At 43.3% G+C, this 71,393-nt stretch overlaps 3 protein-coding genes across 4 annotated transcripts; all 3 read right to left on the bottom strand.

The window, feature by feature from the left end:
- Positions 1 to 13,666: 13,666 nt before the first annotated feature.
- On the bottom strand, positions 13,667 to 20,806 carry RWDD3 (RWD domain containing 3). 2 transcript variants are annotated; one of them, XM_054384472.1, is made up of 4 exons: positions 20,722 to 20,806; positions 14,674 to 15,155; positions 13,902 to 14,017; positions 13,667 to 13,808 (listed from the first exon to the last, which is right to left on the bottom strand). In XM_054384472.1, the coding sequence occupies exons 1-4, from the start codon at positions 20,804 to 20,806 to the stop codon at positions 13,694 to 13,696; spliced, it is 798 nt and encodes a 265-aa protein (XP_054240447.1). In that variant the 3' UTR covers positions 13,667 to 13,693. The 2 variants fall into 2 exon arrangements, with proteins under 2 accessions (XP_054240447.1, XP_054240448.1); XM_054384473.1 differs by lacking the exon at positions 13,667 to 13,808 and having other exon boundaries at positions 13,989 to 14,017; positions 14,721 to 15,155.
- Positions 20,807 to 30,036: 9,230 nt separating this feature from the next.
- On the bottom strand, positions 30,037 to 35,337 carry LOC128969465 (holocytochrome c-type synthase). Its single transcript, XM_054384316.1, has 7 exons — positions 35,298 to 35,337; positions 34,661 to 34,810; positions 33,843 to 33,991; positions 32,662 to 32,810; positions 31,496 to 31,615; positions 30,658 to 30,744; positions 30,037 to 30,453 (listed from the first exon to the last, which is right to left on the bottom strand). The coding sequence occupies exons 2-7, from the start codon at positions 34,773 to 34,775 to the stop codon at positions 30,255 to 30,257; spliced, it is 819 nt and encodes a 272-aa protein (XP_054240291.1). The 5' UTR covers positions 34,776 to 34,810; positions 35,298 to 35,337; the 3' UTR covers positions 30,037 to 30,254.
- A 12,100-nt stretch (positions 35,338 to 47,437) lies between these two features.
- Positions 47,438 to 69,375, bottom strand: TLCD4 (TLC domain containing 4). Its single transcript, XM_054384467.1, has 6 exons — positions 69,221 to 69,375; positions 64,142 to 64,231; positions 58,382 to 58,440; positions 56,533 to 56,627; positions 52,739 to 52,812; positions 47,438 to 47,753 (listed from the first exon to the last, which is right to left on the bottom strand). The coding sequence occupies exons 1-6, from the start codon at positions 69,373 to 69,375 to the stop codon at positions 47,438 to 47,440; spliced, it is 789 nt and encodes a 262-aa protein (XP_054240442.1).
- Positions 69,376 to 71,393: the final 2,018 nt, after the last annotated feature.

The following is a 71,393-nucleotide window of genomic DNA, read 5'->3' as shown; positions in this document are numbered from 1 at the left end:
CTAAATTGAGGCAGGCCTCTTGTCAGATGAGCCACTCCTCCGTGGGGTTCACACCACCTAAGGGATTCATATTGGGCTCATTATCAGTTGGGTTTATCAGTTAATACTAAACTGGTTTCTGATAGGAAAAAAAGAATTTTTCCTTGCAATGCACTAAATAATTTGCCTTTATATAGACTGCATAAACTAAGTTTCTGAAGACGAACAAACAATTGTTGTTCCATTTATGCAAGTGACAGTGGATGGATGCTCACAGAGTGCCACACTGCATCCCACAATGTCAGTATTTTACTGTGGAGTGGCTTTCACTGGCTGCTCATTCTCATACAGCTTAGAAATGGAAAGACACTTACAGTACAAAAACCAAAATGATGATGTTTGATAGCACTGAGCTCTAGAATTAAGGCCCTCTCATCCTCAGGACAGCAAGATAGTCACACAGAAACACAGAATGACAGAATGGGCTGGGTTGGAAGGGACCACAAAGGTAATCCATAAAATAAATTAAATAAATAAATAAAATAATGTAAGATAAAGTAAAACAAATTAAAGTAAAATAAAATATAAAAATAAAAATAACATTTTGACTTCTTATTTCTAACCAGAAAAATCCTAGACCCTCTGTATTAGTTTTGGGTTAAATTAACGAGGCGGGAATTATAAAATATAGTTATTTTTATTTTCCCAAAAACCCCACCCCAAAACTACGTACAAAACTGATAGAATTATTTACAGGTTCTATTCGGTCGTGAATTCTTCCAGGATGATTGTGGCAATTTTGGCACAATTTAGAGAGTTCAGAGACTGGAAAAAGCTGTGACACAAATAGCTTCACCGTCTTATAAACCAAAGGCCAACCAATAACCCTTAGGAAAATAGGAGCAGGCCAGGATTTACTCACGAGGATTAGAGTGGGAATTTGGAGATGGTCCCTAGCTCGTTCTCTCTGCTGACAGGCTCCAGAAACTGTCGGTTTGTAATCCAGTTCCAGGCTCAGGCTTTATTCCAGGGCTCTGGACCAGGCACTCGAAGCAAGGCAGGACACTGGAGACGACAAGGCTTGAAGTGAGGAGAGGCTTCAGCAGATGTGAGCAAGGCTTGAGCACGGCAGATGTGAGCGAGGAGGATCTGAGCAAGGCGGATCTGAGCAAGGGTGATCTGAGCAAGGGGATCTGAGCAAACTGGATCCAGGCAGGAGCCGACCTGAGCGGGAGCCCCCAGGCTCCCCAGCCACTTGTATATATACAAAATGCCAGAGGTCACTTGGGCCAATGGGCACTAAAGCTAACATGCAGCCACCCAATGCAAAGCCTTCTGCCAGGCTATGACCATAAAAGGCAGAGGCCAGGACCCCGTATCTGGGGGAGCTTTCGTGCTCTGACCCCAGCTGGCATCTTGTTTACCAGACAGGCAAGGGCCTGGGCCCTTTGCTCCTTTTCCTGCCTTGCCCTGTGGTTGTGGCAGGAAGGAGGGGAGAGAAAGGACCTGTCTAGACATCTTGAGGCCTGTCTGGATTTGTACTGGGCTACCACCCACACCCTCTTTGCTGCTACACCTAAAAAGTCCCTGCCAAACACCACCAGGATTTACACACGCACATCTTTTTCTGCGGAAGTTTATTCCACAGCAACTGAAACTTCGGGACATCTGTTGCTCCTCTTGCAATGATTTGCTGCTAGTAAGAACTTCACCAACATGCTGCCTGTAGTTCCTAACTTTGCATTTTAGATGTGCCCAAACTCACCCCACAAAGAGCTTTTCAGTGCCAGCAACAGGCAGTACAGTGCAGATCCCTCTTCTGCTCTGCTGGGAACTAGCATCAGCTTCTACCAGGAGCCTGGAGAGATGACACCTCTGGACCGGTTTGGGGTCATGCCTTTCTCCCTGCTCTGCTTTATCATTGCCCTACTTTTGGTGTTATCTCTTTCTTTTTTTCACAGCATCAATACAGAAATGATCAGCATCTGATGAGGTTTTATCACTGTTCCTTTGTTTCAAAAAGCATTCCCCTGATTCTTCAAAACTAGTGCAAAGGAAACCTGTAATATCTTTTACTGACTGTGGGAAATGAATAACAGAACTCAAAAGCAAGCAGGTTCCAGCTCCCTTTCTGCAGTTGCTTTTAAATGACTTTTTTTTTAAATAGGAAAGAACTGTGGTGCATGGCTGGCAGCAAAGACATGTGCTCTGTGCCAAGCTCCAACCACACACCAGGTACTATGCAGCCCAGAAACTCAGAGTGACTCGCTCACCTCTAGCAGGGTTTCTAGTATTTGACTCCTTGTCAATGCAAAGGTAACCTTGAAGTCCTTCTTTGATACACCAATACCTCAGAAAAATTATCTTAGAATCATAGAATCATAGAAATATAGATTCAACCAAGTTGGAAGAGACCTCCAAGATCATCCAGTCCAACCTATCACCCAGCCCTATCCAATCAACCAGACCATGGCACTAAGTGCCTCATTCAGGTTTTTCTTGAACATCTCCAGGGACAGCGACTCCACCACCTCCCTGGGCAGCACATTCCAATGGCAAATCTCTCTCTCTGTGAAGAACTTCCTCCTCACATCCAGCCTAGACCTCCCCTGGCACAGCTTGAGACTGTGTCCCCTCCTTCTGCTGCTGGTTGCCTGGGAGAAGAGACCAACCCCCACCTGGCTACAAACTCCCTTCAGGGAGTTGTAGACAGCAATGAGGTCTGCCCTGAGCCTCCTCTTCTCCAGGCTAAACACCCCCAGCTCCCTCAGCCTCTCCTCACAGGGCTGTGCTCCAGACCCCTCCCCAGCCTTGTTGCCCTTCTCTGGACACCTTCCAGTGCCTCAACATCTCTCTTGAATTGAGGAGCCCAGAACTGGACACAGGTCTCAAGGTGTGGCCTGACCAGTGCTGAGTACAGGGCAGAATAACCTCCCTTGTCCTGCTGGCCACACTATTGCTGATCCAGGCCAGGATGCCATTGACTCTCCTGGCCCCCTGGGCACACTGCTGGCTCATGTTCAGCTACTATCAACCAGCACCCCCAGGTCCCTCTCTGCCTGGCTGCTCTCCAGCCACTCTGTCCCCAGCCTGTAGCTCTGCATGGGGTTGTTGTGGCCAAAGTGCAGACCCTGCACTTAGTCTTGTTAAGTCTCATCCCCTTGGCCTCTGCCCACCCATCCAGCCTGTCCAGGTCCCTCTGCAGGGCCCTCCTATCCCCCAGCAGATCAACTCCTGCTCCTAACTTGGTGTCATCTGCAAACTTACTGATGATGGACTCAAGTCCTTCATCCAGATCATCAGTAAAGATATTGAACAGGATGGGGCCCAGCACTGATCCCTGGGGGACACCACCAGTGACTGGCTGCCAACTGGATGTGGCACCATTCACCACCACTCTCTGGGCCTGGCCTTCCAGCCAGTTCTTGACCCATTTCAGAGTGAATCTGTCCAAGCCATGACCTGCCAGCTTTGCCAGGAGCTTGTTGTGGCAGACAGTGCCAAAGGCTTTGCTGAAGTCCAGGCAGACTACATCCACAGCCTGCCCTGCATTCACCAGGTGGTAACCTGATCATAAAAGGAGATCAGGTTGGTCAGGCAGGACCTGCCCCTCCTGAATCCCTGCTGGCTGGGCCTGATCCCTTGACCATCCTGTAGGTGCTGTGTGATTGCACTCAAGATGACCTGTTCCATAACCTTGCCTGGCACTGAGGTCAGGCTGCCAGGTCTGGAATTTCCTGGTTCCTCCTTCCAGCCCTTCTTGTGGATGGGCATCACTTTGGCCAGCTTCCAGTCATCAGGGACCTCTCCAATGAGCCAGGACTGCTGATAAATGATGGAGAGAGGCTTGGTCAGGTCATCTGCCAGCTCTCTCAGCGGCCTAGGATGGATCCCATCTGGTTCCATGGACTTATGAGGATCCAAGTTGCTCAGCAGGGTTCTTCTTCTTCCGGAACCCTTGTAGCCATTGCAGTGGAGTTCCCTCCCTGCATTCTCTCCATCCTGTTTTTGCTCTTACTACTATGTGCCTTTGCTAATCCATAATTAAATGATGATTCTTAATCCAATAGCAAATCCCTGACCCAGAATAGATCTGCAGCACTTGAATCTTCAATCTTGTGACACTGTTATCATCTAAAATGATCTTTGTAATTGATGTGGAACTGAAACACATCAACCTCTCAAGGCATTTTGCAGTACTTGAACAAGGACCCCCTAACATCTTCTCACCAGATCTCTATGGCATCAGTGCAGACTCTCATCAAAATGAAATGCTTACCTGTGCTCTCAGATTCCACACATAAGTGGACACTTTTTTCCCCCAGAAGCAATTTGCCAACCCTCTCAGTCCTTGCATTCCACCACACCCATATTTTGCAGATAATCTGCTCCTGTTAGTCACCTCCTCCATCAATCTTCCAAATCCCCCAGAGGTACCACAGCTTAGGTTCCCACTCTTAGGAGACTTAGGTTTTTGCCTCAACAAAGCCTCTGCCATCTCTGGGTCAGCTGAGGAAAATGTCTAAGAATTTCTGTGACTCCTTTGCAGACAGCCTACAGCTCTTGAGAGAGGTTAGTCACCTCCACATCCATGAAAACCTCCATGACTTGTTCTCATCTCTCCATGCTTTCTCTGCTAAAAAGAGACAATTACAATGAAGCTGCCCATTTATTTCAGGCATTTATACTTGAAGCTTGGACACAGTAGCAATTTCTTTCCTCATACCCCCAAATCTCTTTTCAGAGAGTAATGAATTAAAAAAAAAAAAAAAAAAAAAAAACACAAACTAAACCAAAACAACAACAACAAAAGAACCCACACCACAACCACTTTCTTTTGGCATCTCTGAGAGCCACATTGCCAGCATTTTTATTGCTGCCTGTTCCTTTCTAGCACCTCCACTTCTACCAAACAAAAATCAGCCTCTGGCATAGCTCTATCCATGCAGCTCAGCTTCTGCTCAGCATCCTGCATCTCTCACGGCAGTGTTCTCTCAAGTAACTCAGTTATTTTACTTCCAGAAAGAACTGCTTTATCTGTTATTTTGACTGAAAGGTACTCATAGCATCCTCTCCCACAAAAACATGCCCTGGCTCTGTGTACTGCATCTGGTTAGTGTTCGATCAGAGACCAACGAAAGCATTTTATGTTGATATTTTTCCTGAGTGCATCTCAGGACCCATAAAGGTGCATTAATTATAGCACCTTCAGTCACAAAACGGGGGCACCACTTCTGTTCTGCAGCTCTCTCTGTGACTGCCACAAGTGTTAACTTCAGGCTAATGGCCTCCATGGCACCAACATAAAAGGATGGAACAGAGGGCCCAATATGCCAGGCTGACCCTCGTCACAGGGAAGTTTGTAGTCTTCTGCAATGGGGGCAACAGACAGTATCTCTTTCCCCTTGCCTCCCCACTCCCTCTCCCATCTCCCATCTCCTTACCAGGAGATAAGCAAAGGGAGGAGGGAAAAAGGCAGAGTGAGAGTTTTCAGTTGATTTACACAGAGTGCTTTCCTCCCCTGCTACAAAGTATCAGATTCCAGCAGTATATCCAGAGAACAGAAGGAAAAGGGAAAGCAATGCCCACGTGAATCCCAGAACAGGCAAACATGCAGCCACCCACTCAAGGATCAGAAAAGCAAGAGGGTGACCACTGCCCCCTTTCCAAGGTCATAAATGCAACACAACCATAGATCCAGCAGTCATAAATCCACGATTTTGATAGTGGGGAATATATACATTATGTGGCTGACACCACTACGTTTTCCTGGAGCCCAAATCAGGGATACCACTAGAAAACTGCCCCAGCCTGATGCGCTCATCAGACAATAGTCCTGATCTCCCAGGCAGGTGGGGAGGAACTTGCATCCCATAGTCTGAAGGGAATGAAGAGACTTCAAGTCCTTGGGACAGTTGGTGAAAGAGTCTGGGACACAAGTTATTTTCTCTTCCCTTCCTCCAGTTGCAGGCAATAACAAGGGATGGAATAGAAGGATCCAGTACATAAATACCTGGCTTCCAAACTGGTGCTACAGGCAGGTGTCATGATCTGGTGATCCTGTACCAACCATGGTCAGCAGCTGGGGGTCATGTTAAGAGTCAAATAATTCCTTTGGAGTAAATAAAGGCTAACCCATGCCACATGGCTCATGAACTGGGTTTACTAGATTGGACCAGAGCTGACAGGAAATGGGCCAGGAAAGGAGAGGGAAAAGTAGAGAGAGAAAAAGTCAAGAAGCAAAGGAAGAGACATCACCATTCCCTGGATTCAGATTGTAGAATTGTCACAGGAACAGTCCCAAGTGACCTGTTGGAGAGCAGCATAGGGAAAAGGCACCTGAGGGTCCTGGGGGACAGCAGGATGACCATGAGCCAGCAACGTGCTCTTGTGGCCAAGAAGGTCAAATGGTATCCGGGGGGTGTATTAGAAGGGCTGTTGTTAGTAGGTCAAGAGGGTTTCTCCTCCCACTCTACTCTGTCCTGGTGAGGCCATATCTGGAATAGTGTCCAGGACTGGGCCATTCAGTTCAAGAAGGAGGTCAGGGAACTGCTTGAGAGAGTCCAGCACAGAGCCACAAAGCTGCTGAAGGCAGTGGAACATCTTCCTGTGAGGACAGGCTGAGGGAGCTGGGGCTTGGAGCTTGGAGGAGCCTGAGGGCTGCCCTCATTCACAATGATAAAGGGCAGTGTTGGGAGGATGGAGCCAGGCTCTGCTCAGGGATGTCCAATGACAGGACAAGGGGCACTGGGGGCAAGCTGGAGCAGAGGATGTGCCATGGGAACAGAAGGGAAAACTTCGTCACTGTGAGGGTGATGGAGCCTTGGAGCAGGCTGCCCTGGGGGGTTATGGAGTCTCCTTCTCTGGAGACATTCAAAACCCTTTTGGATGTGTTCTTCCATCACCAACTCTAGGTGATGCTGCTCTGGCAGGGGGGTTGGACTGGATGATCTTTTGAGGTCCCTTCCAACCCCTAATATTCTATGATTCTGTGAGTATCCAGCTGCTCTCCCGATATAAAGCTCACTCCCTCTCTGCACAGGTGAAATTGATTCCCTCAGCTCTTTACATATAAAGTTGAAGAAACACCCAGCCAATTGCTCCAGTGGAGCAGCTGCATGTTGCCAGAGGGGGTCTCATAAAGTCCTAGAGAGTTCCTCACCTCCAGCAAGCAGGTATCAAGGTCTAGTGTAATACAATGAGTTGGTCTGTCAAATTCAGCTTAAGAAAAGTGACCATTTGACTGCTCCCCTTAAAAAAAGCCTCTCTTTTTCTGTAGGAATGTGATAGGTGACAACAGGAAAAGAAGTACAAAATAGAGTTATTGTTCTCATGCAAAGATCTCTTGCATTGTTTCACCCTCAAATGACTCAACAGTTCTTAGATACAATGAATTGTGGATATTTATAATGGGGAATGCTAATAAAATGTTGACCCCAGTTCCAAAATCAGCTATGTTCTAAAGCAAGATACAAACAGATTATTTGTATAACATTAAGAAACACGAAAACTAAAAGTGTAAGAGTTGCTACCTTATTAGCATAAAATGTAAGTATTTGCATGCATAATTAACTGAAAATATTAAGGGATTAATTTTTAGAGGCCAAAGAATACCTTAATGTGTCTTTTAGGCAAATTATTCTGTCACTCTGAAGAGGTCTCTTCACTGCAGGTTAATACCTGGAGGTTAGAAAACACAAAGGAGAATTGATATCAAAGCCAATAGATGAAAATAGCACAGAACAACAACTGCAAAATGCTATTAGCATATTTGCATTTCAACTTCCATTTCTATCTATAATTAAGCAAGTAAACTATCATAACTCTTGCAGAAGGTAACATGAAGTATAGATAAAAATATAAAGCCAGAAGAGAGCATTGTCAGTCTTGCATGTGTTATGCAGGATGAGAAAACTTAATGCTACTGTGTGATAAAAGAAGTCGGGTCCAGCAATTCCACTGTTTCACAATGTAAGCAATGCTGGCCTCAAACTCTGGCAGAAACAGTGTCTGCAACACTGCAGCATCTGATCTCAAATGAACTATAATGTGATTACGTATTTTCAGAGACAAAGATGTAAAAAACCAAAGGACACTAGGTGTAAAATCAGCCATCTGCAGGGTTTATTAAACTCTTTTCAAAAGAAACAATGTAAACAAAATATTTTTCCACTAGGAAGTTTCTTTAGGCTCATCACAGTAATTCTGTGCATAATTTATCCTAACCCCAGTGCTTTTGTGGGTCTTCACACAGAAATGAGAGAAATGTTCTTATAGGAAAAGGAGAAAGAACAAAAAAACCTACAAAAATTAGCCTTATTTGCAACAGTCAAATATGCTTTCAATGATTGTAATTGATTAAGTTCATGTCTGCAAGAACTGTAATCCTCATGAGACTGAAGTTAAAAAAGATGGTGAATTCCCAATACTAAGGATGCTTCCCATTAAAAGTGTCTCCCTCCTCTGGAACTTTGCATTCCTTCCACTGAAGTCATATTCTTGTCCTGAGTGGTAGGCTGCTTCACAGTATGTGCTGCTCCCAAAGGCTTCTTTCCATGAGGGGATAATAAAACCCCTTAAATATTATTATTAATAACGGCTTGGATGATCACAGAAAAGAAAGAAAGCAAAACTAGAAGTGGGTAGATTCAGACTGGATGTTAGGAAGAAGTTCTTCACCATTAAGGCTGGTGAGACACTGGCACAGGTTGCCCAGGGAGGTGGTGGAAGCCTCATCCCTGGAGGATTTTAAGGGGAGGCTGGATGTGGCTGTGAGCAACCTGATCTAGTGTGAGGTGTCCCTGCCCATGGCAGGGGAGTTGGAACTGGATGATCTAGAGGTCCTTTCTTACCCTGACAATTCTGTGATTCTATGAAAGGAGTTGTATTTCTGCTTCTCCCTTTACCAAGACTGAGATGGTTTCACCTAGAGGCCTTAGTCACAATGCTGGTCAGTAACAGCTCTAAAAAATTTAAGCTATAGAAAGATTGGTCTCTTGCCTGATGGCATGGATTTGTCTGAAGGCACACCAATGACCTTGTTTCCACAGCACCGCTACTCTGCAATGTAGTAGCATACATAGGTAGCAAGACCTGACCTCATGTGTAACAGCACAAATTACCTAGACCTCATGTTACCCTTTTGGTTACTTCTCTTGCCCCACAAAGGGTAATGAGAAGGGTTCCTCAGATGACCACACCACCCTTCTGGTATCATAGAAAGCACAGACATAGGACATTCATGAGCAGATAACATGAACATGTGCCCTTTGCAAACAGACCTGCTCAACAGAGCCAGTGTCATTCCTTTCAGAGCCTGCTGGATAACCACTCAAGGCTGCAGGTTACCACACTGTCATGGGTTGAATTGAACCTGCTGCTGAGATTTGATAACACCCTGCTTCATGCCAGCTTCAAAATGAAATTGCTGGCTGGAGCAAAGTGTCCTGGGGTTTGAAGTTCAGATTGTAACATGAGAGACTTCCTGTTCTGGTTGCTGCTTCTGCTTTCTGGGTTTGTGGTGTTGGTCTTTTCTACTGGGCTGGCTCCTGCATGCTTGGGTCTGGGAACTGTTTTACCACTGGCTTCTGCTGCTGCTTCTGCATTGTGCTGTGCTTTTCTGCAAACAGGCTGAGGTAATTGTGTGGTAGAACTCTGCATCTCAACCCAGGGTTCATTTTTGTGTTCCCTTCCCTCCAGTCTGTGTGGGGTGAGAGCAGGCTTTGTTAACCCAGGACACGAACCCTTCTCCAGACTGAGCACAGCTCCTCAGGATTGGAATAAACACTTTGGATGTGGTGCGTTATGTATATATATATATATATATGGAAAAACCACGGTGGAAATAGGGTTGATCCTGGGCTGGGCGCTTTGCTCCTACTTCTGTGTATGCATCTTTCTCTGTCAATCCACTGTTTTTGTTTTCTGCACATTTAATAAGCCAAGGGATTCCAGAAGACCAATCAAACCTCAGTTCTGACCTAAAACCTTGACTCTTGAAGCAGTCAGAAGCATTGCAGCAGCTTTCCTTGTAGCCTGGTTTTCAAAGGACGCTATGTTACGTGGCTGTGCTGCCCACACAAAGTGTGCGCATTGACACCACAAAACTCTTCTACAACTCTGGGATTCAATTTATTTCAATTAAAATGGGAGGTTACAGCCTGAAAGAAAGCACCTGCCCACAACTTTGATGAAAACAGGTAGCTCATAGGCTTGCCCTTCTCTTTTTACAATGAATGCAAACAAGCCCTCAGTTAACAGATGCAATATCCTTCCAAAGAACAACCTTTTATTTTAAAAGATACCCTCCCACCCTTCAAAATAAGTGACTGACTGATAGGTAGCCAAAAGCATTTGCTTTGACCAGATCAGGCTGACATCAGTTTTCATGTTCTTTGCTGGTCAGATTTGTAATTCTCTGAAGCACATCAAACCAAGCAACAAATGTGCAGTCCATCCCTGTACTTCAGTCTCAGTTACTGAGCAACACAGGCAGCTCTGACAAATACCCCTTGGTACAAGCTGCTTTACGCAAACCTGAAATACAGGAATCGTCTAGAGTCTTACAACAGCTTCATCTGGCAAGAAGATGAGCGCAGACCTGAAGCCAGCTGTCATTTGCTCTTTAACTCTTTTTTCACTTTTTTGAACTGGCTGTTGCGGAGTGCTAGCTCTGACCAAAGAGTTAACCAAGAGGGTACCACGCAGTAACGTTTAAGAAAATACTTGAGTTTATGATCAACCACTGACCCTACAAATGGTTATTCTTATGCAGATAACTACAGCAGTTTTTTCCAGCAGGAAAGGAAAAAAAACTGGAATCTGTACACAATCATGCAAGAAAGATAACCACACCTGTGTGCCTCAATTCTTTGTGCAGTCACACGCGATTTGATCACACAGCTCAGCAGCCTACCCAGCCCAATTGCCCAACCGAGAGCAGATCCAATGACTGGTGGGCATTCCATAAGGATTTTAATGCCCAAGATCGTGACATACATTGTGTCTTACTATTCTCTTTCCAGGAAAGTAGAGATCTGGCTGAGGACATAAAATCTATCTGGCAAAACCTCACATTTAGATCTGCAGAGAGCTACTGCTGATGTTTTCTTCTGGTGTATATGCACAGGCCTTTGCTTGGTTTGGATGCTTGTCAAATCTTTCCTGTGGTATAAGGGGAGAGTCTCTGCATCTTTTCAAGACTATCACAGAATCACAGAATGTCAGAGGTTGGAAGGTACCTCCAGAGATCATCCAGTCCAACCGCCCTGTCCAAAAGCAGGATCACCCAGGGGAGTCCACAGAGGAATGCATCCAGGTGGGTTTTCAAAGTCTCCAGAGAAGGAGACTCCACAACCTCTCTGGGCAGCCTGCTCCAGGGCTCCAGCACCCTCACTGGAAAGAATTTTCTCCTCATGTTGAGCTGAAACCTTCCGTGTTCAAGTTAGTATCCATTGTTCCTTATTACTGTGCACCACCCAATACAGCTTGGCCCCCTCCCCTTGACACCCACCCCTCAGCTATTGATAGACATTGATCAGATCCCTCTCAGTCTTCTCCTCTCCAGACTAAACAGCCCCAGGGCTCTCAGTCTCTCTTCACAGGGGAGATGCTCAAGTCCCCTAAGCATCCTCATGGCTCTCCATTGGACTCTCTCCAGCAGGTCTCTCTCTCTAGAACTGGGAAGCCCCAAACTGGACACAGGATTGCAGGGGTGGTCTCAGTAGGGCAGAGCAGAGGGGGAGAAGAACCTCCCTAGCCCTGCTGGCCACGCTTTTCTTGCTGCACCCCAGATCCCATTGGCTCTCTTGCCCACAAGTCCCATGCAGAACTTGCTGTCCACTAGGACTCCAAGGTGCTTTCCAGCTGACACATGATTTCTCAGCATAAGATATCTTAACACAGAATACCTCAGTTCTGAAAACTGTCCTTTAAAATACATGTTATTTTAATATTTTTAAACATTCTGTTATATTCTTCTTTTTAAAAGCAAAAATTAATATCTGCATACACTTTAAATGATAGCAAATCAGATTTCCTTTCTCTCAGGAAGCCATTCAAAATAACATAGATCAGATTTATGAAATCTCTTTTAGGCAGTTTGTTTTCTGATGTGCCTGATATACTGAATGTATTAACCATGAAAAACTCATTAAGAAGAGCTTTTGCTACTCTCATTAAATAACTCTTGGTGCATAAAATAATATGCAACATACATATTTTGAGACACTCCCTTTTAGGAAAACGACCAAACTTCAGTCTACAACCCTTTATACCTTTGATAGTTCAAACAGTAAAACCTAAAAACCTTAATAATGTAATTGCTTTTCTAGTACACAAAAAGAAAGAGGCATGATCTCATGGTCTGACTATGACACTTGAAATCAAAATGTCTTAAATTATGATTTACCAAACCATACTATAGGAACCAAATTGTGCCAGTCTGCCCCTAGTACAATGGAGATAAATTAATTTGCACTGGATTGATCAAATCTATTCAGTTAACAAAGAACACGAGACATTTGGCTTCTGGGAGTGAGTTTTGGAGAGCAGTAAAGCACATGTTCAGCTACGTGCTCAAAACCAATTGAAATGGCATTGCTAGCATCCGAGAAACTCCTGACTTCACAGTTCTTACTGCCAGACCATTCATCTAGTCCTGCTAGAGAATGATACCAGGCAAAACAGAAACCAAAGGACATTAATAATTATTATAAACAAGTATCAAGTTCTCCCTAGGCAAACAGAACATGCACAACTTAACTTGCCAATGTGATAATTTGTGACACTATCCTGAAACACAGACCAGTGGTAAAAACATCTGTAAGCTGCCTAAGACCACTTAACCAATAAATAAACGAATGCTAAAGGTAGGGAAATTTTAATCAGCAGTTACAACTTCCCAGCTTCTCTGATGACAGAAAACTTGGCAAAAGTTCTGAGAGCCAGAAAACTGAAGTCTGTCTACATTCTGCTCTGACAGTTTAATTGAATCAAGGGATCTAAATATGCGCAGCAGTAAAACCAATTGAAGTGCAAAAAGGAATCTGCAAACTATCAAATACTACAACTGATTTTACCTTACCTTCTTAATTAATTTAAATTCTCCATTTGAGTGCTTTTAATAAATTTTAGAATAAAAACTAACATCAAAAAGACACAAGTTTTTCCAGGCCCCAAGTGATATGAACTTTTCTTTAAATCAACAGTCTGGCATTTGTAGTCAAATAAATGGAGAAGGAAAAGCCAGCAGATGAGCATCTAAGGGATATTAAGTATATGCTGTCCTCACATACTCAGATCTCCACATGCTATGCTGCTGATACAAATATCTTCATATAAGCTTCCAAAAACCAAATCAATCATGCTTTTCAGCAGGCCATTACCAAAAAACACTACCATGAGGGATAAAAACCAAAACAGTGAAAAACAGGGATTGCAAAACAGAGTCTAAACACAAGTCTATTTTAAAACAGTTTCTTCCAGATCTCTTATGCTTGCCATGCAATTATCACAATTAAAATTTATTAATACACAAACGTCCAAAGATTATCAGTTCTTCATTTATGAACTGCTTTTTTCTTCTTGCTAGTAGAGGATGGCTAGTCCTAGCATTCTTTGCAGAAAAGCTTTAACGTTGTCTGCTAGATTAGTCCTTTTCTGTCAGCATCTGCTTTGATCCAAGAGACCACCCAGTGTTTTCTGGTTTGTAGTTCTATTTTAACAGAGGAGGCACAAACTCAGAGAAAAGAGTTTTAAGTCCTGCAGTTTCAAATTCCTTTTGTAGCTCATCCAGTGTTGAGTATTCTTTGACTTCAAACATCTGAAACCTACATTGTAAAAGAGAAACTCGTGAATATGCTTAGATTTGTCAGAGTGTAATTATCAATTCTGTTACTTTCCTATCCACAACTAAATTATACCTTTTATGCTGTGCCTGTACTTTTGTCTCACAGAGTACACTGATCATTTTCTCTTTGCATTTCTTTCCATTTGAGTCCACATCTACCTTAGAAGTTTTCTGAAGAATCAAGTACTCCTAAATGACAAAAAAAAAAAAAAAAGAAGAACAAAATATAAATGTCATCCAGGATCTTTGAAGTTTAGTGAGATGTAAAAATCTATACAAAACACACAGACTGTTTTTCAGAACACAGCAATCAAACTTTGCAGGTGCACATCCCAAAAAGTACATGACAGTTTCTATTCATCAGAACATTCTCCTCCAGTATCACCACAAAAACCTGTCCAATGCAGTGGGAGTTCCTAAGTACAAACAAGACCTTCCAAGCCCAGGCACACGCTAGGAGCACCATCTCAGCTAAGCTGAGGAAAGAGACAGTTAGTAGTGAGCTAGAAATGTGTCTGATACTCATTTCTCATCACAAATTTTCTGTTTTCTGGGTCATTTGAGAAATACAGGAGACTGAACCTTGGCATTTCACAGTCGGGAAATACAGTGGTGTAATTATAGCGGAAAGCAAAATAATACAGGCCACAGGTCTACAGGTTATCAGTGGTTTCTTTCCCATTTCTTTTCTTAAAAACAGAATAAAGTTGTTGGGCCATTTTACCCTTCTAATGATCAATCTGCTTCCAAAATTGTTACTCTTACAAAAACACACATGAAATATTCAGATCCATAGGTTTCAGTGCTAAATCAATAGAACTAGTCAACATTCATTGTTCCTGCACCTTAATGTTGTTCCTGTCACCCTGAAGCAGAATCAATATTATCTTGCCCATGAACATCAGTCTTCCAGTCAGCCCTAGATCCGAAGTCCATTTTTCCACAGTTTTGACGTATTTTGTCTTGGCCCTCATGTGATCTAAATGCAAAAGGAGCATCCAGACACCATCCTCTGTACTCCTTCCTTTTGACAAAGTAGTTTTTTCATTGCAAAACGTTGCTGATTGCTTAATGACATCTTTAAGATGCTGCTGTATCCAAAGAATCAGATCGTGCACCATCGGTTCAGAAAGATGCTTCTTTGCTTGTTCAAGTAATTTCTCTTTCACATCCACACACTGGGCCCTTGTAAGCTGGTCTGAGTTAACAGAAATCTCTGGTAGAGTTGATGGATAATTGACTGGTAAATGAAATAACAGCTTCAGAATTACATCTGAGTCTGGTTCTTTCACATTGATTTGAATTCTAAACGTGATTCCACGTGTCTCTGGAAAGTATCCAAAAAACAAACATTAATAGTTTGCAGTAAGTTGAAAAATATATATGTATATATATATAGCATTAAGTCCTGGTATTTGCTTTACCAATTCACATCAAATGACTATCTTGCCATATAAAATAAGGAGGCGATGGAGGTTCTGCACAGTAGGGGATTGCAACCAGTGACTCAAGCTATACTTGCAGGGAATGCTGAAATGAAGCATTTCCACATCGCAGCAGAAGGAAAGTTATTAACACATTCTAAAAAACATTGCCCCTCTTAGAAACACCTAAGTCAGCTTCTACAGCTCCATAGCAGCAGCAAGGAAAGCTGAAAATAGGGCCTTGGACTCAACACTGCCCTGGCATTGCTCCTAGAGAAAGCTGTAAGATTTCTAACATCACCATCAGCACAAGGCAAGCAGACTTGTACTGAGCATTTTTTTAAGACGGCCATTCAAAAGCAGCTGCACACTGAAGAGACTCAGAAAGAAAAAACACAGATTCTCTGTCCCCTGCAACTTCCAGAGAAACTATGCTCAATTCTCTTCTGCCAACTTCTCCACAACAGCTGGAGAGCTGTCAATAAGGAGAGCATCCCTGCTGTACACCTGGCCTCAGATACTGCATACATCCATATAAACACACACATATATATGCACATACTCACATAAATGTATCTGTGTAGCTACTCAGAACCCAGTTTTGGTCTACTTCAGAACAGAACTCTTCAGAGTGAAAAGCATACCTACAGTATACAGCAGGAAGGGCAAAAGACCACATCTTCCTGATGCACCACATAATCAGACACTGAATATGAAACTTATGTACAGTAATTCCTGCACTAAAACCTCTTGACTTAAAGAGATTTCACAGAACAACAATACAAAACTTCATAAAGTGGAAAGTGAGGACAAAGACCTAACCTACTTTTGCTCTTCTGCCATGAAAAAAGAGGGTATCAGATAAAAGATCTTCTTCAGATGTTCTCTGCTTCACCTCTTTGATGCATTCTAAACGCTTCACCCCTTTTCTTTCAAAAACTGCTAAGATGTCAGGTTGATTCATTCTATGAGGGCAGGAGATGCCAGATTTGAAAAGCAGATTAGAGCACAGCTGAGTTTCAGAGGAGCTCTTTTGAAGTGATTTGCCTTCTTCTCCTCATACCTTATCTTACCTTCCTTTACATGACAGTCTGATGAATTATGTTTGATTAGTATTGCTGATGCTGCTAACCAACCTCAGTGCTCTCTATGATTTTATATTTGAACCCTACTAAATAAGTGAAAGAACCTTGGACAGACCTGACTTGGACAGACAGAAGCACTTTAGAGAGCTTAGCCAAGGGCTTGTTTCCAAACATCCTTCCTAGGTATATCATATGAAGAACTCTCTAGGTCAGAGCAGTCACAAAATAAGCAAACCCTCTAACCCAAATATTCAAACTGTAGCATTACTATAAAGAAGTCTCCAAACGTATACAAACCATCCCTAACTAAACAGAGTCAAATCCAGCACTAAAAATAGGGTATTCAAACCCAGTGAATTAAATGACACACATAGCTACAGGCACTATGTACTGAAGTCTCATTCCCTGCCAACAGGAGTTGTTCTCCAGTCTTTAAGACCCTGTGAAAAGTTACAGACCAATTTTAAGCCAAGTTTATTTCCCAGCAATGCACCAGCCTTGGAAGAGACTCAGCCTCCACAGCATCCAGCATAGGGCTCTCACTCACTGGCAGTAGTTATGTAGGACCTCAAGCCTTCCCTTGTGTCTTCCGCTGCCCTGACAAACATTTCTCATTGAGCACCAGCAACAACAGTTCCTCTGCCATTACATTAGGCTTAGTACACAAAAGTACACAAGAAGAGCCTGCCATGCATCTCCTGGGACCCCCAGCAATGCTCTTGGCCATCACAGAGGATCTCCAGCAAATGTGAGCATCACACTGCACACAGGCTGTACCTGCCAACCCACCTCCTTCCAGCTGCCCCTTACACAGGGCAGTATGAGAGGCACACAGCCAGATGAAGGCCAGCTTCATTTGGGTGGCTGACATTGACACTATTATGTTCCTGCCCATGATTCACTTTATTTTCAATTATGTTGCCATAAGAAATCTCACAAAGTACAGCCTATTAATGAGCTGAAGAACACTACCCTACTGCCAGCTTCATTACAGGGACAGAAACCCATGTACCCTTCTGATAATCCTCCCAGGGTTTTTTCATTAGCTTGTCAGAACAGATCGCACCAACTCAGGAGTAACTGAGGAACAAGCAGCTAGGCCAACCCTGCCCCCTTGGCAAAGGCCTCCTGCTGTGGTCATGTTCTCAAGCTTGTGACAATCCCCCACCTCTCCCTGTGATGAACTAATCGGAAGGTAGCAGCAGCGCTTTGCATCCCAAGGTGCATCACGAAGCACCATCATGGAAAGCCCAGCCATGACCATTTACATCTGCTCCAGGCTTACTTTCAAAAAGCAGAGTTGGTTCAAAAACATCTGGGGGGCCTCAGCATCTAAAGCTTAAACACTGCAGTGTCCGTTTTCTGCACCAGCACTGCAGAAGGATGTCAGAAAAAGACCAAACCACCGTCGCCCTGTGTAACGAGGCTCTAAAGAAAGATTTCCTTTGTGTGCAGATACTGCAAGGTCTGAGTTCTCTCCACAGCAAAACTGTGACTACTTCTGAAATAAAAGACTGGATGTGACCATTCTGCTGGCTTTTAATGTGTTAATAAAACTAAACTCAATACATTTCAACTCATTTTTCCCCAATAGCTGCATGCTTATCAGTATATTTGGCTCTAGCATACTTCAGATTTTTTCAACCAGAGAGATATCCCCCTCCTCTCCTGCCCAAAGGCATTTTATGCAACACATGCAGTCTATTTTTAAATTCAGAAAATGGCACCTACTAATGCAAATGCTTAGAAGACGTAAACATATTTTTACAGAAAGCTTGCACAAACCAGAAGAGAACAGATTAACAAGTCAATTACGGATTTCTATCTGTAACACTAATCTTTGCAAATAGATATGTAACATTAAAAAATATAAGAAACGCTGTAATTAGTTTATTTAAATTCATCAACACATTGGTTTTGATAAAAATATACTTTGCATTCTGAATGCTTTCTTGCTAAATTCCAGAAAGCCAAATTTTTAGCACACCAAGAGACTTACAAAAGCATTTTCTTACATTTGTCAAAACCATAAATCCCCAGTGGCCTCTTTTTTGATCCTGTGGATCTACACACAAATTACTCTTAATGTATTAGAGAGAGTATAACATGACAGTCTTGCTGGAAGTTACTTCTGTGCGCCGTGTGTCAATGACAAATTTGTATGGTTTGAAGAGATGTCAGCTAATTAATACAACAAAAGTTAATTGGATAGAAACTAAAGGATTTTGTAGCTCCAATGTAACAGAGAAATAAATTCCAAAAGAAAGCTACCAATAATCGTGGTTGAAAATAATCTTTTCCATTTCACCAGAAAACAATGGAATTCAACCAGATATGAACAATCCAACACATCATGAACACACCCTGGCTAAAGGCCCTGTAGGTCACACAATATCAGTACAAATAACATAGCCTCTTCCCTTTATGCACTTGTGGCACTTCATGTTTCAGAATGGTTTCTAAGCTTTTCACCATTCTATTAATTTATAAATACAAAACCATTTTTCTGTATGTGAAGCACAGAGAAGAATGTGCCTGTATTTCTCTAACAGATCTGCAGGCACAGCCATGCACATGCAATGTTCAGCTATCCTCACAGCTTTTATTTAAAACAAACACCTGTTAAGACTGGATACTGTATTATCAAACTATGCCTGAAAGAACATTTCCAAACTTTTTAAGAAAACAAAACTTAGCTGCAACAATTCCAAATATCAAATCAAACAAATCCAATGCCTACAATGGAGCATGAGGTGTGTCATGCAGATCGAAGCAGAAAACAATTCTACTTTTAGATTGCCCCAGTCAATTATGCTCCATGCAGACACGAGTGTATTCATCCCTCTGAGGCTACCTACACAAGAAGTCCTATTTTCAAATACCTACTTGCTTTTCTGTGTGTTCACTATTTCAGCAATTGTTTTGAAACAAAAGTTTGAGGTTTACTCAATTAATTTCTTAGTAGCTTCTTAGTTAAAGTGAGTCACTCAGTAGCAGCCACTTAAAACAGTACAGTTATTGTCACAGAATTACAGAATGTTTGAGGTAGGCATGGACATCTGGAGGCCATCTTCTCCAGCCTCCCCACTCAAGAAGGGCAACCTACAGTAGGCTATTGAGTGCAACATTCAGTTTGCTTTAGAATACATCCAAGAATGGAGGTTCTACAACCTCTCCAAGCAATCTGTTCCAGTGCCTGGTTGTCCTCACAGTAAAAATGTTTCCTCACCTCTTTGGGACTGAACACATGAGCAGACAAAATCTGAAAGCAAGCCATCAGATCAATTTTTATGGGCATTCTCCAGCACTTCACTGCAGTCCAACTGGCAAGAAACCACCTGCTGTCCACTGCTCCGCTGGGGATCTTGGCAGTACACTGCTAAAGCTCCCAGGACACTAGAGACAGTAAGTGGTACAGAGTAGAAGCACATTCTCTCTGTATGTGTATATTTATGTATCACCAACAAATACACATGAGGGTTATCACGGCTGCAGTAGGCACTAAACTTTCCTGATGCTGTGGATCTGAGCAGACACACCAGACTCCCATATCCCACCTGACACTTCCCTTTTAAGTCCAATAGTAACTTCGTAACTGCTGTTGTACACTGGCACTAGTGAGATTTACTGTCCCTCGCTGAAGGGGCATCTTCACAGCCCTGCGACAGCACACGCTGATCAAAATCATTGCTTAAAATTATGTTTTGAGCAGCAGCCACCACCGCGGATGCAGAAAACAGTAAAGATGTCTACTCTTACACGTTCCTAGCCCACAGTATCTAGCAGCCGACGAGAGCAAGTACTACATTATGGTCTCCACCCACAGCAAGCACGGAAGATTAACCTTAGTACGCTGTAAAACCCACAGCCACACACATGTTGCTGAAGCTAGAGAAGGTTGTAAGGCCCAGATTACTGTTTTAGCCCCAGAAAAAGGCAGAGATGACCCAAGGCTTCTCATGCAGAGCAAAACTGCACCCCTATTATATATTGCAGGGCAAACACCTGCCCCTGTGATACCACTGCTTATCTGCCTCACCAGCACTCAGCCCGCTCCCGCGGCTGCCCTTTGCTCATGGCACTGCAAACTGCTGGAATTAAGAAGGTCGCTAATTACAAACGAGCAGGACTCGCTAGGATTTGTAACCTGCAAAGGGGCTAGCGGCGAAATAGGCGCTGCCGCGGAAAGCAAGCGATCAAGCCAGCGCAGCCCCGCTGGGGCTCCCGTGAGCGGGCCCGCAGCGCCTCCTCTCGGGGCCGAGCCGGGCCGGCGCCACAGGCCAGCGGCAAGGTGCCCGGCTGAGGCGCCGTCACCCCAGTTCTCGTTTGGGCAGCGCGACGAGGCACTGCCCTGCCCTCCGCCGAAGAACGCGGCCACCTTCACCTGACATTGCTAAAACCTCGCAGGCGTCCGGCTCGCAGTAAATGGCGGCGAGAGCTGATAACTCCTCCAGCGCTAGCTCCGACATGGCCGCGGCCGCTGCCATCCCAGCCCGCGCCTCAAGAAGGGCACCGCTGGCGACGAGGTCGTTCCAGCCCTGCGGCGAAGCCGCCGCAGCTCCTTCGTTCAGGCCGGCGCGGTGACGAGGGGCCTGGCAGCCTCTGGGGCAGCGGGCGGTGGCAGAGGCCTGTCTCCCTCTGTGCCGAACAAAATGGCTGCCCTGTGCAGCGGCCCCGCCGGCCCGCGCGGCCCTCCCTGCACCGCTCCCCAGGCCGGCAGCCTGGCCTGGCGGTCTCTGCCCCACGGGAACGAACGGCCTGCTCCGCTGGGCAGTCAGACGAAATGCTGCCACACACGCTCATACAGGCAGTCTCACTAGAGTGTAAACTCCTGCTTCTCTCAGTGCGGCTTCAGAACCCTCGTAACAGCCATCTGAACGAGGTCTACAGCCAGCTCCCAGGTAGTCTGGAAATACTCGGTACTTTCCATTATTACAGAGACGGCTAGTTTACTTTTTCATGAGAGTATATCATGTTATTTTTTAATCCCCTACATTCTGTGGAAATAACGAGGATCATGGGAATGCTGGGGCTGAGGGAAATAACGTGAAGGGAAAGAAGACAGCAGTTGTCAGAAGGACTGCCAGGTAGTGGTAGGCCACGGCAGCTGTCAGAAGGCTTTGGTGGAAATTAGCCTTAAAAGTGCTGCATTCTATTATTATGAGCGTTCTTGCCCCTGGTCTTTACCCCTTCTCATCCACTTTGCATATTCTATTTTACATGTTTAAATAAAAAAAGTCTTTTAAATTGACAGTATCATAAGACATTGAGGTCCCCATGAATAAGTTACTGCACTCTGACATTTGGAAGTCATCAAATGAGACAGTATAATGTCAGGTTGGTATTTTTCACACTGTGAAAATATCAGCTTCATGTCAAAAGATCTAAATTCCATCTTAATGTAATAAATTTTCTTGTATTTGCAGACCGGTGAAAATGCTAAATATTTAAATTTGAAATGAACTTCTGCAGTTACAATCTGGCCTTCACATTCCATTATTATTAAACTGGAAGTCAAGATCTTCCTTTCCCTATTTTATTGGGTTTTTTTACGATTTCTTCAAACATTGCACTGTTTGATAACATTAAGCCATATTCATGATAAAATAACATTAAGTCATATTCATTTCTTTAAATGGATGATTTCCCATCAACATAGGAAAGAAAAAAATCTTGCTTTTTAGAGTCAGCCTATATTAATCCAGCTCCAGCATGATGTCACAAATCAATATGCCACTGATAGTACAAGTACTTTCCATTTTGCCTCAGAACGCAAACAGAATGCAGCCTTTCATACCCAGGTAAGACTAACTGTCTTCCCACTGTTATTTGCAAAAGCTCTGTTAGTAGAATTGTGGCCCAAATCAATTAGGTGTTGCATTGACAACCACTAGTGATTATATATAAAACTGTACATTTAGACCCATTTTCTCCAAACCTGAGTGGCGAATAATAGAGGAGTAGACAGACAATTGGGAAAAAAATGTCAGTTTTGAACATCCTCGTACATCTTTTTACCATCATTTCCATGCCAGCCACCCTGCCATCCCTACTGCTGCAACTATAAGTGGTCCTAAAAGTGTGTACTGTGGAAGGCATTAAAGGACCACTAAAAAGAGTTTAAAAACTACTGCAAATCACCCATTAAGCTGCTCTGTGGAGAAAGACCTTGGAATCGTGGTGGACAGCAAGTTCTGCATGGGACATGAATGTGGTCTTGTGGGCAAGAGAGCCAATGGGATCTGGTGTGCAGCAAGAAAAGTGTGGCCAGCAGGGCTAGGGAGGTTCTTCTCCCCCTCTGCTCTGCCCTGCTGAGACCACACCTGCAATCCTGTGTCCAGTTTTGGGCTCCGCAGTTCTAGAGAGAGAGACCTGCAGGAGAGAGTGCCAAGGGAGAGCCATGAGGATGATTAGGGGACTTGAGCATCTCCCCTGTGAAGAGAGACTGAGAGCCCTGGGGCTGTTTAGTCTGGAGAGGAGAAGACTGAGAGGGATCTGATCAATGTCTATCAATAGCTGAGGGGTGGGTGTCAAGTGGAGGGGGCCAAGCTCTATTGGGTGGTGCACAGTAATAAGGAACAATGGATACTAACTTGAACACAGAAGGTTTCAGCTCAACATGAGAAGAAATTCTTTCCAGTGAGGGTGCTGGAGCCCTGGAGCAGGCTGCCCAGAGAGGTTGTGGAGTCTCCTTCTCTGGAGACTTTGAAAACGCACCTGGATGCATTCCTCTGTGGACTCCCCTGGGTGATCCTGCTTTTGGACATGGGGGTTGGACTGGATGATCTCTGAAAGTGTCTTCCAACCTCTAATGTTCTGTGATTATGTGATTTTGGGGTCACAAGACAAAAAAATACTAAGGAACCCCTACTCGCTGCTAAGTGTGATGGCTAACCTATGCAACACAAATCACATCCATCCTCTGGCAGGACAGCTGCAGTTCCTGTATTTTCTGCTGGAACCACACTGACAGCTCTAAAGCAACCAGAACGGTGTGCTGACCAACTAGAATGGTTCTTAACTGAGTTAAACAGCACTGCTTTTTCTGATAACTAAGAAAGAAGTCATTATTTCTGTAGTAACAAGGTTTAGCACAGTGCTAGAAGTTTTCCCAAAATGTAGCTTGTACAAAAATGGCAATGAGAAAACAACACACTAACCTGTAGAAAACAACTCCAGATAAGCTAAATGGTGAAATTTCAAAGAAAACAGTATAAGCAACCCCTGAAATTGTGAAAAATTGTAATTTTCATGCTTTATTCTAAGGTTAAATTCAACATTTTTATGAGGTTTTACACTTCAGCTTTTGAACATGAGCTAATGAATTCTCATTGATATATATATGAAAAAAGATTTCTCTGAAGAAAAATAAACCAGGAAAAATCTTTTCCATTGCTTTTAAGTATTTTAGAAGCAAGTTTTTCAGGGATTTGTGGTCTTGCAGTGCTTTTTAAAGGCACTTACATTTATCCTCTGTGCATCAAACTGCTCAAAGTCAATTCCCTAAGTCACTTAATCTTTTGGTAGATGGAGACTCATTTTGCAAGTCTACTAATGATCAATTAAAGCATTAGCTGTCTCTACAGACAAGAGGTTTATGGGGTCAGTGCTCAGAGGCTGGAGGAAAGAGCAGCAGCATGCTAGATAAAACTTCCTGTAGTTACTAGGAAATTGGCAAAACATTGGAAAAACAAAAATCCTGACTGAAGTCTTTGATGGTGTGGCATTGTCATAGTTGTCAAAAACAAATGTGATGGTTTCTAGTTTACAAGTTTGGTGGTTTTAAGGCTATGCCTTTAATTTCTTTTCACAGAGTTCAAGCAGAAAAGTAAAAGAATGTAAATAAATCACAATTGGGTGGAAGAAAGCAAAATAATTATTATTCTAAACACTTCCATTGGAGAGAGAGAAATGGTTAAGAGTCAGTACTCAAAGTACAGTCTGTTTGCCTGGTGTTTCTCTGCTGGGCAGTCTGTGTTTCTCTTCTGGCTTTGCTTTCGCAGATAACATCCTGGTATACTGACCTTGAAAAGCTAAGTTCTAACAACCTCTCTGCTTCTTGTCTTTCTTCCTTCTGCCAGGGGGGTCTGGGGAAGGTAGGGAAGGGGGAGGCAGGGAGGCTGCTTTCCTGGCTTTGGCCAGGAGGGTTTTGTGCTGTTTCTGTTAACTGTACATATTTGTAAATACTGTATATTTGTACATATTCACTGCATTCCATTGTAGGCTGTAGTTTTTGCTTTGTAAATACAACCTCATTTGCTTCCGAACTGAGCTAGTCTGGTGTTTTTAATGTGCGAGAGCCCACCGCACTACGAGAGGCCCTGCTCCAAAGTGAAATGTCAGCAAAGGAAACTATCAATTCTTTTCAATTTTTAATGAGGCCTAATAAGAATACAATAAATTTACACTATCCTTTGAAGACTGGATTCATTCAGACTCCAGTCGTAGAACTATGTACCCATGCTGCAAATCTGCAGGCACGTATTGTGAGTAGCTACCCCTCCAGTCAGTGGCTCACTGGTAAATATGGCGTTATTTCACACATGCTCAAGACTTCTAGGTTTGGGGTCATACTATATGTGAGGGCACACATAGTATAGCCATGGGTTCCTTTTATTACTGACATTGCTGAGAGAATCAGTGCTTACTTGATTCACTGCATACAGATCTTTGTCTGCAATTTACCTTGTGCAAAATAAAGATAGAATAATAAATAGAAAATATTTTCTTTCAGTGAGAATAAAAATTTATGAAGATGCCTACTAAAAATTTGTGGAAAACTAGACATGCTGTGTTCTTTTAAAAAGCTTTGTAAAGATACTTGTGGGTAAGGAAATGCACAATACTGAACACAAGCACAGCTAGCATTATCAGTAGTGTATTCTAGCCTCAAAACAAGTTCAGCTTCCACATCAAGTGCACTTGCTTGTAGAACCTTACTATGTGGATTTTCCTCCAGGTGTAAGCATAGAGAGGCAAAAGGTTAAAGTGTTATCTAATTTAATGAATGTTGGAGACAGATCTCTTTAAAAAGTAAAGGGGTGGTGTTTTTGAAAGGGGCATTTCTACCCTCTATAAAACCCAATAATCAGCCACTGCTCCTTGGTTTAACAGTTCCACTCATCTTTAACTACTGAGGTACAGCAGCCCTAGCATCCGTGCCTCCACATTAGCTATTATACCCCCAAAACTGGACAGCAGAGTTGAATGGACAAAATGAGAGTGTGCAAGATGACAGCCTATTTGTGATCATTTCCAGAGCACTGAGAGATCCTTTGCTACTCTCATACCTCTTGGAGCCAGAACAATATTCATGTTTTGGAATTTAAGGAATTATTTACAAAGCACATTTAAGTCCTGAGAGTAAATAGATTATATAAACATCATCATTGTTGTCTCATTTCACACATAATTCCAAATGGTAATCCAGAACATTTTGACAGTAAAGAACAGCAGTAATCATCAGTGGACACAAATACTTTTCTGAGCAGCAAGATGTCTCTCTTCTACATCAAAGCAGGGCAGAAATTCTAGGGCTTAGCTGAAAAGTTCTCAAAGTGATTGAAGCTAGGGCCATTGCCATAGTATAAAACAGAAGAGCAAAGTTGTTTCTAGGGAGAGTGAAATAAACATAAATAATTAAATAAAGGATGACAGAAGAGCTACAGCTCCTCTCACATGCTGCCTGCTAGTACAATGCAAGGGCAAAATGCCAAAAGATGACTCTCCATAGCCAGGAACTCCAGGCATCCCAGGAGGACAAGCTAGTGAATTACTACCTAATTATACGGCACTCATGTTGGATAAATACAAACAGGACATGTGGTGGAAGAACAAAGAACTGGACTAACATTACTGAGTAGGCATGTTCAGTGCCCTCCTAGACTGGCAGCTTGGTGTTAGGCACCCTATCTGCAGGGTAGGCACTGTCTGCCTGAAGTGATGCAGAGGCAAGAGGCCAAAATCAGGTATTTGAATGTAGAATGGTCTCCTGCTCCAGGCAAGAAACATCAGTAGCACCCTTGACTACGTATGTATGACCCAAGGCCTGCTTACAGCTGGAGTGCTACGCTGGAGTCTTTTCCATCAGTCAGGCAGAGAGACTGCAGTTTCTGAGCACTGCAGTGTTCCTCAAGAATGCAGACCAGGACAGTTCTCCTAACTTGTTTTAACCGCAAGAATCAAACACAATAGGTCAAGCAGGGCTTGGACAAAGTTAAGGCAGAACACAGGTGAACTTTGCATACCTAAACATACAGCTGAAAAGTGGCCCTGCTTTAGTGACAGTGCCCATGTTTTCCCTTTTGCATGTGCACAAGGTTAACCCCATTAGAGGTGCTGAGTTCTGAATTTGTTTCAGTCTTCCCAGGACTGGGAATCTGTTGCAGCTGAATTCCCTTTAGAGGGCCTGGTTGGGATGATGCTTCACTTTTTTGAGCTACAAAGAATGTGAATGTATTTATTTGTGCATACACACACACATTACCTTTAAGCTTAAACAATAGATTTACAGTTAAAACATCTTCCCAAAGTGTGAAAAACATCTATTTAAATCACTATTTTTCAAGCTGACATTAAAATTCTTATCATTCCGACATGCATCTTCTGAGCAATACTGAACTGCCAAAATCATGCACAGAGTAACTCAAATCTAAAAGAGAAACTCCTTATTTACTTCCTTATGTATTACTGCTTGTAGAGATTATTTTCATGTACACTTGAAGACTTAAAACCAAACCAAAGCAACCCCACAAAAACGTTGTAATGCTCTCTTCAGGAGTTAGCCAGATTCAGGATAAATCTCCTTCTTGCCATAGGCTCTTATTCTGAGTTTCTCGTTTGTTGGGCAAACACTTGAATTGAATCCTTGGGTCTTGGTTCTAAATAACAAAGCAGCATCCGTTCAAAGATGTGATTAGTTGTAACAGACTCTTAATAACCTCGTATGAGATACACAAGAGCTCATCTTAATAATTCCTACAGTTAAAAATATGATCACCAAATACCAAAGTTAAGAAAAGTGTATTTATTTGATGCAAGGTGGTGCATTTCATCAACATCAGCACAGAAAAGAACAATTCTGAACCTGTGCAGGATGGAAGATGACTGAAGATGGTAAATACAAGAAATGGCATGTGGCACCTTTCACTAGGTTTAGCAGCAGTGACAGTTTCCATCATGCACTCAACATCATGCCCCTCAAATCAACAAAGCAAACTCCTTTTGAAGCTTCTGAAGCACTCCCTACCTTGGTGTACCTTTTCCCTACTCAGTGGTGAGAAATACAGAATTCTGCATATATCACATTACCAAATGTGTAAAATGAACATGTACACACACAAAAAAACCCAATCTAAACAAACAGTAAGGCTGCCTTTACCACAGCTCTTTCATGGTAAGATAGGCTTCACACCAACTCACTTCTCCTGTACTTCATACAAACATTGCCATCACAGATGGAGTTTTGTGTGGGGTTTTTTTGACCCAAACTATTTTTAATTTAAATCTATATAAATCACTAAAAAAGGTGGAAGGGAATGAGGAAAGTGGACAGAGCTAGGAAAATGGTTTCATGAGGATTCTGGACTTGGTAGTATTTATTCCCACCACATAGGACAGATGCTTCTGAAGTGGGAGCCACTCACCTCCATTAGTACCTTGAAGTATGGAAGCTTCCTGAAGTTTTTGTATTAAACAGGAAGTTACTTGACTGAAACATAGAGGGACTTTCCCCTCAGGTATTAAAACAAACAAACAAAAGTTTCCAGTGTCAGTTAAAAACAACCACTTCCAGGATCTGAATGTGCAGCTGAGGTTATGAAGTTTCTCCCACTTGAGAAGTTACAGTGTGATACCTCATTACTACTTCCAAGTGTTCTGCATGCAGGACTCATTCTCAAGAGCAATACACACTGAAGGCAGAAACAATTTAAATTTAGGGGTATGTGGTACCTGAAATTCACCAAGCCATGCAAATTTGAAGTTACTGCAGTGCAAGACATAAGAAAAGTTTCCTTAATTAAGTACAAACATTAATCAAATCTTTAAGCCACAAAGCATTAACATGCATCACTTAGCAAATGCTAGTATCAACTTTACTTCTTGGCACTTCTGATACCTTTTTAGCCAAGTTCTATACACATCTGTAATACACCTTATTGCAGTCACTGTGCAGAAACATGTATGGCTGTGCAGTCAGACAGTCTTGTGCAGTTCCAGTTTTGTATTCTTTATAAAAAATACACTATGGTACAGCTGATGAAGCAAAGATGCACCATACAGATGCACCGCATGACAGTTTCTTTAAATAAGGCTAAATTCTGTCCTGAATGCATTGCATGAGACATTCACTAAAGACATGGAAATACTAATAGTTTTCTTACATCAGAAAAAAACCCTGCTTTTAAATACTCAAATAGCCATTAAATATAAAATTTTAGAAATGCTGTTTTAAAAGTAACTGGCACTCATTTCCTGCTTCTAACAGGTGTTCTTCTGTTCAAAGACAAATTGCAGATTAAGGCCTGAGTAGCATAGAATCATAGAACGGTTTGGGTTGGAAAGGATCTCCAAAGGTCATCCAGTCCAACCACCTCTGCAGTCAGCAGGGACATCCCCAACTAGATCAGGTTGCCCAGAGCACCTGTCCAGCCTCACCTTGAATATTTCCAGGGATGGGGCCACAACTACATGGGCTTTTGAGCTGCACAGTGAGGATTGATTCCCTCATTGGTAATTCAACATAGTGATAAGACGGTGTCCTGGGCTGGGAGAGGTGGTATGTCACAGCAGAAATCTGACCACATTTTTGTCTTCTCTCCAACACAGTAACTGTACTTGGCAACTGTCTATCACAAAGAAAACCTTCCGAATCAGATCAAAACCTTGTCAGCCCTTTCTTGGGTAGCTGATAGACATCATCCACAAAAGCAAACATCCATATTGTAATCAGGAATAAACCAACCTTCGTCCAGCACCAGTATATTCTCCTATTCAAACTAACACACCTTTAAAAATACTCATTCTACAGTATACTTCTTGTAACAGAATAAATTTGACTCAAGTTTTCTGAGGAAGCACATATTCGAACAGGTAAAGTGCCCATGTGAAAACAAATACAAAGGTTGATATAGCTAATAAAACACGCAGTTTGAAACAGTCCAAGTTTTGCCCCTTATTCATCATCTACAAATACTGTACCTGTTCACTAAATTTCCAGTTTTGACTATTTAAGTAACACTTAAAACTCCAGTCAGAATCAGAACCCTATTGTCTTTGGTGCAGCACTGGAGTCACAGAATCACAGAACTGTCAGGGTTCGAAGGGACCTCAAGGATCATCCAGTTCCAACCCCCCTGCCATTGGCAAGGACACTTTCCACTAGACCAGGTTGCCCAGAGCCACATCCAGCCTACCCTTAAAAACCTCCAGGGATGAGGCTTCCACCACCTCCCTGGACAGCCTGTTCCAGTGTCTCACCCCCCTTATGGTGAAGAACTTCTCCTTAACATCTATCCTAAGTCTCCCTCTAGCTTGGATCCATTCCCCCCAGTCCTATCACTACCTGACACCCTAAGAAGTCCCTCACCAACTTTCTTGTAGGCCCCCTACAGGAGTCAGGAAAAGAGAAGGTGGGAAGCTTCTCTGTGAGAAACTAAGAAAAGATTTCCAAGCTCTTAAGAAAATTAAGATACGTGGATTTGCTACCATAACTTTTATTATTTCATTCAAAACACCATTGAGCAGCAGTGTACTTCACCACAGATCTCCCCAGCCTCCCTTCCCACACTCCAAGAATACTGGTGATGATGAAAACAATGACAGCACAGTGAACTTCTGTTTTCAAGTCTTAGCATTCACTTGTCCTCAGCCAAGGTGGAAAACCGTTTGCTTTTTGGCTACACCCCACAGGAGCAGTTACGAAGTCCAGCGCCACCATGCTACCTTCATTCTGTCCCATACTGCCGAGAGAGAGTCCAAGGCAGGGCGAACATCCAGGATAGTGAACTGGTAGTTCTTGTCTACTGCTCCACCATCATAGTAATCGATGACGTAGCGCACTTCTTTGCCACACCGGTCAACGATCCAGTCGTGCCTGTCAAAGGGCAGCTCATATCTGGAAGACGGATAACAGACCATGTAGGTAGGTGTCTGGATGGGTATTACACACCTGGGAGAGGCACTGGCGTAACAGTCCCACTCATGCTTCCGTCTTCTTGTAATTCCAGTTCCTAAGCATCTTCAAATTAATCTCACACCACGTTTTCATACGCATCTCCCTACCCCCCACCTCACTGGAAGACCTTTCCTGGCCACATACCCCATCCAGGAACGTATTCTGGCTCTCGGGGAATACTCCTTTGCTTTGCCTCCAAACCGCATCAGCGATGGCCCACACGGACACTCCCTGTCACACAATTGAGAAAGAAAAGAGTTTTTACCTTTTTTAGGAGAGTGTAAACCACTGTGGTAATTTGTTTTAGTAATAGAAAAAAAAAAAAAACAAACCAACAACAAAAACCTAAACCAGCTTTAGTTTTTATTCAAAGGTTTTAGAAGTCCCCCAGTTTCTGACAGCACTTACTGCTGGTATGACAAAGGACCTTTGGTATGGTTCACACCTTATCAACAGAGCAGTTCTCAGCCAATCTAATCCAGATTTAACAGATTAAAGAAAAGTGACATCCACACTACTGTGTAACAAAGACCATGGAATGTCAGAGAACAATTTCTACATACAGAATGCTTAACTAGTCTATATCCTCTATGAACAGGGACTACACTGACAATAGAAAATGACTATTTTATATCAGTCAACTAAATTTACACCTGGTGTCATTTTCGTGACATAAAGACTTCCATTTAAAAAGTCCCAAACAGATACAGTAGGACATTAATTTCTCAAAACCCACACTATACACACACCACCAAAACACTAATTGGTTTTATCAGCATAGTAATTCTTCAGCTCTAATTAAGATCTTCTGGATAACCTTCTTTCGTATTAATCAAAATGCAGGCTCCTACAAGGCCATAAATTTTGAGATGCATCAGCACCGGCGTATTTCCACAAGAACCAAAGACAAATTCTAATGTCAAAGCATTACAAAAGCAGAACCTAAACTAAAGGATTTGCTTTTTGATCCATGTGTACATACACAACATGAAGAGCTTCCCACTTTAAAATCTCCTTCCATGCTTGCTCATTATTTTGGTTGTGAATCTTAATAATGTTGGTCATGTCTTCACCTGTTATGTCATCATCTTTCCACCTCCACCTAAAAAATAAGAATTAGCAAACAGTTCACAAGCATTACAGCACAATGACTGCACCTTTTTCAGTTCATGCAATGGGCTTTTGAGTCAAAAGATTGAAGGTTCTATGCAAATACACCAAGAAAGTACAAAAACTTCTGGCTCATATGCTTAAGCATCCTTGAGGACTTCATCTTCTGTATTAAAGCGTACTTATCAAAGTCATCATCACAGAGATCCACACATTCTGAATGATCACCTGAACCGGATCAGTATGAACACCAGCACACTCACAGTCCCTGTAGAAATGCTTCAGATGAATCCCGCTGGCATTCCCAAGGCAGGGAAGTCCTGTGTTCAACACATTTTCCATACACTTAGAAATGCCTTTCACCTGGCTGACCTGCTCTGTGACTGCACAGGTGCTACCTTTCCAGCAGGCACTTAACTGTTCACAGGATCAAAGCCTCTGTGTTCAATAGATTGCTTATGACACTGTCTTAACAACAGCGCCGATATGTAGACCAAAGAATTGCTGTTGTTTTAATAGCACCTGCCCCTAAACTGCATCTGTTTGAGAATGACAAAGAATTACAAAGGAATGAGGGAACACCAGCACAGAAGCCTTTTTAGGCCACAGCTGGATCTTGCCTATACTGAATTTTTGTGAAGTCTGAAAACACCTATTTGTCAAGCAAATTTGCAAATCGATTTTGCAAAGTCGAGTTAGATATTCTGACAATCACAGAATTCTTAGTATCAGTTTGTAGGAAGTTGAGTTTGAAAGCTGGCAATCATGTGAGGCTTATCTATGCCTATTCACTGTCTTTCAACAACATTTTCTGAGCTAGCAGCAGTTGCCTGGCATTCCCTACCTGCTTGCTGATCACTAGAGGAGTCACAGCCTTTGAGACCAGCTCAGTCTTTAAAATAAAGCTGTTTATAAAATCAGTAATCTTTAGAAGAATTACTTAATTACTTATTGCTTCACATTCACAAACTCTTAAAAAATATCAATGGATTACTTGATGAATTTCAGGCTGACAGACTGATAATTGAGTGTACTTACCCTTTCCTTAGCATAGCATTCCAGAACATTTGCTCTGATGGGTAAACCCAGTTCTTGTCTGAATGTGCTCTAGGAATGGAAGATTCTTCTCTAACAGTTGACAATGGAAACGGTTGATCTGGGGATGGCTGCTGATTAGGAGGAGGCATCTAGAAAGCAAGGAGAAACAATGAGAAAATAAGAGTAAGAAATTTTGTTTATGTTACAGTGTTTGAGAACAGGCTGGAGAAGAGAAGGCTCCAAGGAGACCTCATTGTGGCCTTCCAGTATCTGAAAGGGGCTACAGGAAAGCTGGGGAGGGACTTTTTAGGGTGTCAGGTAGTGATAGGACTGGGGGGAATGGATCCAAGTAGAGGAGGGGAGAGGTAGATTAGACTTTAGAAAGAAGTTCTTCACCATGAGGGTGGTGAGACACTGGAACAGGTTGCCCAGGGAGGTCGTAGAAGCCCCATCTCTGGAAGGTTTTAAGGACAGGTTGGATGTGGCTCTGAGCAACCTGATCTAGTATGAGGTGTCCCTGCCCAGAGCAGGGCAGTTGGAACTAGATGATCCTTGAGGTCCCTTCCAACCCTGACAATTCTGTGATTCTGTGAGAAAAATCAAAGCATAATCAACTGACTGCCACAATGATCAAGAAGTTCAGCCTCTATTTAAGTCCACCAGAGTGATCTTTCTCTTCTGCAGTAGAATTCTTTGCCTGTTTGTCATCTGAAGACTAAAGAAACTCCTTTACCTAAACTTCAGCTTTCAAAAGAAAAGTGTTTGTTATAAATCAGAGGAAATCTTGTAGAGACATGAATCAGAACTCACTCATACTGGTATTCTACAGAATCTAAAACCCCCTGATGTAACACAGAGATGATGCATGTAACTAACACAGAGAAAGAGACAGCAGGAAACTAGAAAATTTGCTTTCATCAAAAAGATTTAAATTTGAAAAAAAAGAATGTTAAGTAAGACGTTAACTTGTTTTTACACAGACATTTGCACACAAAATGAGAAAGAGCAATGTTAAAAAATCAGAAATAAGAAACAGAACAGAAATAGAAATAAGAAATAGAAAAAATTAGGTTAGCTATTTGTCAGAGTTCCCACCTTGAACAGTACCACTATTTACACTGGGGGGACAAGTACTTCAGAAGAAACAATAAGAAACGTCTGAAATAAGCAAAAGTTATTACCATATTGCTCGGATCTACGTCATCTTTCCCTTGAGATGCAGCAGACTTCACTGGACAGGCCACGAATTCATACGCTCTGTCCTGATGTGCAGGCACATCACCTGTGCTCTCAGTTCCATGATCAGGAGCTTTCATGTGCATGGGACAACCTGAAATACAGGAAAAAACGTATACAAAAAGGAAACTCTAAGGCATGAGAAAGGCAAACCACTTCATCAAATGCTCATTTACATACAAACTGATATTTCACTTTTTCTTCTGAACTTTGTAACAGCTTTACCTGTTTTTTTCTGCACTGTAGACCCCAACACCATAGTCAAGTTCTAAGCTTCATATGTAGCCTTTGAACACTTATTCCTCACCCCATGCTGGCCCCTCTACTGAACTGTCTGCACTGAAAATCTCCACAGCAATATTAATCCAACACATGTTGACTCTGTCAGCAGAAGAGCTGCAGACATTCACTTTATTCCAATCTCTGCTGCCCTCTTCCAGATGCATGTTCTCTAGTGACAACCACATGCTTCCAGCTAGCATGTGGTTGCCCCTGCACCTTCTGGAGCCCTATAAAATGAGTCAGAAGCAACCCACAGGTTCCACAGCAAGCACCTACCCTCTCTACAAAACAGCTTGCATGATATTGTGCTCAACAACTAACTCCTTTTTTGTGAAGTTACTTGAAAGGGATTTTTGCTAATGGAAAACCTCTACAAGTTTTTACTTGCAGAATTATTTTTCTCTTATTTTTTTTTCAAAATATTTTCCACTTGTTTTTTTTATGTAAAGAGTTTATTTGGTGTGAGTTGAAGAATAACTACCGCTCATTTTCTGCTGATGCATAGGACACTCTGAAGGTGGAGACTCTGTCTGGTGCTGCTTCGATGGACTCGGCGACTGGGCTGCAGCGGCCGGGGAGGACGCCGACAGACCCATGGCTTCCAGGCGTCAGGTGTCTGTAGGTCAAGTTTCTACACAGAAAAATGGCAATCTCGTTGACACCCAACTGCACGGGTTACATGCAAGGGCAGCCACGTTCCTGCACCACACCTTAAAACAGCAAAGGGAAAAACGTCCAGCCGAAACGCAAACCCACAGCGCCCACCAGGCCTAACGGGGGCTTAGAGCGCGGGGACAGGTGCGCGTGGAGAGCGCTCCCGCCGGCAACATCCGCTCAACAGACCGCGGTGGGCCCTGCCCTTCCGCCCAAACCCTCTGTCAGGCCCGCGCAAGGCAGAGACACCCCAGCGCATACCCCCGCGATCAGGACGCGCCCCATGTACCGCCGCCCCGCCTCGCACTCCGCGACCGCCGCCGCCGGTCGCCGGCAAGGTCAGGCCCGCCCCTCGAGCTCAGCCAGCCTGGCCCCGCCCGGGGCGCGCACTCTCCCTTAGCACCCGCCCCCACGGCCGCCGCGCACCCCTAGCAGCTGCCGCCGCCCCCCGACCCTCTCCTCACCTCCGCGTGCCCCGCGCCCAGCCTCGACCGCAGGACACCGCTGCGCGCCCTGCCTCGCGAGAGCGCGGCCCGGCGGCCCCGCCCCCCGTCACTCGGGCACTGCCCCCCGCCGCCCGGGCACCGCCCCCCGCCTCCCGCTCGCGCCGGGGACAGAGCTTGCCCGGCCGCGCTGCGGGTGGCGCTGATGCGGCGGAGCGCGGAAGGCAGGCTGGCGGCCGCCAGTGGGCGCTGTTCTGCCGACAGCCCGCACCCAGGACCACTCCTGCCGAGCGTCCAAGGAAGGGCGCAGAGCCACCTGCTGGCGGCGGCATTCGGCGGCCCGGCGGCAAAACGGGACGGCTGGTCTCGCCCGGCTGCCCCTACGGCGGGACGGGCAACACGCTGTATCGGGGCTGCCGTCGTTATGTAGGGCATGTCTGCAGCCCTGCAGAATTAACCAACAGACAACTGTATGCACCGAGGCTCACGTTACCTGCCAGAGCATGAGCTACCTGCCGTGTTTGTGAAATCATCATCCCTTACAGCTTCAGATAACGGCTTTTTATAAAGGGCAGGCAAAATCCTGACTGTACCAGCAGCATTAAACAGCCTTGTAACGGTGCATTAAACCTACAGAGATATTAAGGTTTCTTAGGATAGCTTTGAAAACATCACCTTGACTCGCAGAACAAACTTTACAACTCTTAGAGAGTTCTAAAGCAAATGTTTGTTTGTGGCGCCAGGTGCAAGGGGATTTCTCCACAGAGCTTGCACACCGTACAGTGTTAGTAAGGGATTTATATAGTGTCAAATCATTCATATTCATTATAATTCCACAAAGTGGTGGGGTTAAGATAATTAGTTTGCATAGTCCATCCCCAAAATTCCTTCCTTCTGCGCTTGTGTGAAGCCATCTGATGGTCGTGAGTAGGGGTCTTAGGATGAAGTAAGTAGTCTTCCTCACAATTGTACTTTTCACCTTCTACCTCTGAACTGGTTTGGTTTCTTGTCCTTCCATCGTCTTCTTGCCAGATGACACGGCCCCCTATCCTTGAACAGATACTTTCCTTTATGTGGTAGTTGATACTGAGCTATTTTATCAAGCCTACATCCTAATAATGAGCTACTTTCTCAGGTCTATTAGTTCTCATTATAAAATAGTTTACCAAACAGCTGCAAGGTCAGATTCTAAAATAATTTTGCTATTATATTCTTCTATACATATTTATCTACTAATACTTAGACTGATACACATACGTAATACCTATCCTCATACTAATACCTAATACATGTATTTATCTACCTAATCTAATACCTATATCAAACTAGTCCAGAGAACTACCACAGCTCCTGTAAGATCTGCTACAAAGGCTGCCTTGCGTCAGCGCCAGAAAACGCAGTTTAGCCATACCCCTGAAATACTGTGCACAGCTCTGGAGTGTGGCGGTGCAGAAAATGCATCTGGCTTTGCATCCCAGCAAGGAAGAATGCTTCACCTCATCCCTCCCTGACCAAGAAGACAGGTCTGGCTGCGTGGTGAGAGCTGCAACAGCTGGCACAAGTCCTGCGGGACTATTGCAGTGTTCATCCCACAAGGTGGGCTCTGAACAGGCTGCCTGGTGCAGAAGGCAGGTGGGAAGACACAAGACAAGCCCTCATTATAAATACATAACAATTAGAAGTGACCAAAAAAAGAACTGATCAAGGCAAGCACTCATTATATTTATAGCAATACATAAAAATGAGAAGTGATCCCCAAAAGTGTGGTTTTGAGGTTTTTGTTTTCCCAAAACATTCTATTTCATTGGAGCAGTTAAAAGTAGGAAGGAATTTAAGCCTGAAGTGGCCCAGTTAACACATTTTCCTCAGGATGAAGAAAATCCAAATTTGAATCTGGAGTAAGAGTCTCTTGCATGGTCTGTTATGTATTTTGGTATAGGAAAACAAATGAGTGATTCCCTCCTATTACTTTTGAAAATCATCAGGAAGAGTAACAATGACAAATGCTAAATCACACCAAAGCAGTTCTGTCAAGCATTTTTTAAGTTATATTGCTACCTAAATTTAAAAACAATTTTTTCACATGTTCCTCTGAAGAGTGCTTTTGAGAACATATTCACATGCTATCTTTCAAAACAGGATCAATCTTACTAATGAGGATGCTGCCATTCAAAGTGAACACAGAGTAAAAATCAGAGAGAATATCAAATATCCAGCCTTTCACACATTCTTGCCCTTTCACAGTCTTTGTTGTGTAAAAGGAAGTTTCCCCTGCCCTTTCTTCATGCAGGAATTACTAGCACAGCATATTAAGTTAGGAAGGTCACACCATGCCAGTAACTGAGTCTCTATTGTATGCCTTAGGAAACATGATTGCCTCCATCGCTGCCCAAGTTTCAGGCATATTTGGCTGTGCTGAAATTTCTAGGGCTGCACTCACAGAAACAGCACTCAATAAGATAGAATCATTTGATTCTTCTGCTGTGCTTGACAACGTAGTTTAGTAATAAGTGCCTCCTGTAGACCAACTGCCATCTCTGCTTCCAAATATTTCAAGTCTGTGGCAGAATGACACTAAGGTAAAATGCACTTTCTCCCTCTGATGTTCTGAAACCGGGAATGGGTTCTACAGCTTCCTCTCAAAGTCTGTTATGTTGTTGATGTCAGCATGCTGTCTCCCTGCTTTCCACCATCACACACCACCAGAAGCAGCAACTGCACTACTTATTAGTCATTGTTTAGGAAATAGTTTTCACTCTTGCCAAGCGGCAAACCCATTTTTCCTCAAAGTGTTACAAACAACACCAAGCTCGCATCTCAAAGAAGCTCACAATCAGCCCCTAAGTATATTACACTGTGAACTCCAGAAAAGCAGAGCAAAATAAGAAGATACTCACAACAGTAGACCACCATCTAAAAAAAAAGTTACCCGCTGTGAAGATTAAATAACTTTTTTTGAACAAAAAAACAACCAAACAAAAAAAACTTTTATATGGAATTAAAACATCAGTACAAGTAAAGAAAGCAAAGTTTCCACAAGAAGACAAAGAGTAATCCAATAAAAAATTACACTTGGGAGAAAACGAGGAGCAATTTTGCTCTAGAACCTGATTAAGAAGTGGACATACAAAACACTTCTTATACCCGACGGCTTAGGCAGAGTTCCATTTCTCACACTTTAATCAAAAGCTGTTGAATTTGCCAGGTTAGGAATGGCTCGCTGAAAGGCATCCCTTGTTCCCAGCCGCGCTCAGTCCTTCCTCACCACCATTCACAGCGTTAAAAGCTGCCCAGTGCCAATACAAAAGCCTCCCACCGAGTCCCCATTGTCCTTCCTCAAGTAGTTGGAAATCTGACCCATATAGCATCTGACCCTAAAAATAACCCAAAAAACCCCCCACATTCCCAGTCACTTCCCAGTGGTGAATAGTTTTCTACACAAATGGTGTAAAATTAGTCCCTAAGAACATAATTTATAAATGAAAGGGGGAAAAAAAGGAAAGAAAGAAAAAAAACCCTAACACTTACAAGAGGAGAGAAACAAAGTAAAGCCCACTGGAATGCTTTGTGTTTTCTTCTAGTAATGTAACCATCACGTAGTAGAGAAGCTCAGAGAAGCACAAGCAATTCCTGTGCTTGGGAGCCAATGGTTACAACAGCAGCAACTTCACAGAATCACAGCATGTAAGGGACTGGAAGGGACCTCGAAAGATCACCCAGTCCAAGCCCCCCTGCCAGAGCACGTTTTGAATATCTCCAGAGAGGGAAACTTCACAACCCCCCTGGGCAGCCTGTTCCAGACCTCTGTCACCCTCACAGGGAAAAAACTTTTCCTCATGTTTCCATGGAACTTCCTCTGCCTCAGCTTCCACCATTGCCCCTTGTGCTGCCATTGGGCATCACCCAGCAAAGCCTGGCTCCATCCTCTTGGCACTCACCCTGCACATCTCTATCAGCCTGAATGAAGTCACCCCTCAGGCTCCTTTTCTCCAAGCTACAGAGCCCTCAGCTCCCTCAGGCTCTCCTCATAAGGAAAATGGTCCACTCCCTTAATCATCTTTGTGGCTCTGTGCTGGACTCTTTCAAGCAGTTCCCTGTCCTTCCTGAACTGAGGACACTTCCCCTCAGGATGCTCAGAGCAACTGGTTAGTGTTAGCACACAATTCATGCTTCTGAAGCATGCCTTCACTGCACATAGGCAGCCTCGGAGCAGCCACACAGAGGAGCTGAACTGCCCCTCTTGGTGTGCAGTAAGGGACTCTGGAGGGAATGTGCTGCCTAGAGAGGTGGTGGAGTCACCAACTCTGGATGTGTTTAAAGATGGTTTGGATGTTGTACTAGGGAATATGATTTAGGCTGAACCTTGTAGAGTAGGGTTCTGGGTTGGACTTGGTGATCCTGAGGGGCTTTTCCAGCCTGAATGATTGTGTGATTCTCTGATTTATAACAGCAGTTATAACAGAGCCTTCAGACAACTGACCAGCTCATACCCTGAAGCATGTGGTATTACAATACAGTGCAATATAGTTACAGTATCCAACAGAAGTTACATTCCCACATAGAATTACAGCCTTTTAAAATCCAGCCACACGAACAACAATGTAGCTCCACACCTCATACTCCCTCCCCACAGCATGAAACTTTAAGATCCTGTATTCGCCAGCTGGTTTTGAACTGAACCCAAAAAACCCTGTCCTCTAGAATCACAGAACGGTCTGGGGTGGAAGGGACCTCCAAAGCTCATCCAGTCCAACCCACTCTGCAGTCAGCAGGGACATCCCCAACTAGATCAGGTTGCCAGAGCCCTGTCCAGCTTCACCTCGAATATCTCCAGGGATGGTGCCCCAAACACCTCCCTGGGCAACCTGTTCCAGTGTTCCACCACCCTCATGGTGCACAACTTGTTCCTCACATCCAATCTAAATCTGCTCTGCTCTAGCTTGAAGCTGTTGCTCCTCATTCCTGTGTTGTGGGTTAAAGCCTGCAGGGGGTGGATGGAAACCCCTGGGTGGACATTGCGAGGTGGATCCAGGTGGGTGGGAAACCTGATTCCAGAGAAGGGGTTCCCTGTGTCATCTTTTATTCCACTTCCATTTTCTGGCTGGACTCTATATAAGGGAGACGAACTTCCTGTTTCTTTCTGCCTTCTCCTCCCTGCTGCTGCCCACCTGGCTGGGCCTGCTCCACATGGTCTGGGCCTGCAGCCTCATATGGGGGCCTGCAATGAAAGAGAATCCTTTGCCATCCAGAGATTCCTTGGCCACTTGTATTTATTCCCTTCCCCTATCATCCTGTAAACCTTCGTTTTCCTTAAACACCTTTTATGTTTTCATTAAAATTACCTTTTTAACTTCCCAGTTGGTGCATGCCTTTTGTTCCTTTCCCTTTTCCCTAACTTTTCCTGCCTAACTTTTCCCCACGGGGGGAAGGAGAGAGTGGGGTAATCTACATCTGTACCATTGGGTTTTGGGATCTGGGAAAGCTCAAACAGATACATCAAGGCCTTTGCAAACAGTCTCTCTGCAGCCTTCTTGTAGCCCCCTTCAGGTACTGGCAGGCTGCTATCAGGTCTCCCTGGAGGTTTCTCTTCTCCAGGCTGAACAAACCCAACTCCCTCAGCCTGTCTTTGTAGCAGAGCTGCTCCAACCCCCTGAGCATTTTCGTGGCCTTCTCTGGACCTGCTCCATCCTGTTGCATCCATTATAGGTATATAAGCTGTTACCATATTAAGAAAGAAAACTTGACCCATAACAAAGTGTGTGTTCCTTTCCTTTATTATGAAGTACCAACACCTTGCATACAACATGCAATTTATTGCTTATTGACATTATTGCATATATCAAAGGGAAAAAATAATCAGCCAATATCATTTTTATGCAAGCTTCTAAACTGTTCAAACCACAGAAATGCTTTGCAGTATCACTGAAATGCAAACAAATAATTCTGATTAAATAAGTAAATTTAACCCCATAGTGTTCAATCATTTCACCTTACTACAACTGATTACTTTCATCACCAATCTGCAGAATTGTTCTATTGCATTTTTAAGTTCTTGTGCTGTGGGTGAGGATTGCTACAGTCAGGCCCCATCCCTATTTGAAGGTAACGGTGTGATCCAGACGTCGTGTGACTGTGTGACAGTGTTTAGCCTTTACTGCAAACCAGATTGTCAAGATTTACCAGAAATCAGTCTAGCAACATTTGCTATTTTTGTCTAGCAAATTCACCAATTCTTAATCCAGAAATATTTGCCCATCAGTTAGATAAGCAGATCAAGTTGCTTCTCAAACAGTTTTTAACTCCAGGCTCCATGCCTTCTGCCTATAACTCACGTGGGCACAGCAGGTCTTGCAGTTTGGTTTTCTGTCAGGTTAACTCTGCCTACATGTTAAATTGTTCTCTGTATGGATTGGTATCTGTGGCTGTTTGGTACATGCATGCCAGAGACAAATCCAGACCATTCAGATGTGTGCATATTAAGTGTGCAAATTAGCTGAGCTCACGATTAGCCCTTTCCTCCTTCTTCCCCCAGCATGTGATGGATTTCTCTTGTGAAACTGAGACAGGGTTACAATAAGCAAGCCCAATGTCTTCTGCACTGCATTCAAAGTGCCCTGTCCTGTGTTACCTGTGTTTGTGTTGAACTGTTGCATTCAAACCTAGCACATTTGTGACAATACCAACATTTCAAAACTTGGAAGACAGTTTACATGCAACGTGTTCCGCTTGGGTGCAGACTCTCCTATCATTAAGCATTTATAGGCTCATAAAAGCATGTCCTGCCTCCAAGACAATGGTTGACACCCCATGTGTAGATGAGAAATAAAGATACACTGCAGAAAGTTTTATTTGCTGTCATAATTTCAATAAATAGGAAGTTATAAATAGCACAGGGTATTATCATATGGTTGATACCGAGTCATGCTGAACTCTTCAGAATTTGCTGTCTTAAAGACATTTCCTTTTCCAAGCAGATTAAAAATTGATACACAGTTAGCATCAGAAGCCCTCTCAGTACAGGACAACACATGATGAAAAGTGATCTCAGAAGAAACTTTGCCAAAATATTTCTTATACCAAACAATACAATTTATTCTTCATAGCTACCTTCTAGTCTGTTCTGAGTTATAAAGTGCTTGGTCATTATAAATAGAGCAAGAACGCCAAAGGAGGTAGCTAGTAGATTTATAGTGGGTAAGAAATCTTACCAAGTGTCACCACCTAGAAGTACAATTTGATGCTTAATCTCCGATCTCTCAGCGTTCCAAACAGAACATCTTTCATGCTCTCTGCCACAACAAAAGCTTGCAAGTTGCTTTCAGAAAATCTTAAGCCCTTCTTCACCTGTCCACCAAAGAGATTTTACCTGGGTTTGGATGAATGATAAAGTTCATAAATATTGATCACTCTTGTCAAGATCTCAGCAATGAAGTACTGTTCTCTTTCCAGCTGTCACATTCCATAGAGAAACTCCACCAAGGACAAATTCTTCCTCATGAAGTTCCTGGTAGCCAAACAATGATGTTGTACTGTAGGCTTTTAAAGGTATTAAAAGAGGGCTGCCCATACTTTTGAAGGTCTTCTACATTTGCATTTTTTTAAATCTGAAATGCTAATCCCTTTCTATTCGCTTTATTGATGGTTTTCACTAGCAGTCAACATGGGAGCAGTTCCTAAGATGGAGCAATTGTCAAACAGCCCTTGGTTCTCCTCTGAATGGCTCAGCAGAAGCAGCACAAAATAATTTTACAAACTTCTGTACTAAGTGACCTTTTACAGAAAGCTAGTAGGTATAGATACCGATACACATGTCCGTCAGAAAAAGTCCTCTTGGAGCAGCGAACAGCATCTGATAACCCCTACCTGATAACCCATTTCATACAGCTTGAGAAATGTGTTAAAGGAAGCTTTCATTGTCCACTGGGAACAGAGATAGAGAAATACCTAAACCTTTCTGCCACGTGGCACTCTGCTGTTGTCCCTGTCACAGCAGTAGGAAGACATCTGGATCTCTGTACTTGTGTTCTCAAAGTCCCCTCCACCCTTTCTCTTTAAACGTGCTTGATTGCATTTGCTCACTTTTCTAAGCTTTGACTTTTAGGTTATAGTTCTACAGTACAAGAAATCCTCTCCCATCATTTTCTAAGTAAAGATGGAAATAATTATATTCCAGGTTGTAATTAATCTGTAATAGATTTTAATACACAATTTGGAATTATGATTTATATCCAAACTCAGCTCTCATTTTCCTGCACACAGGATGTTCCTCACTAGTCAATAGATTCTGGTTTTTGAGCAATTAAATCATCAAATTATTAAGCTCACTCAAGATCACATGTATTTAAGAGAGGTAGAGTAGGCTTCAGAGATGTAGAACTCACCCCTGAAGCATGCACACAGATAACCCAGAAAGCATCTCTGTAGTGTAAGGCTCTCCACTGAAATCCACTGGAACACTCACTGAGGCAATGAGTATCTGTAGGCACATTTGCCCTCTGCAGGTACTGTATCCACAAATCGATTACCAAAGCAATTCTTGACCTAATGTTCCCCTGTTCTAGTTCTGAAAATGGAATATCTTCATTTGTGTGTAGGGCTAGTTTTGGACTCCTGTACTCACAGAATCATGGAATGGTCTGGGTAGGAAGGGACCTCCAAAGCTCATCCAGTCCAACCCTCTCTGCACTCAGCAGGGACATCCTCAACAGGATCAGGTTGCCCACAGCCCTCTCCAGCCTCACCCTCAATATCTCCAGGGATGGGCCCCAACCACCTTCCAGGGCAACCTGTTCCAGTGTTCCACCACCCTCATGGTGCAGAATTTGTTCCTCACATCCAATCTCAATCTGCTCTGCTCTAGTTTGAAGCCATTGTCCCTCATCCTGTCCCTGCAGGCCTTTGCAAACAGTCTCTCTGCAGCCTTCTTGTAGTCTCCTTCAGGTACTGGCAGGCTGCTATTAGTTCTCCCTGGAGCCTCCTCTTCTCCAGGCTGAACACCCCCAGCTCCCTCATCCTGTCCTTGTAGCAGAGCTGCTCCAACCCCCTGATCATTTTCATGGCCCTCCTCTGGACCTGTTGAGGGCTCCAGCCCTGGATGCACTGCTCCAGGTGAGGTATCACCAAAGCAGAGCAGAACATCTCCCAGCATCTCCCATGACACTGTGCTAATTTTTTATGTTACCTGGAACTGAAGAATGCCAAAGAAAAGAAGGCAGCATATGAGCACTTTTCTCAAGGTGAGCTCCTTCTCTTTGATATGTTAGTGGCAAGGAGACCTGGTGACATACAAAGAGTCTGCTTCGACACTGGACAATGCACCTGTTATAAACAGGCATTTCAAGCCACTACTAAGCTAATCTTGCATTCTAAAGGTTTATTTATTGCAATGCTACTTAGCATGCATTTACTTTTTGCATAAGAAAAGCAAAGATGCAAACTTGCAGCCTTAGATTTAATCAGTATTTCACCACAGTTTTTAAAACAACAAAATGTAATTGAAAAATTGGGTGCTGCAGCTATCTAATCTGCTGTATTATAAGCTTTTAATGGCAGGTAAAAAGTGCCCTTTATGTGGTACATCACAACTTTACAGCCTGTTTTCTACAGTCCTTGCCAAATATACAAGTGGGAATACTTTATTTTTCTCATTAGAAAGTTGTCTTCTGACACACAGTAGATGCATCAGAATATAAATAGAAGACTTTTTTAAAATTAGAAAATTTAAACCTAATGCATTGCAACATATTGTTTTAATCACACTGATTTTGTACAGCAATCCAAAATACTTTAAATAATTATTCCACTGCCCTTCCATTCTGGATTGCTGCCCAAAGTGTGCTTATGAAGGGTTCGCTTGGGACTTTTTTCAGTCTATTTTGTTATATTCTGAATTTTTTTACGGGTTTTTGCCCCCTGTCAGATCCAAGTGTATCTAGAAGTGATGGAAACAGACCCTTTTAATGAATGTTCTCCTGATGGAAATGGACCATTTTAATGAATGTTCTCTACACTGAAAACAAAACATTTGCAAGACTGGAACACCAGATTCACTCAAGAAGGGGTGAATTTCAAAGATATCCTAGGTTATCACCTTAAGAGTTGCTCCAAATCATCTTACTTTTTTTTTTTTTTATTCTACTTCCTGAATAACAAACCCCAGACTTCTGCTTTCAAATATATTCTCCAAAACGCCTAAATGAAGTTAAAATATATTTTAGAAAGAAACAAGCTATTACAGAATTATTCCCTGATCTAGTCCCTTAAAAAGCACAAGATAAAAGTATTTAATGTATTCCTTTAATCCATAAAGGTGATGGAAATGTGAGGCCTGTGTCTGTTGCCCAGATTTTGCATTGCAATCACCATTTCAAAAGACACCAGGTCCTGCAGGTGAGTATAAAAGGGAGTCTGTTCCTTTCAGCAAAGCAGGTCACCAGGATCAACTCTCCAAGACCAGATTTACCGGTACCCAAATAAGGTCCTGTGCTCACTCGCAGCAAAGAGCTGAACAGATTAGGAGCTAACCTTCCTAAGGCATAAACAGATCTTTTGTCTGCAGGCTTGTGAAGTTTTAATAAGCACAGAATCCAAAACATGGAAGTATTAAGACTCCTTTAAATCTCCCTTAAGAAGGCAGGATTGGGAAACCCTTTTGGAGAAAAGCCTGCCCAATTAAAAGGTGGAACTAGGCTTGTAAAAGTGTGTCTGTGACACTCACCCAGACAATATAGCTGACATCATTGTACTGGAGAACTAAAAGGTGGAACCAGGCTTGTAAAAGTGCCTGTGACACTCACCCAGACAACGCTGCCTGACATCATTTCAACTGGAGAACTAAACTATGGGTTAAAGTAAGCAAAATGAAACCAAGTGACACGCAAGCTCTCAAATTAATTTATAAATAAAACAAATCCCAGAATTTCCTCCAATTGTGTTATAAATTAGGTTCTAGACTATCCCAGGTGGTAAGATTCTGCTCTGATGCTTTCCAAGCCTTTAACTTTGCAGAAGGAACAGAATAGCTCAGGACATGTATGTGGATTAAAAACTAAAACCCCAATGTTGTGCCTCCAGAAGCGCCCCAGCTGTCGTGCTACACAGCTCCCAGGCAGCTTCACAGAAGTTTGGCACAGTTCATTCCAGAATGCTTTCAGTCAACAGTTTCAGTCAAGTTTCTGATGTGATTAACATGGAAAACATGACACAAACCCTCAACACTTCCTACCAGATCTTCTCTTTTATCTGTTCTAAAAGAGAAAGAAAAAACACTCTAAGATACACAACACACAAAGGAGAATTTTATCTCTTCCCATCCAAATAGCCAATGGTTAAGAACACTGAGGAGAGTTGCAGCACTTCTCAAAGACAGCGCAGCACTCCAGTAAGAATTATGCTGTTTCCACACATCATTTACCATGCTGTGAAAACAATCCTACAAGCAATTCAGAAGATGGACTCTTGTAAGTAGCCTAACACGGCAAAAGCAAATCACTCCCATCAAAAATCAGAGAATTGTCACAATTTTAAGCTATCCTGTAGTCTTATAATACAGCATTTTAGATAGCACTATTTTATACATCTCCCAGAACTGCTTGCATTCATAGAAGGTGGAGCAGAAAAGCAGTAAAAGACTTCAGAGAATCAAAGCTCAATTTTTAGCTTCCCTTGCAAAAATTAAAAAGTTGTCAAGAATGAAAACGTTTTTTTTTTTAATTCCTAGAAGAAAGCATAGAAAGGTGCCAAGAAAACTGCACTGTCTCAGAAACCTGGGGGGGTCCTTTGTCTTCTACAAAAAGAGTGGCGTCGGAATTCGCTGGGTTTATAAAACACTTTACTTTGAGAAACCTGAGTGAGACACTCGGAACACACTGGTGGACAAGAAGCAAGTAACCAGTCACTGATTTCTCCTTTCGGTACCTTGCAGCTGCTGGGAACAGACAGGCGGAACTCGGCGGTGTGAGCTTACGCTGTCGCTCCTCAGCAGACAGGATCCATAGAGCGTGGCCCTGGGTGTACAGGCAGTGTGGCTAGGGAGAGAGTCAGGTCAGGAGAGAGGTAATAGCTTGTTTCTGCAAGAGGAGTATTCCATGGCAGACACGTGCACGGCTTCACTCAACCCCCATGATGTGCACTGCAGAAATCTCATTCTCTGCATACCACTTCTAGTCAGACTTCCCATTTCTATCAGTTTTGGCTTGCTCCTGTCCGATCAAACAAATGACTTTTTGGCATCCTTTTGCAATTTTGACCATCCACATCACATTCATAACATCCAAGGCAACGCTGGAGATGATCCAGGCGCTCTGGGCTGCAAATCCTAATCTCTGGAAAGCCTCTGTTCCAAATGAAGAAATGACATGGCTGTAATATACAGGCATGACGGCAATCCTCACCACGAAGAACACAACTGTCATCAGCACACCATTGATGATGTTGGCCTTTGAAGATTTGGGATATCCCAGTACTTCAAAAAACCACCTGTAAAAGAAGTGTTCACAGATACCAGGCAGACTTGAAGCCATCTCATTAAAAAAAGAGGTTTGATATCATGTTTCTTTTAATTAATCAACTCACTTCTTAATTGTTTTTACCATTATAATTTCTAAATTACTGCACTGTGTCTTGGTTTGGTTGCAAATTCTTCTGCTTGGGTGAACTTTTTTCACCACTTAATCAGAGAATCATAGAATGGGCTGGGTTGGAAGGAACCTCCAAAGGTCATCAACTCCCTCTGCAGTCAGCATGGACATCCTCAACTAGATCAGGTTGCCCAGAGCCCTGTCCAGCCTCATCTGGAATATGTCCAGGGATGGGGCCCCAACCATCTCCCTGGGCAACCTGTTCCAGTGCTCTACTGCCCTCATAGTGCAGAACTTGTTCCTCACATAGAATCACAGAATCAGTCAGGGTTGGAAGGGACCTCAAGGATCATCCAGTTCCAACCCCCCTGCCATGGGCAGGGACACCTCACACTACAGCAGGCTGGCCAGAGCCTCATCCAGCCTGGCCTTAAACACCTCCAGGGATGGGGCCTCAACCACCTCCCTGGACAACCCATTCCAGGCTCTCACCACTCTCACAGTGAAGAACTTCTTCCTCATGTCCAGCCTGAATCTCCCCACTTCCAGCTTTATTCCATTCCCCCTAGTCCTAGCACTACCTGATATACTAAAAAGTCCCTCCCCAGCTTTCTGGTAGGCCCCCTACATCCAATCTCAATCTGCTCTTCTCTAGTTTGAAGCCATTGTCCCTCATTCTGTCCCTGCAGGCCTTTGCAAACAGTCTCTCTGCAGCCTTCTTGTAGCCCCCTTCAGGTACTGGCAGGTTGCTATTAGGTCTCCCTGGAGCCTTCTCTTATCCAGGCTGAACACCCCAAGCTTCCTCACATCCTGTCTTCATATGAGAGCTGCTCCAACCCCATGATCATTTTCATGGCCCTCCTCTGGACCTGCTCCATCAGGTCCATGTCCTTCCTGTGTTGAGGGCTCTAGAGCTGGACACAGTACTCGAGGTGAGGTCTCACCAGAGCAAAGTGGCAGAATCACCTCTCTCAATCTGCTGGCCACACAGCAGATACCCAGGATACTGCAGAGTAACATTGCAGATCCCTGACTGGGGAAGCAGGCAAGCAACATACATTCCAGTGACCATTGTGTGCTATAATTCCAACCTTCTTTCTAAATGATGAATATAAATTTATTATTTGTTACTATAATTTGCACCCATGGGCAATTAAAATCCTGTTTGTTTACCTGAAAGCAATCCTAGCACTGCATTTGGGTAATACAGATTTGGTAATCTTGTTTCCAGTTTCAGGATTTTCTGCCCTGTTTTGACCTACAAATCAAGCTTCAGAACCTGCCATTACAAATGGCACTGGATCGTGTCACAGCTAGGTAAGAAAAAAGATACATCCAGAAAATATCTCTCCCACTACTGTGACTGGGTTGTAAATGGAGTTAAAACCTAAAGAGAGCAATTCCTCAGCAGCCAGGCATAACTTATCTATTGCCTAGCACACAGAACCTGTGGGCTGGATTCCTAGAGAAAGGAACAACAAACTCCTCTAATTCTTTATCATTCACACTTAAACCAGAAGAAATGCAAGAAAAATGTGTCCAACAAAAGCAAGATAAAGACAGGAATGGGCCAGAGGTAAAGGAGAATAAACAGTTTATTTCAGAGAAGATAGGAGGGTAAAACTATTTAACAAACTGTTCTAAATCTGGTTTTTAAAGACATTTTTTGTTTTGTCAGCTACACATTATAACCTAGCTAATCACAGGCAAGCTAAAAAGATTTGCCAGACATCCAGCTCTAACTGGAGTTGCCACTAAGACAACTACAATCCAGGTACTCAAGGTAGCTGTCCAGCCTGGAAAGAGGATATCTGACCACAGCAACACTTAGTGGCATGATGAAGAGAGAAACCTGCTGTGTCTGGGCAAACTAATAATTAGAGCCTGTGCATCCATTAATACACACAAGACAGATTCCAAAATCACTGTCAAAAGAGGTTTTAAAATATACTATGATGTATATATTGGTAACTTGACATCAGCTCAGCAACTTCCCTCTCACCAATCTAAAGAAAAATCAGTCAGTCAAAGTCAGCGTTACAATCTTACCCACCACAGTTCATCATTAATTACATAATGCTGATATTGACTTTAAAAAATCTAAATGCTTGGCAACCTCTAGTTAGATATCCCTGACAACACAGAGAGGAAATCCACAGACATTTCTGAGATTAGAATATCATTCTGCAGTTTAATAATAGCTCTTTTGGTACCACTTAGAACGCAAACAAGAAGCATAATGTAAGTCATTATCATTATCCACTACTTACTGTCTTAAGGGTCTGGTTCTCTTCAAATTTAACAAAAAAAAAAAAAAATCCCCAAACCCTAATGAGATGACATCCCTTAGTGCAAGGGAATTTTATCAAGTCCTGCAGTGAGCTCCATTTTTCATAGAAAGCAGTGGGTGTCAGTGTTTAAAGACAGAGGATCTCATCACAGGCATTTAAAAAGTAAAATATCTATTGCTTTGATATTGGCAGAGAGGGACCTGGCAGTGCTGGGTGACAGCAGCTGAACAGTGTGCCCAGCTGGCATGGAAGGCCAAGGGCATGCTGGCCTGGATCAGGAATGGTGTGGCCAGCAGGAGCAGGGATGGAATTCTGTCCTGTGCTCGGCACTGGTGAGACCTCACCTCCAGCACTGTGTGCAGCTCTGGACCACTCACTGCAAGAACAATCTTGAGGAGTTGGAGTGGCCCAGAAGAGAGCAACCAGACTGGGGAAGGGACTGGAGGGAAGGTCTGATGAGGAGAGGCTGAAGGAGCTGGGGGTGTTCAGCCTGGAGAAGAGGAGACTCAGAAGGGACCTTACCACTCTCTACAGCTATCTGAAGGGAAGCTGTAGTCAGGTGGGGGTCAGGCTCTTCCTCCAGGCACCCTGTGACAAGACCAGAGGGCAAGGCCTGAAACTGTGCCAGGGAAGGGTTAGGGTAGATACTAGGAAGCACTTCCTCATGGAAAGGGAAATCAGACACTGGAATGCACTGCCCAGGGAGGTGGTGGAGTCGCTGCCCCTGGAGGTGTTTAAGGCAAGATTGGATGTGGCTGAAAAGCAAGCATCAATTTAGGCACCACTTAAACTCAGGATGAAATCCTGTCTTGGTAGCAGTCAGCTGGAGGAACAGCTATAGGACATGGATCTCAATAGAGAAACCTGGACCCTACCAGCACCTTTGTTCATTCTCTTACTCTCCTTTTCCTTGTATTACTAACCTAAGTTCGAACAAGTGTTTCTTGTCTCCTCAGTTTCCCTGTGCACACAGAGCACAGACTACATTTGGGCAAATGAAAGCAACCTCTGACGAGCTCCTTTATCCCATCCTGTCCTCCTGCAAGCTGAATTTGCCAGGCTAATGTTCAAACAGGATCTCAGCACAGTCTTTTGTCTTCTTAGAGATCCGAGGAAGGCTACAGGCTCAAAGCATTCCCCAGCTTACAGCCACAATGTGGTGAGGGTTAATGCTCAGAGATGGTGTTTGCAGGAGGGTTGCAGGTCCTATCTGCCTTACAAACCTTATCCTTTTGCTGCCAGACACCAAATGCCATATATGCAGGATCGGTAAAGTAGAAATACACCCCAAAAGGTATGGTGAGGAACAGGCATGGGATACACTGGAAGATCTGATCCTACATTGCAGACAAAACGGCAGGAGAGGAACACAGCACTGCTCTAAGCCAAATTCCCTCTCCTCAGCTGAAGTCTTCCTGCTGCAAACCCCTATTCCCAGGCAGGTCCCCAGGTCAGGCTAGAGAGTAAGGAGAGAAGCCACCCTCCCCAGAGCCCTGGGAAAGTCCATCCCCTGCTTTCCTCTGCCTGTGGTACTTGGCATTATTGTGCTCCTTTTCTGACATTTGCAGCAGCAACTCTCGCAGCAGTGCTACAGTCAGAAGACATGGCAGGCTTGGACTCTCACTGAGCTCTGCAAAAGAGGCTTCCACCACTTTCTTCTCTCTGGTGTGCAGATTAACCATTCCAAGAGCTTACAATAATTGCCAGAACTATTTTTGAAAGTAAATGAAGAACATGCCTTTGTGTTATTCTGTGTACTAGTGTACACAGATTAACAGTGATCTATAGATGCGCACTATTGAGAAATAAGCTGAAAATTATCTAGGGCAACACAATTCCACTCTAGGATGACAATGTTATCTTGCTTCTTTTTGTGGTCCATGATAATAACAATGGTAGTAAAAAATCCTTACTGAAAATGGAGGCTTTATTACAACAATGACATGAACCATCTGAAGGCTAAAGAACAATATATAGCTGTGAGCTTTGCTGTTCAGTACTCTTAAATGGCATTTCAGATGAAGACTCCTAGAAGGAAATGGGCAGTGGATATGTTAGCTGAGGTGGATACATAGGCTGAGGGGGGACCTCATTGCTCTCCACAACTCTCTTAAAGGAGGTTGTAGTGAGGCAGGTGTTGGTCTCTGCTCCCAAGTAACAAGCAATAGGAAGATAGGAAACAGCCTCAAGTTGCACCAAGGGAGAGTTACATTGGATATTGGGGAAAATTTCTTCGCCAAAAGGGTTGCAATGGAACAGGCTGCCCAGAGAATTGCTTGAGAAGCCATCCCTGGAGGTGTTCAAAACACAGGTAGACATGGAACTTCAGGACACCATTTAGTGGGCATGGTGGTGTTGGGTTGGTGGCTGGACTCGATGATCTTGGAGAGCTTTTCTAACCTTAATGATTCTATACTGTTGCAGCTATAGCAGTAAAGAGTTTTCAGAGCAAATAGTTTCCACATTATAATCCTTAGTGCAATACATATAAATTGACAGACACTGAACAATAAAAAAATCCTTCCTGAGTCACAGAAGTAATAGCACAGATTAAGCTTTAGAAGAACTCCACAGAAATTCCCTGGACACTTACCGCTGATTGACAAAAGGAGTCGAGAACTCTGCCAGCAGACGGAAGTTCCCAAAGTAAGCCAACAGACCCCTGCTCTGATTAGCAAAACAAAACAGACAGGAAAAGGATGACAACAGCAATGTGAAATCTTCAGTTAAGTCCTCAGGTATGCACAGAATGATACAACATCTGAGCTTCTTTATCAAAGCTGGTAGTAAGCCTGTCCACCAGCTGTGGCCAGCCTCTTCACCCTTTCAAGACATGGTTTACCACATGAGCTGCAATTGTCCTTCCAATAACTCAAATCAGTAGTTCCTTCCTCAACTCTAAGTCTTCTAAAGATTTATTGAAAGTGGCCATGGAAAGCTAGCTGGGAAAGCAGTCATAGGCTATAATAACACTATTACTGTCTAAGAGGATTAGCAATAGTTTGGATTTCTCAGTGTTTAAACCAAGCCTGAATAGAAACACTGTAAGTTAAAGAAAAATGTTCCTGACTGCCTTGGGAACATAATTTGCCAAAGTGAAAATGAATTTGCAGCTCTTGTTTGGCAGCAGACAGGGTACATAAAGCCCTTTCTTTCTTCTCTCCTCCCCACTGCTGAGGAAGCCCTTTCCACCAGCTCTGTCCCATCTTGCCATGCCCTCTGAGCTGGACGGTGCGGGGTCAAGCCTCCAGCTCAGCGCAGAATGTAGAGTTTACCCCAAAGGAGCAAATCAAAACTCTTGCACGGAACTGGAAGTTAAACCAAAATAATATTTATGAAAGTAAAGTACAAAAGCCATTGAAGGAAAATCACAATTGGACTAGGCCTGAGGTCAGCCTCATTAGCGCAGCAGATTTCTGCCAGCCAGACCTCCCTCCCACTGGGGCAGTCTGAGGCTGATGCCTAGGAAATTGTCCACAGATCTGGAGTAGAAAGTGGTAGAAAGTAAATCAATTACCATTGGATGTAAAGGGAAAATAATGGTAAAGTCTAAATAATCCCATTGGTTTGAAGTTAGTTATCAGAGTTATATCTATATAAAGTTATAAACTAACTTTCTCTCTTTCTCATCTCTTTGCTCTTACTGATACTGGCTGGCAGCTTCTGCTGGCTTACTGACCTTGGCTGTGTTTCTTTGTTGTGGCTAAGTAAACTAACAAGCTACTCTCTGCTTTTCTCCTGTTTCCCTTGTCCAGGGTGGGGGAAGAGGGGGAAGCTGTTGGGAACCCCCTGGGTTTGTCCAGGGGGGGTCTTGTGTTGTTTATAAATTGTAAATATATGTAAATATTGTAATTTTTGTCCATATTAATTGCATTTCATATTTCTAGATTATAGGTTTGGTTGCAAATACAGCTTCATTTGCTTCCACTGAGACAGTCTGGCAATTTTATTTTGGGGGATAATTCTCTCAAACTAGCTGGGGGGTAATTTCAACCCACCACACACACACAGCCAAAAGCAAAAGCAGAAGCTAAGAGCCAAAATGCCCAGAGCCAAAATGCCCAGAGCCAAAAGAGCTGACCAGAAGGTCTGCTCCTCATATAGTAATACTACAGGAAAGGGAATGGGATAACATATGAAGTATCCCCCTCTGGGGACTTCCCACCCCTCAGGGGAGTTCATTCTCTACGGAGTACCAGTTAATCCTCACCTACAACATGGATGAGGAGCAACTCTTCACCATGACAGTGTCCAGATAACACCTTGGTACCTGTACAGCCACACACCTAACCGAGCACCTTCCCCCCGCTGACCAAGTACAGCCTGTTCTCTGCTTTATCATTTGCTTGTGCTGCAAGCAGTATCCCATTACCCCATAGCTGGGTGAGCAGCAGTTTGCAGATGCAGAGGTAAAAATATTTTGCTTTTAGTTTTAGTAGGGGCATCCTGAACACCCTCTGGAATGCGTGTCATGAATCCTCTTCCCCACACCAAACACTCTAATGCCCACTACTTCAGGCATTGCATGTCAGGTCACTTCATAGCAAACAGAAAACCTCTGTTCTTAATCACATTCTCTACTATCTTCAAAAGCAATTTTTGAAGCAAGATACTTCTGAGTAACATTCTCTGAAGATAAGAGAATGAGAGTAAAACGGAGATACCAAAGGGCACAGCTTTATCCAGATAATAACTGCTCTAAAAGAAGTTCACACCAACACTACACTTTCTATTTGCTCCAGAAACAACTAATGAATTCTCTGCATCAGGAAATAGCCTTGGTAGTGGAATTTTCATTTCCCTAATCATAGAATTGTCACAGAATCAAAGAACTGTCAGGGTTGGAAAGGACCTCAAGGATCATCCAGTTCCAACCCCCCTGCCATGGGCAGGGACACTACAGCAGGTTGCTCAGAGCCACATCCAGCCTACTTCCACCACCTCCCTGGGCAACCTGTTCCAGTGTCTCTCCACCCTCATGGGGAAGAATTTCTTCCTAATGTCTAATCTATCCCTCCTCTAGCTTGGATCCATTCCCCCCAGTCCTATCACTACCTGACACCCTAAGAAGTCCCTCCTCAGCTTTCTTGTAGCCCTCTTCAGATACTGGAAGGCCATAAGAAGGTCTCCTCAGAACCTTCTGTTCTCCAGACTGAACAGCCCCAACTCTCTCAGTCTATTTCCATTAGCCCTCTGCTCATCCTCGTGGCCCTTCTCTGGACACGCTCCAGCACCTCCAGATCTTTCTTGTAATAGGGGTTCCAGAAATGGACACAGTGCTCCAGGTGGGGTCTCACCAGAGTGAGCTCCAACTCATTTTCAGCCATGATAATATTAGAATATCTAATTATCTTCAACCCGAGACAAGAGTATTTAACTCGTCAGTGTACTTACAGACTCATAGATTCACAGAATGGTTTGGGTTGGAAGGGACCTTGGAGATCGTCCAGTTCCAACACCCTGCCAAGGGCAGGGACTACTTCATCCCCTTTAAACCATTGCATGGGAAATCTGTCAGTAATCTGGCACCTCAACACTTTCAGTATTGTAAACCTGGGATTCATGCAGTAGCAAGGGAAAGAACTGCAGCGAGCAAATTAAGTAAATTGTATTTTGTAATATTTCATTATTTACTGAATGAGGTTTTCAAGATATTCTGGAGGCCAGTGGGATTTCTACCAAGTCACATGTGCATCTTTGAGAAATTAGAGCACCAGCAAAGAGCAACTATGTCCTTATCCTAGCAGCATCCTTTTCTTCCCCTTTCCCTTCAATGTACATACACCAGTTAACCATTTATTGCTTCTCCAACAAGGTAACTTTGAACAAGATGTCTGAGGGCATCAATTTGTGCCACTGCAGATTTTTTAAATAAAAAGAAAACTGTAAAAATAAAAGGAAGGACACTGCAGGAAAAACACCCACCTGACTGTAGTATGTCCACCAGAGTCAGGGATTGCTGACTGTGGCTTTGCAAATACAATCCCAAGTAGCACATAACCACCTGAAACCCTTTCCTTCTGATTCCCCAACTAAATACTCAGACTTGTGGTTTTATTTGAAACCCTCTTCTATAACCACATGAAAAGCTCCACTGTCAAAGTCTCTGTACAACAAAAACACAGAGTAGTTTCAATTTCAGCAGTTAGGCTGCTGAAAGTCCTTTTGTGGAAGGACTGTGAGATGGCAAAGGCATTGCCTGTATGCACAAGTGGCTGCTAAAATACAGTTTTCAGTCACCACTGCTTTCTAAAAAAATATTCCTTCCACAAAGTTAAAACACCACCGAGTGAAAAATCTTGTCTAAACATTAAGCAAATAAGACCTATAAAAGCATCACCTCCAATCCCATCTGCCTGTTATGCTACCAGAAAACACAGCACTCACCAGTACAAAATAGTAAGCATACAGAGCTGCCAAGTGATGGAGTACGAAGAATTTGTCACCGATTGCCTTCCAGTAGTAAATAATAAGCAATAAATCTACAAGAGAAAATAAATAATGGTAAATAACTGTTTATTATATACTCAGAATGGGAGTTCTCAAAGTTTTAGAGGTATAAATGCCCATGTATGGCATCATTAGAAACTTTCTGAATTAATTATCTCTGAACATATTTATGCTAAAGATTTTAGCAACAGTATTCTTCCAACAGTTGCCTTAAGTTCCCAATTTCAGCATCAATGGAAGTACACAGGCAATAGTTTATTTGAAATATCCTGCAAGGAAAAAGTGGAGCTCGAATGTCTTAGCAAGACTTCATACTTATGAACCCAAAAATTTGGAACAAGTAACAAAAACAATAAAGGAGGGGGAGACTACAGGAGGTACAGTGAATATACAAACACATGCAATACATGCAAGGGTCTGTGACAGGGAACTTCTGAAGCAAAAAGTGGATATATTAGAACACAGGGAACAAGTTACCAAAACATTTCCTGAGGGGCACTAGGAATGAGAAGTAAGTTTCCTTGGTTTCATCAGAAATTTTGTAACTGCTGCAAAAATGATCTAGTGGAGCTGAGTTAATGTTAGAAAGCAGGCTTTGACAAAGGAGTTCCTGCTTCTCCCATCGTGGTCTAAGATTTTCAGAAGATTTTCTTCTTGTGTGGGGACAAGCAACTTCTGCCCCTATTTTCTCCAAAGGAGGACTTTGGACTGGAATATTGGTGACCAAAGTTCCAAATTAAGCCTTTTTTATCTGCAGTGAGAGCCTGAATCTCTTTTTGATGAGCTATCCTCAGGCAGGACTCTCTATCATCTGACACAGTCACTCCACTTCCCATTAATAATTAAACATTAACTATATAAGGAAGTGAGAGAGAACGAGTGGCTGGGTTGAGATCTCTGTTCAAAGGCATTCATTAATTAATAATTGAAGTCCAATGCATAGTTATTCAATAGATACCAGTGAACTTAACCATGGGGGCTGAAGTTCTTATGGAAAAAACAGAGATGGAGTAACTGAGCATGCTGATCATCAGATTATCAGTTCCACTGGAGTGCAGAAATAATTAAGTCTACAGCCCAGTCTCTGAAGAGAGACTCCATTCTGACATGAGAAGGTTACCCTCACATAGTTCAAGTCACAATTTTTCTTTGGTTAATCAGTATCATCCTCACATATCATAAATTAAAAAAGCTCCAAAGCATTTTGTAGTAAAATTAGTTCATAGTAAATTATGAAGAACACAAAACATATGCAAGGCTAAATGCCATACCAAGAAAATAAGTTAACATTCCCATGGTTTACACACAACTACATTTTGGCTTAAAGTGAACTTAAAAGGGAGTCAGGCAGGACCTGACTCGGCTTGTACTGAGGACATCCAAAACCCTTCTGCCAGCATTCTGAGGTTACAGAAAGAAACAGGATGAAAGAGCTACAGCTTGTAGATCTCCTGGATGAAAGGAGTGAAGGGCACTGCTCTAACACCACCTCCATTGTCTGAAGGCCAAACCTGAGCTAGAGTTGGTGGCGTTTATCAAAGCATCAAAAAGCCACACAGTGGCATTTCCTTAGTGCCTGGGGAGGTATCATTCCATCTTTCACATCTGCTGGCAAGATCCTGTGATTTCACCACAACCCACAACTACATCAGGAATTTTAAAAGCCACGGTGGAAACTGTGTTGTATACATCTATGGCATCTCCAGCATATAGTATAAAAATAGAGGCATAATGACTCAATATAAATACACAGGTGGTATGTGCTATATACAGGTTGCATAGTTACCAGAAATGAGGTAGCCTGTGGTAATAGCAATGTTGAGTTTCACAGTTGAGGGGTCACCCCTGTAAGCACACCAAAAACACAGTTACAGCCTTTGTAATTTGCAAAGGACAGACACATATCAAACAAATCATGTCCATCAGTCACTTCATTCTTGACCCATCAGTGAGACATTATGACATATGGTTAAGAAAGGTCCTAGTTGTGAAAATGGATTGCTCTTCCCCCCAGATACAGGGCATCTACTAACTACCCCTCCCCACCTTGGGGTTTGAGACTGCCCTAAGAGCCCTGCTAGAGACTACAACTGAAATCCAGCAAGTAGCCTGAGCTGACTTCTCTGCAAATAGAGGATAAAAACCAACAGCCCAGGTAGTGTCTCTTAGCACTTCAACTGTCACGCTGCATCTCCATTTTTGTTCTGCCAGTGCAAAACATTGTGAAGGATGACTAAAATATCTTTCTCAGCTGGTGCTTTTCATATTCATAAGAGGATGGATGCTTATAGGGATCAACAGAGTAAGAGGAGTCACAAAAGGAATTATTTGCCAGTTCTCTGAAGCCAAGGAACCTTCACAGAGAAATGCCTTTCAGAGTAGTTTCACACCTTCTGTCCCTTTCCTTTTGGTGCCAAACATTCAGCAGGCAAAGCTCTTGGTAGCACACATACACATTTCAGTTCTTCTATGATGCTAGGCAAACCCAAACTTGTGAATACAGCTCAGGAAAGGAAAGAATCCACATTACAGCCAGTAACATTTGTTCCTTCCACCACTGTCCTCCTTGCATTCCTACTTTGGGGAGTTTGGCAAGCAGATCTCTTTTCCTCAGCAGAAACATCATACATTTTCTGACACTAAGTTATGCATCTGATCTGCATATGTTTTGTAAGTATGAATTGAGCTGCAAGGAACAGACCTACAGATTTAGAAACTGTGGACTACTCAAGATGCCCTCTGAAAGCCATCTGTGTTGTGTCCCACAGGACACAACCTGCTCTAGGTGAACCTGCTTTGGCAGGGAGGTTGGACTAGATGATCTCCAGAGGTCCCCTCCAAGCCCTACCATTCTGTGATTCTGTGTTGTAAACCTTTTGAAGAACCAGGAACACAACTGTGCTTAGAACTACCTCCAATACAAAGTCTGGTTTAGTAGAAAGCAATACAATGCTGTGACTTAGCTATTCTTTTCCAGTCCTCTTGGAATGAAGCAGTGCAGAGATTTCCTATATTACCACAATCTGTTCACTACATTTCAAGGCTTTCTTAACATCTCCCTGAGTGAGAGAGTAGCTCACAGGAAAATAGAAGGGCTCACAAAATCAGAGATCTGCCTTTAGGTGAGCAGAAACATTACAAGCAAAGCCTGGAGCTCACTCCATCTCTTCAGACTGGACATAAAGGCTCTCTTAACTGCAACTTGAGACAGGAACATTTTTCTATGGCTTCAAAACCCAGTTTCATGAGCCACATAGATTGTGGGCTCAGTGCTTGTCCTACTGCTAGACACCCTTACGAAAAGTCCGTCTCTGTCTTGGGTTTACAGTGAGCGAAACAAATGCTCTTCACCCCCTCCAAAAATGAGTAAAGAAAAGTGCTCCAGGCTGGATTGGAAAGAATCGGAAGCTTAAATGAAAGCTCTACTCATAACTACCTACAACAGGACAAAAGCATACAAAAAATTACCCAACAATTCATACTCAGCCCAACTCCCCACAAAATCTCACTATGCCATCACCTTTCCAAAAATCTTCTCCAAAACAGGCCCCAAATGCCCAGGCCTACATACCCCACCCCGCCTCAGCAGGTACTGGAAGGCAGCTCTAAGGTCCCCCTGGAGTCTTCTCTTCTCCAGGCTGAAGAATCTCAGCTCCCTCAGTCTGTCCTATCAACTCTTGTGAAAATCACAGCTAGACACAGAGTATAGGCAGATGTGTTCTCACAACTTTAGCAGAAACTGTTCAAATTACAGCCCTTCCATCACAGCCTCCAGCTGGGGCAGTGGCAAAATCATAACCAAACTTTTAAGTGTTCCTAACACACTTCAGCATCTTCACATTCTTCTCCAGAGAAGATGCAAGGGACCAAGTGATATTGGTAAACATGGCTTAACCGGATGAGACACGGAACGGTTCACTTGCCTTTGTTCTTTCCCTAAGAACAGGCACCTTACAACAAAACTTCTCTAGGTTCTGCAAACCATCACTTCAACAATGCATAAGGCTGACCTGCCCATCTGTCACACCCCTTCAAGAACAGTCCATGCTAGAATCACAAAATTACCTCAATTAATAGAAAGCTTAAGAGTTGAGGCTAAAATATTCCAGAATTCCTGATCTGTCTCCTTGACTGGGAAGTGCAGTGGAGCTTATGAGCCTTGATGTTTGTAGTTCTGATGCAAGGGAGAGCCACGAGTGACAAACAGGAGTGACTGGAATAAGCAAAAGGGAAGAGCTCTCTCTTTAGTGATTGCTAAGGAGGCACCTGTGGCAAATTAGTCCTATGTGAACATGCACAGGCAGATACAACAAAAAAAGTCCACATGACTGACTTTCTGCAGACTTCTTACTTAGCAGATACTTTGCAAGCACTGAATCATATCAAATGCTAATCAAACACCAACCTTTGATCAGTGCAATGACTGTAAAGCCATTATGAATGAAAGGTCATATGAAATAGCCTACCCTCCTGTCAAGCTACAACTTAATTCACTCATTTACATCTGCTCCCTTTCCTTATCTGATTTCTACCACCTCCACACTTTCTGACATGTTATTCTCATCATCTCAAAAACAACTTCTACATCACCTACGTAAGCTAGGTCTGTATTACCTACAGAAGAATGTTAAAGCCTTATGGGAAACCCTTAGACCATCAAAAAGAAGTATACATACACAACACTGATGCTTCCCTGTAACTTATCAATGCTCCACAGAATCACAGAATGTTAGGGGTTGGAAGGGACCTCGAAAACTCATCCAGTCCAACCCCGCTGCCAGAGCAGGGTCACCTACTGCAGGAACACATCCAGGGGGGTTTTGAACATCTCCATAGAGGGAGACTCCACAAGTCTCCTGTGCAGCTTGTTCCAGGACTCCAGCACCCTCACAATGACAACGTTTTCTCTCCTGTTCCCATGGCACCTCCTCTGCTCCAGCTTGCCCCCATTGACCCTTGTCCTGTCCTTGGACAGCCCTGAGCAGAGCCTGGCTCTGTCCTCCTGACACTGCCCTGCACATCTTTATCAACACGAATGAGGGCACCCCTCGGGCTCTTTTGCTCCAAGGTGAAGAGCCCCAGCTCCCTCAGCCTGTCCTCAGCAGGGAGATGTTCCAGTTTTGACTATCCCTTGTTAGGATCTGTCCCATATAGACCAGGTACTACCTGACTGTAATACCACAGCCTCCCTCCACTGAGCCCAAACCCTCAGTAGGACCCCTGAGACCTTTCAAGACACATGGTTATCATCATTACCACGCATTTAAGCTTCAGATGAACCCAGAAGTTAGGAACATATGTAGAGGCTTGGAAATTGTGATTTTTCCATTACACAGATATCTTTAAAGCCTGTAGAAAAGAACTGATTGGATCCTGTCATACAGTCAATGACTACACAAGCATGGTGGCAATAACTAAAGGGAAAGTGGATCTGTATCCTTCCCAGTAGGCAAATATCAAAGTATCTGTGTAATGTTCTCAGACTATCTGGCCAAGAACAGCGCAAAAAAGATGTGTGAAGGATTCCTGGACATTTATGTGCAAAGAACTGAAGCTAGATTCACAAGTGTTTCTTGTATTGTTAATAAGAGACTCCCACAGAGCAGTTTCTGCATCCTTCCTGTCTGTAGATGACCGAGCCCAGCAGCTCATGCCTGCACTTCGAAAGGGCATTGGATTTCCAGACTGAGCAGCCTTGCAACAGTCCAGCTGGCATTTCCCATATAAATTGTTTTTTCCCCTCTTCAGTCTTATTCAATTAAGATCAATGTGGATTCATCTACGAATCAATAAAACAGGCTCAGGGTGGGGAAATGGTTAAAGCTCTAGACGGTCAGCTAAGGCTTTAATTACTGTGTACTGGGAACCAGTGTGACACATGAGGGAATGCATAGACTAACACTAGTAATTTTGGGTTTAGAGTCATCTCATTTTTAACCCCATGGTTCTGGCTTCCCTGGCAGAAGAAAGCCTAACACAAAGTTGCATTTTACTTGGAGGCTGCATACAAGTACTAGTAAAGCCGTGGGCAGTATTATGCTTGGTCTTCCTCTGCAATTATTCACTTGCTTGGACATGAATTCAAAGCATTACTACTGTTCTGAATGCACTAAATGATGCTTCACACCTTTTAAATGTATTAGCTTAATAACTAAAAATGCTGGGTTTTCACACCTGGTGTGCACACTTTTTAATGGACAAGCTCCTGAAACCACTAAGATAAATTTGACAGAAATATACATAACATACTTCCATGAAATTAATCTGAAGCTATGATTTAGAACACACAGATCAGGTATATTTCTACTAGATTTTAAAATCTGTAATTTTCCTTACTCTGCCATATGCAAATAAAAGCACTGCTAGTGATCAGCACATTAGAACAGAAAAAACATGAAGAGACGTTAGTAGAAATACAGAAAAAAAAATGCCCCCAGAGGCAGATGGATTTTATCTTTTAAGATTCACTGGGTTTTCATAATCTAGGACACTGGGGCTGCACAAGAAAGACTAAGTTTGCAGTGCAACATAAAAAAATATCTAACATAACTTTTCTCAAACATATTAAGAACAAAAGGCAGTCCAATTTCTGCCTAATTTAAGCTTTTCCTGGACTTTGAGCAGGGAAATTACGTAAACACGAAGGTTCAACTTATTTATCATCACTGAGAGGCTTTTATTTCTGCTATTCATGACTTCTTTTGTACTGTTTAGAACAAGGTCTACTCAAAGCAGGATAAAAGCTTTTATCAGATAAAGCTTACCACAACACACACTGTTACAATAACATGCTGCTTTTCAGCATGGTGGGCGTCTCTCAGGAGATATTCAGACTGTATTTGGTCTCACTAAGTATACCAGAATGCAATGAAAAAAAACCGCAAACAGCCAATCATTTTTCCCTTCTCAATGATCACAGAATGGCTCAGGTTAGAAGGGACCTCAGAGATCATCTACTCCAACCCCTCCACCACAAGCAGGGACAGCTCTCAACTAGGCTCAGTTGCCCAAGGCCTCATCAAATCGGGCCTTAAATACCTCCAGGAAGAAGGTGTCCACAGCCTTCCCTGGGCAACCTGTTCCACAGTCTTACCACTCCCATACTGAAAACTTCTCCCTAAGCTCCAGTCTATTCCTCAGCTTCAGACCATTCCCACTTGTCCTGTCGCTACACACCCTCATGAAAAGTCCCTCTCCAGCCTTCCTGTAGGTTCTCTTCAGGTATTGGCAGGCAGCTCTAAGGTCCCCCTGGCGTCTTTTCCAGGCTGAACACCCCCAGCTCCCTCAGCCTGTCCTCATAGCAGAGGTGCTCCAGCCCTTGGTTCATCCTTGTGGCCCTCCATTTAGTCATGTTAGCAAATGAAAACTTAATCTCATTCTACAATTAAAACAAGTCCCTACCTCAGGATCATCATCATCATCAAAATCACAGTAAGTGGAATGTTCAGGATCATTCACCTCATCCAAAAGTTCCACAGCAAGACTTGGATTTAATGGTTGCTGTTATTCTATGGTGTAAATACAACACACGTGCAAGATGTCTTACCAGAGTCGGTCAGCGTTGACGGCGTCATCGTACAACAAAATGTAGAGGCAGAACCCCCCAACTACCAAGGCATGGAATGTGGACACTGTCCTGAAAAACAGAGCACAGTCACAGGAGGTGCTGCTGTTCACAGCCTAAGGCAGGACGTTTCCAAGGACTCCTGCAACTCCATCCAGATAGCTCTGTGGAAGACAATCATCTCTTCTTTACGCTACATGGAACCACTCATATGACAAGATGGAAAAACAGCCAACAAGAAGGAATCTATCAGAGTGGAACAAGGGGAAGGGCTTGTTTAATAGAAAGTAGTCTTCAAGTAATCAATTCTACATTTTCTCCAGTTATTCTATATATTAATGAATCCCTACAGACAATATGACACCCAGTTCCCTAACAAATACTGTCTTGACCCATTTCCTGGACAACTGGCCCATGCGCCCTGCAGCAACAGGCTTCTCCTGTCAGGCACCAAATTAACAGATGAGCCATAACAAACCTGCCATGTTCAGGTTTTACAGAGAAAAAAAGGCTTTACAGGGAAAATCCTTTCAAGCAAAGTTTCAGAAAGGTTCTCTAGTGCATTGGAAGTAGATTCTGGTTTTCAAAGACCAAGCCTGTATGACAGAAGGTTGCAGCCAAGTGTCTGAAGTGTAGCAGCTGCAGGTCCAGTCCACATGAGCTAGCAGCACGCAGGTTTCTACTACTCTTACCCTACACAGACTTGCAATACCCAGAGCTGCCTTGCCTGTACTTGGGTACTAAACACTTTTTTTCCCAAAGACATCAGTCTCAGAGCTGTATGCACACTGTAGATAAATTCTGAATGCTAACAAGCATTTGAATAGAATTACCTATTTACAGAGGCCCCAGCAGGGTTCCTGCCCCTTTGAGTTCAGATGTATTCTTAGAAGGTAGAACAATGCAATGGGCATGGGTCCAACATGTGTAACCTTGCTCCTCTAGCCATGGATTTAACACTACTATAAACTGTATCTAATACTGTGTAGCTACTGTCTGCTTTCCTGCTTTTTAACTGGGACTAAAAAGACAAAAAACTACGTGTCCAAACAGCTCTACAGAATCATGGAATGGTCTGGGTTGGAAGGGACCTCCAAAGCTCATCCAGTCCAAGCCCTCTGCAGTCAGCAGGGACATCCCCAACTAGATCAGGTTGGCCAGAGCCCTCTCCAGCCTCACCTTCAATATCTCCAAGGGATGGGGCCTCAAACACCTCCCCGGGCAACCCATTCCAGTGTTCCACCACCCTCATGGTGAAAAGCTTGTTCCTAACATCCAATCTCAATCTGCTCTGCTCTAGTTTGAAGCCATTGCCCCTCCTCCTGCCCCTGCAGGTATCTGCAAACAGTCTCTGTCCAGCCGTCTTATAGCCCCCTTCAGGTACTGGCAGGCTGCTATTAGTTCTCCCTGGAGCCTTCTCTTCTCCAAGCTGAACACCCCCAGCTCCCTCAGCCTGTCCTTGTAGCAGAGCTGCTACAACCCCTGATCATTTTTGTGGCCCTCCTGGAATCACAGATCCTACCTGAAAAATGAGGAAAAGTTCAGTGGTGCGTGATCTGAAACATCTTTGCAGCATATTCAACCACTACCAGTGTGTACAGAAATGCAGAGATGCTGTCAGTTGTTACTCTTGTCCTTCTACATATTGAACAGATGCATTTGGAAGTTATCAGTATTTTAAATGTGCATAAAGCACTCTGAGGAGTCCAAACTCTATCATGCAAGATTTGAAAAAAAACCCAAACAACTAACTTCTTCCTTCCAGTGGAAGACTTTGCAAAGAAAGAGTAGGTTAGAATGCAAAGTCTGCTTCCAGGATTGCCTATTGCCATTAGGGGATTCTGTAACTTGTCATAAAAATGCCTTTATTCACTACTTGTTTAAAGAGTGTGTTTGAAAAGAAAAATGCGATTTTCAGCTGCTCTTTCAATACTGTTTAAAAAAAAAAAAAAAAGAAACAACCAAAACAAAACAATGAAGCTTAATATAATCTGAACAGTCACTGGTAATAAGTTGGATGAGAATATTTGCTAACTGTTACAAGCCCAGGCTGCTGCTTGTTTTTTCCCCCTCTCTATTTTTAACAAAGGAAAAAAATGTAGTTAACAGAATTGTAATGGTAATTAATAGTTTAATTAAAATATCTACTCTTGCAGACAGGATTAACAGAGGTAGGAACTTTACTTCCTTTTAAGCAAAAAAGGGCATGTAATACTGATGTGGGAGATAGACCTGGCATTGCTAACCTTTAGGAAAGGATAAAGCCAAATGAAGTAAAATCTGCCCTAGAATACAGCTCATTATTTCACAGTCGCAGTTTGCCTTGGGAACGCCTGCTCAGCCAAACTTTAGTGTTTAGAACACAAGCTACACACACACTCTTAAAGGAGAGGACATAAAAACAAAAAAAAAAAAGCAGATTTCCTCCTTAAGTCTGGACTTTGAAGTTTCTCCCCAGAAGAGGGGACAGAAGAAGGGAAATAGCAGAACACCCCATTTTCAGATGGAATCTAGGTCATGCAATCGAGCTCCGTACGTTTCCTTGACATTGCTGTCAAAGATTGAATCTTTTAACTCCTCGTTAAACTGCAAAGAAAAATGTTGCACCAAGAAGTCACATATTTGTTCCTTTCTTATTGACATTCATATAATTTTTTTTTTTTGCAACTGCTTAATAGCAGTGCACACATTTATGGTAGGAGGGGTGACAGGGATTCATGCACAGCATTGAAGTTATACTACATCTGTGTCAAGTCTAGTTTCTGACTCAGTTGGAGTGTCTGCATACTTAAAATTCCAGAAGCAGTTACTTCATTGGTTCTTAATTCTTGGAAGGTCAGAATGAACAAACTGACAGCATGGCAAACAGAATCAGCTCAATTGCTTGATTAAAAAGCCCTCCAACTGTAACAATATATTTTCAGTGCTACAGCTCATTTCAGGCAGATGCCCTCTTCCAGACCCAGCTGAGCTGATAAAAATGCACAACTAACCTCTGTGCCAGTTTCCTTCAGGGCTGCCAACAGAACCATTTGTGTGAGCACTCACTACATCAGTTCAATATAGGGCAAAACAACAACCATCTACTTTTAAATCATTTAAGTTAACCAGCTCCTTTGAGTGGGAGACAGCAATGCTGTCCACCTGCACAGCTGTGTGCAGAGTACATGCATGTCCAGTTATACTCTCTGAACACAAAATGTACTCTCTTGGGTGTCTCTTTGTTTTGGTGAGGTGCTGGAACAATGAGACAGCTTTCCAAAGCACTGTGGTTGGTTGGCAGAGCTAAGAAACAACGTTTTTGTAGGAACCCAAGTACAGTTAGCCCTCACTTCACACCCTCCTCAGGTGTAACACCAACAAGCTCTTGATGAACCACGCTTTGCATTTCATGCCTTTTAACTCCAGAACTGGACAGAGCACTGGACCAGGACTCATCTGTGTGCTAACACCTATATCCTGCTATCAACCCCAAGAAAAAAATGTGGAAAGCAGTAAAAAAAGACACAGACTGGGGTGCTGTGTTGACCTGAGTAGTTAAACACTGTACCATAGAGATTGCAGAGCAGCTTATTTCCAGCACACTTGTTTTAAACAATTCCTATGTTATTATGCAAAGTACTGTAACTTGGCATAGCACTACCAGGCTTGAAATAAGGTCTCAAAAAGCCTATTATGCAATCCATGGGTCACTTCATGTGGCTTAAAGGAAGTTCCAACATGATAACAGCTTAGTTTAGTTTCACTGTCTGCATCTCTGTCGTTGATTGTAACAGAGAGAATTGTGATCTGCACTGATATAATGAACTGTCATCCCACCCAGCTCTTCTGGCAGACAGACAAATACTCGAAGACTGAACTGAAATTCAGATGGTGCCTTTAAGAACACTCTGGGTGGGCATTTGCCAAATGGAAGGGCAAGAATATTTGAGTTGCTAATGCTGCCTGGAAGAATGGAAACCACTTCAGAAGTATCCACCTGATACTGCTTCGAACATCAGTGAGGAAGCACAGTGCCCAGACTAGGGCAGTTGGGAGTGCAGTGATGGCCACACATTGGATATTTTTTTTTTTTTGGTTCAAATTTGAGAAACACCTGAAGAATATTTTTAAGTTGTAATAGGCTACTGAAGCATCAAGTTATACTGTATCAAGTCATTTCAGCTGGAGAACCTTGTGCACTATAGATACTTTTTCAGAGCAGTATATTGCTAACAAAACCTCAGAGGTCATGCCCTCTGCAATTACTGCCCTATATTTCCTTTATGGCTCAGAAGAGAGGCAAGCTCCCAGGAATGACTCACAGGCTGAACAAAAGCATTCTGAGGAGCCAGCTGTAATGGAGGTAGATCCAGCCCAGGGCTGGAACCGCAGAAGCACAAAGTGAGTGAGGAGGGTTTTTAGATTGGGTTCCCACCACTCCTTCCACTGAGGTGTACCCTGTGTCTGTTCCCCCTCCTCCTCTTGCAATCGCTTTCGCCACCCACACATAGATGTCTCTGTACACCCCTGCCTCACTCCAGCTCTGTGCCCAAGATTCATCAAACTCCTCAGAAAACCAAAACTTCTATAGAACAGGTTTGTGGTGTAGTAGCACCAAAACAGAGAGTGGTTTGCATCCAGAAGCATGACCAGAGATGCACTAGCAATTGGATCACAGAATTAACTGCAATAGTTTTTATTGTCATTTGTGCTTGGTGAAAGGGAGTTTTGTACTTCTTCTCTTGACTAGCAGTGTCACAGAGAAGCCAATAAAAATTATCCTGCTTCAGGTTATTACCTCTCATGAGTCACTGTTCCCTTTTTTACTGACTTTCACTTGGGCACCACTGTCTCCCCAAGCATGTGATGTACCAGTGTTTGTAATGCTGGGTGTTCAAGAAGGGGCCTCATCAGTTTACATTCAAGATTTGTCCAGTGCCTACTAAAGCTGACCCCCTAATCTTTACAGATGCTTAACTAACAACCTTTTCTACAGTTTTAAATATACACAAAACAAGTTATTCAGATGTTAACAGTTTCAGGTAGATCATTAACTGTAGTTTGTTTTGAACACTCTACCTTGAGTTCCATTCAATCTTCCTTTTTTGGCTGAGGTTGTCAAAACCAGGTGTTATTCGTGCTGACACCCAAGAGCTTACAACATGGAACAGGAGCTGAAACAGAGTAAAGCTGGCAACAGTAATACCAATAGTCAGGTTGCTGAAGGAAGCCATTGTTCTTCAGCCTGTGAAGAGAAGCAGAAGAGAATTTCAGTCCATTCTCCATTTAACCATGGAAGCAGCCAGAGAAATTGTTTTTGGCAGTTATCAACAGAAACAGTCACCCCAAGTTTCATCCTCTTCAACATTTCCACTTCAGTGTTGATGGTAGATAAGTATCCCCAAGCTTTTATAAGTTGTGTTTTGGAGCTGTTTAGCATTTGCATACTATTCATTTTTGTTTCCTGAAGTCAGGTGTATTGGTTCTACACAGAAGGGGTGGGAGGACCCCTGTCCAGTGCAACCACCAGCTCAGAAGCTTCTACACCTGTCCTAAGAAACCACAAATTAAAACTCATCTTGTACTTATCAGACTGACTTGAGAAAGCAAAAATGACATCACAGAAGTGTAGTGATCTTCAGGTCGGCCTCCCTGCAGGTTTGTTTGTGTACTTCACAGAAACAGGAGCTCTCTGTTTGCACTTCATTGACAGTTGTAGGTTTCTCTCTGTGATAGCACTTCCAAGATTGTAACTGAGCTTTTTTCTTCTTCACATGAAAAGCTAAACTTTGCACAGTTTCAGAGTACACTGAAAAGCTTCATATTGGGATGAGACCAACAGGATGAGGTTTAACAACGCCAAGTGCAGGCTACTACACTTTGGCCACAGTAACCCCATGCAGGTTACTACACTTTGGCCACAATGACCCCATGCAGGCTACTACACTTTGGCCACAATAACCTCATGCAGGCTACTACACTTTGGCCACAATGACCCCATGCAGGCTACTACACTTTGGCCACAATGACCCCATGCAGGCTATAGAGTAGGGAGGAGTGGCTGGAGAGCAGCCTGACAGAGAGGGACCTGGCAGTGCTGGGTGACAGCAGCTGGACATGAGCCAGCAGTGTGTCCAGGGAGCAGGGAAGGCCAAGGGCATGCTGGCCTGGATCAGGAATGGTGTGGCCAGCAGGAGCAGGGATGGAATTCTGCCCTGTGCTCAGCACTGGTGAGACCTCACCTCCAGCACTGTGTGCAGCTCTGGACCACTCACTGCAAGAAAGATCTTGAGGTGCTGGAGCAGGTCCAGAGGAGAGCAAGCAACTGGGAAAGGGACTGGAGGGGAAGGCTGATGAGGAGAGGCTGAGGGACCTGGAGGTGTTCAGCCTGGAGAAGAGGAGACTCAGGGGGGACCTTATCACTCTCTACAACTACCTGAAGGGAAGCTGTAGTCAGGTGGGGGTCAGGCTCTTCTCCCAGGCACCTTGTGACAAGACCAGAGGGCATGGCTGAAACTGTGCCAGGGAAGGATTTTAGGATGGATGTTAGGAAGCAATTCCTCATGGAAAGGGAAATCAGACACTGGAATGCACTGCCCAGGGAGGTGGTGGAGTCGCTGCCCCTGGAGGTGTTTAAGGCAAAATTGGATGTGGCACTCAGTGCCATGGTCTGGTCAGTGTGGTGGTGGTAGGTCATAGGCTGGACCTGATGATCTCAGAGGTCTGTCCCAGCCTCAATAATTCTGTGATGCTGTATCAGCCAGATGTATCAGCATACTTTCCAAGAGCACAAGCTGAAAAGCAAGCATCAGTTTAGGCACCACTTAAACTCAGGATGAAATCCTGTCTTGGTAGCAGTCAGCTGGAGGAACAGCTATAGGACATGGACCTCAATAGAGAAACCTGGACCCTACCAGCACCTTTGTTCATTCTCTTACTCTCCTTTTCCTTGTATTACTAACCTAAGTTTGAACAAGTGTTTCTTTTCTCCTCAGTTTCCCTGTGCACACAAAGCACAGACTACATTTGGGCATCTGTGATCATCAGAACTAATGCACACCTCAGATGCTAGATGTTTAGCTCTTTCATGAGGTCTAAACAAATATCTAAACAATTCCAAACATAAATGTCAGTTCTCTGAAATGTTTCAGTCATTTCTCCTATCACCAGCATTCTGCAGACAGAACGTTATCTTCCCAGAAGCCACAAACTGCTGAAACACATCTCTGGCTTGATGGTGTCATCAAATGTT

The sequence above is a fragment of the Indicator indicator genome, chromosome 10, assembly GCF_027791375.1.
Source record: "Indicator indicator isolate 239-I01 chromosome 10, UM_Iind_1.1, whole genome shotgun sequence".
Taxonomy (NCBI): Eukaryota; Metazoa; Chordata; class Aves; order Piciformes; family Indicatoridae; genus Indicator; species Indicator indicator.
Note: the sequence above shows the minus strand (reverse complement) of the source record. Positions and strands in the feature narration are given on the sequence as shown.

What these genes read in the sequence shown, in the direction of transcription:
- RWDD3 (XM_054384472.1), bottom strand. Translation starts at nt 20,806, where the DNA reads ATGTCGGAGCTAGCGCTGGAGGAGTTATCAGCTCTCGCCGCCATTTAC. An exon ending in CGAGGTTTTAGCAATGTCAG is followed by an intron (nt 15,156 to 20,721) that starts GTGAAGGTGGCC and finishes GATACTTTCCAG; the next exon opens with AGACACGTGGAATCACGTTT. An exon ending in GTACAGGCACAGCATAAAAG is followed by an intron (nt 13,809 to 13,901) that starts GTATAATTTAGT and finishes TTTACAATGTAG; the next exon opens with GTTTCAGATGTTTGAAGTCA.
- LOC128969465 (XM_054384316.1), bottom strand. Translation starts at nt 34,775, where the DNA reads ATGGGTCTGTCGGCGTCCTCCCCGGCCGCTGCAGCCCAGTCGCCGAGT. An exon ending in ACGTAGATCCGAGCAATATG is followed by an intron (nt 32,811 to 33,842) that starts GTAATAACTTTT and finishes CTTGCTTTCTAG; the next exon opens with ATGCCTCCTCCTAATCAGCA. An exon ending in AGAATACGTTCCTGGATGGG is followed by an intron (nt 30,454 to 30,657) that starts GTATGTGGCCAG and finishes TCCGTCTTCCAG; the next exon opens with ATATGAGCTGCCCTTTGACA.
- TLCD4 (XM_054384467.1), bottom strand. Translation starts at nt 69,375, where the DNA reads ATGGCTTCCTTCAGCAACCTGACTATTGGTATTACTGTTGCCAGCTTT. An exon ending in AAGATTGAATGGAACTCAAG is followed by an intron (nt 64,232 to 69,220) that starts GTAGAGTGTTCA and finishes TCTGTTTTTCAG; the next exon opens with GACAGTGTCCACATTCCATG. An exon ending in ACTCCTTTTGTCAATCAGCG is followed by an intron (nt 47,754 to 52,738) that starts GTAAGTGTCCAG and finishes CTTCTTTTACAG; the next exon opens with GTGGTTTTTTGAAGTACTGG.